The sequence below is a fragment of the Lactuca saligna genome, chromosome 1 (assembly GCF_052625555.1).
Source record: "Lactuca saligna cultivar CGN05327 chromosome 1, ASM5262555v1, whole genome shotgun sequence".
NCBI lineage: Eukaryota > Viridiplantae > Streptophyta > Magnoliopsida > Asterales > Asteraceae > Lactuca > Lactuca saligna.
This window is the reverse complement of record NC_136417.1, coordinates 23437690-23496331: the sequence shown is the minus strand read 5'-3', so window position 1 is coordinate 23496331 and position 58642 is coordinate 23437690. Positions and strand designations below refer to the sequence as shown.

At 34.8% G+C, this 58642-nt stretch overlaps 3 protein-coding genes across 3 annotated transcripts; all 3 read left to right on the top strand.

Moving 5' to 3' along the window:
- The first annotated feature begins 4353 nt into the window (after positions 1-4353).
- On the top strand, positions 4354-7983 carry LOC145028754 (nucleotide pyrophosphatase/phosphodiesterase-like). Its single transcript, XM_078977503.1, has 12 exons — positions 4354-4734; positions 5097-5188; positions 5286-5355; positions 5460-5582; positions 5677-5769; positions 5870-5999; positions 6126-6207; positions 6435-6567; positions 6656-6861; positions 6940-7065; positions 7140-7449; positions 7542-7983. The coding sequence occupies exons 1-12, from the start codon at positions 4510-4512 to the stop codon at positions 7845-7847; spliced, it is 1896 nt and encodes a 631-aa protein (XP_078833629.1). The 5' UTR covers positions 4354-4509; the 3' UTR covers positions 7848-7983.
- An 856-nt stretch (positions 7984-8839) lies between these two features.
- LOC145028744 (protein LOWER TEMPERATURE 1-like) lies at positions 8840-11341 on the top strand. The gene is made up of 6 exons (XM_078977496.1): positions 8840-9077; positions 9773-9818; positions 9894-10023; positions 10135-10211; positions 10358-10458; positions 11000-11341. The coding sequence occupies exons 1-6, from the start codon at positions 8964-8966 to the stop codon at positions 11084-11086; spliced, it is 555 nt and encodes a 184-aa protein (XP_078833622.1). The 5' UTR covers positions 8840-8963; the 3' UTR covers positions 11087-11341.
- Positions 11342-32294: 20953 nt separating this feature from the next.
- Positions 32295-33973, top strand: CYP94B3 (cytochrome P450, family 94, subfamily B, polypeptide 3). The gene has a single exon (XM_078977491.1). The coding sequence runs from the start codon at positions 32329-32331 to the stop codon at positions 33862-33864; it is 1536 nt and encodes a 511-aa protein (XP_078833617.1). The 5' UTR covers positions 32295-32328; the 3' UTR covers positions 33865-33973.
- Positions 33974-58642: the final 24669 nt, after the last annotated feature.

Below are 58642 nucleotides of genomic sequence, written 5' to 3'. Positions count from 1 at the left end.
CGGTACAGCCCAAACACCCTAACAAACTCACTTTTTGAGTCTTAAACTTGCTTGGATGGTTTTGGTCTTTTAAGTAACCAATTGTGACACTTTTAAAGGTTTCCAAACACTACTAGAGGACGTTTTATCATGTTAAAACATTCAACTTAATTCATTAAGTCTTCAATCAAAATGTTGAGTTCATAATGCTTATACACACTCAGATGAAAGGGTTAAGAGCTCAAGTTGCTCAAAAACACTCTTTAACCAATATGACTTATTCCCAAATTATTTAATACATCATCGGGTGTTATCAAGTACGTAAAACCACAATTAGTCTCATTGCAAGTACTTAATACAACTATGGAGTCCTTAGTTTTGTTATATGTTTCCCAAGTTGCCATTTGGGCTAAAACAATCACTAAATCTAGAACCTTACCAACTGAGTAATCTCTTTAGTCAATAGTATATTTTACCAATTTGACACATTTGTCCCTTTAACTTGTAACATTCCAAAAATCATGATTTTTTTTTTATTTTAATTTAATAGAAACCATTGTTTTCAACCCAAAACCATATCAAATCAACTGTCAACTGCAAATACTCTCAATATCAAAGCATCGCAAAATCTACCAAAACATATCATCGAAGGATGTGTCTGGTTACGCCTTAGCCTTGCCCCGTTCATCCGAAGTACCTAAAATATAAAGTTGAATCAGTAAGCCAAAGCTTAGTGAGTTCCCTCAAAGTACCACCACACAACATATAACAACATGCATGTTGGGTCCACAACTTACATAACGGATTACCCCTGAATCCTTAATTCCATTATATGTTTCCCAAATTGCCCTTTGGGCCAAAACAATCACTAAATCTAGAACCTTACTAACCAAGGCATCCCTTTAGTCAATATATTTTACCAATTTGACACTTTTGGCCCTTTAACTTGTAACATTCCAAAAATCATGATTTTTTTTTTCATTTTAATTTAATAGAAACCATTATTTTCAATCCAAAACCATATCAAATCAACTGTCAAATACAAATACTCCCAAGATCAATGCATCATAAATATCCCAAAATATATCATCGAAGGATGTGTACGATCACGTTTTCGCCTTGTACCGGTCATCCGAAGTACCTGAAACATAAAGTTGTATCTTTAAGCCAAAACTTAGTGAGTTCCCCTAAAGTACCACCACACAACATATAACAACATGTATGTTGGTTCCACAACTTATAGACTGGATTACCCATGAGTCCACATCATGAGTCTAGTTTGCCTTTAGGCCCACAACTCATGTTTACGTTACTCCCGAGCCCGCAACATAAGTCTGGATTGGCAGTTGGGCCCACAATTTATGTCTGGCTTGCTCCTAGGTTTATTTGCTTCTGTACAAAGCAGTAACGCCTCAACCCAATCATACTATGTCAACATATACATAACAAATATCATATAACAGTAATAGATAATTATATAACCAGTCAACATGCTAACATGCAGATCTACAAATCACTATTACATAACAACATCCTATATACCAGGACTCAGTACCAATAAATCAATTCATCATAACAACGTCCTCTAACTAGGATACATAACTCAGTGGACTAGCATTGGTGCCTTCGACCCACAAGTACAGTGAGGAAAACTCACATCTCAGTCTGAACAATAGCTAAATAAATCTCTGCTCTGAATATTGGTTCTACCCGTTATTTATTAATTAGTTCATGGCCAAACTAAACATATAATTAAAATACCTAAAATACCCTTAGGTCAAAATTAGCCAAACCCTAGTCAAGGTCAAATGTCAACAAAATCAATCGAGTTAACTCAACTGAGTATGTTAGGCGTACTCAGCTATACACAGGGCGTACTCAGTCTTGACCATGTAATCGAGGCACTGACCGCATACACGTAGCGTACCATTTGGTACTCCCAACTATGCATCTAGCCACTTCTCCTTCTTATTAAGAGCTTCATCCTTAAGCTCTTTTGCTCATATTCCAGATCTAGACTTCAACTTACGTCCTTAACCATAAAGTTTCTAACTTTATGGTATAGCATGGCTAAAAAGTTCCCAATAAAGAAACCCTAACTACTTAACCTATTTAGACCTTGTAACTAATGCATGGAAGAAAACTAACCATCAATATTACATTTTTATGCTTCTAAATGCTCCAAAACGTCCGGAAGGACAACTTATATGGATTAGAGTAATCCATACTCATAATACCAAGCTTATGGGACTAAAAGAACACCATTTTATGACTAAAAAAGATCTAAACAACACTTAACCAAGTCTACAATTTTTTTTACCTCCAAATGATGCCAAGTTATGATGTGATTCTGGATTCAAAGTGCCCCAATTCTCCAAGATGATATTCCCTTATTCCTTCCTCCTTCAAGGTCACCAAAATACACTCAAAGGCTCACAAATGCTCTTAAATTGATTAGGGTTTGCAAAAAAGGTCGAAATGAGTTTGAAGGCTGATGGAAGGGACGAGACTTGGGACTTAAGGATGTTTAATAGGGTCTAAACCTAAAAATTTGGGTTTGAGGTTTTGGCACGTATGCCCAGTGTACGTGAGCTCCGCCCAGTATTTACAAAAATGTAACTATGAGCCATTTTGCAACACTTCTCATACACAAGGGCTAAAATGCTAATGATCTTCATACTTGGGGTTAAATTTTGAAATACCTCATCATTAGGATGTTACATAACTTTTAAAATGTTATTATTTTTACTTCTAACTTTCTAAACTTCATATCAACTATGATATGATTATCCCTTGATGATTTATCTGTATAAATAATTTTAATTAATTTACTTTATTAATTTAATAACCTATTATTAAATTTTTAGATGTTACGGATGATGTGCATATTTGTTAGGTCTTCGATTCATTATATTTAACACTTTACTTAAAAAATCATGAATATATCCTTTTTTAAAAGTGATTCATATTTATAAAAAAAAAATTAGAAAAGCCCTTAATATTAAAAAAATATACAAATTTTTTTTTGACCGGATCAAATTGGTTATTAGGGTTTTACAAGCTTACATTGACAATTTATTGATATGACATTTATGTGGCAAATATATGTCTATATAAGCAAAAATGATGCATTATTTTTTATTTTGTTTTTTTAACTGATCAATATATTTCATTCATATCATAAGCTCTTTATCAGTTTCAAGACAAGCATTGATAATCACAAAACTCTTGAAGGTGAAATTCTACTTCTTAGTTGTGGAGTTCTAGCAAGAATATTAACAACTCGAACAAAGATCAACCCAACTGAAAGTTGTAAAGATTCCATAATTTTCAGTAAAAACTGCTCGAATCTGAGAGTTAATATTATAATTTGAATAAGTTATATGGTTTATGTGTAGTATGCAACAAAGAATTCTTATATTATCAAGGGAAATCGACCCTATACTAAGAGATATGTATTACAAAAAAACTATTTATCGTTTCCAATTTTTGGTTGCATCCTACACATCAATCCATATAATTAGTTAAATTACAACAAAAACAGTTTCAAGTTTTAATTTGGAAATTAGACTATCTTTAAAATTTTCTAAATTGTTAATTTGTGTCCAAGAGGTCCATCTTCTTACTTGAACTTCACAACTATATAGTAATTTTCTATCTTCGAGGTTCTCTTTGTTCAAATATATTGTGCTTGAAGATGATAAAAAGCTCATGAAAGATGTCAATCAAATGGTGAAGAAGGGAAAACCTAACTAATGCATCAATCTTTGTTTATATGGACATGTATAATGTATTTACCACAAAAATGTCACATGAATATTTTTTTTCCATATAAACTTGTAAAAACATGTTAATTTAAAAGGAAAAGGAAAATAATGTCATTTGTTGATACAAGGTTGAAAAATGTATGATTTCTTCCCACAAGTTAAATGTTTTTATTTATTTATTATAATTATATTATAATATTATTATTTGAAATAGCAATAGGAAAAAGGAAAAATAAATGAAAAAGGAAATGGATTTGGAGGCGCAATCCGACCTTTGAATCCTCCATCAAACGGAGATTTCATGGTTTGCGGCCGGGCCTACCACCTCCGACTAATACCAGTGCTTGTAATTACAAGACGGTCATATCAAGGTCACCTTGGCTTTCTTCTAACTTTTGGTTTATCAATGCCGTCCACATCGACAAAGACTCAATGCCAACTCAACAAAAATCAAAAATAATTCTAGCGTTACGTAAATCAAATTGGTAACTGCATTGAAATTGCGTTACTACTTACTACTGATGTTGACCTTATTTACAGTGGGGGTTGTATTTATTTTGATTTTTGACAATATTAATCTGAATTCTGAAGGATGGAGTTAGGTACAAGACTACAGGTTTATCTTTGAATAGTCTTTTACAGTCCTCGTTTATTTAATACTTTCCAAATCTTGTGATTGGTCCTTGATGAATTTATGAATCGTGGGCATAAAAGGGTCCATACTTTTCCTTTTGAAGCTCGTGCACACTAACTGTTTGATAGAATGCCAACAATGGATACCCTCTTCACGGTGTTCTTATTGTTGTCGTCTAACGCCTTTTTGTGGAGGGTTTGCCATGCTTCATCTTACTCTCCTCTTATACGCAGCGATCTTGGAAGGCGACCTACCGATGAGCAACCACTGTCCAAGATTGCTGTTCACAAAGCTCTTATTGCTCTCCATGAATCCGCATCCATTCACGCCAGCCCTCTTCTTCTGGGTTTGAAGGTAAATATGGTCTATATTTCATTTACTTATCATCGCTTAAACCTCCGCTTAACTCTTAGCATCCTTCTTGTAATCTTGACCATTTATCGTAGTTTACTACATTCAACAACGTTGTTGCTCAATACTCTAGGATTTTTTCTGTTAGAATCGTTGTGTTTTGGCCTAAATCATTATAATTTGTGATTCTATAAGTCGCTAGGTCCTTAGTTGAAAAGGTTTCTGTGCTACCATAGGAATAAAACAGGTTCCCTTGATGTGGTTGATATGATTTGTATCTCATGTCTTTAAATTTTATACTAAGTCCTATAAGTTTCCTGTTCCAACTTTGAGATTGTATCATATATAAATTTATATGATGATAGGGCGAGGATACTGCATGGGTCAATGTGGAGCTCAGTTACCCAGATCCATCTGAGGATGACTGGGTCGGAGTTTTTTCACCTGCAAAGTTCAAGTAATGTTCCTATGTTACACACCTGCATATTATCTTGCAGCATTTGCATCTTCATATAAAGATATTAATTCATATTTTAACCATGTGAATATGTCAGCGCATCAGATTGCTATTCTGAATCCGGAAAATCACATGAAGCTCCTTGTATATGCACATCCCCGATAAAGGTATGCATAATAATATAATAATGCTCAGGGTTTTGAAAATTTAAAAAAGTTATATCGTGTTTGATCAGTTTTGGTTATTCTCACATGAAACATTTCCTTTATAGTACATGTATGCAAACCACTCGGGTTCCAATTACATAACAGCAGGAAAAGCTAAACTGAGTTTCCAGATCATCAATCAACGTGCAGATTTCTCATTTGTGTTATTTACAGGTGGATTGGAAAATGTGAGTCGATTATTTCTTTCTACTCTGTTTATCATTGTTAACATAATTCACAAGGTTTTAATATTGTTGACTGATTATGTTATTTGGAATCCAGCCAAAAGTGGTGGCTGTTTCAGATCCCATATCATTTGTGAACCCTAAAGCTCCCCTTTATCCACGCCTTGCACAAGGGAAGGCTTGGGATGAAGTAAGTTTAAAAATGGTGTCCATTTACTAAACCATTTTATAATATATCTTTGTTTAATTTCTAGCCAATCAGTTTGTGACAAATGGCATGTTGTGTAAAGATGACAATAACATGGACAAGTGGTTACAACATTGATGAAGCGACTCCATTTGTGGAGTGGGGTTGGAAGGGCCATGACCCAAAGCTTTCTCCAGCTGGAACATTGACATTTACTCGTGGAAGCATGTGTGGTATAAATTATAAAACTATAAATTATAATCTCATTATAAAAAACTACCCAATGCATTATCATTATGTTTATAAATGCCCTAATTACAATTTTTGGCATTAGTAATGATTACTTAATTACAATGCAGGTGAACCTGCAAGAACTGTTGGATGGCGTGATCCTGGTTTTATACACACTAGTTTCTTGAAGGAATTATGGCCAAACACTATGTATGTGTACTTTATAATTAAATCCCCCCTTGGTTTTTCTATTAAGTGATTTCTGGATAAAGTGTTGTATTGACTATTGATAAATGATGTTTACAAAGTATTTGAAAAAAAATGAAATGCACACTTGGGGATAAATATAATTGAAGAAAGAATCTAATGAGGGCAAATTTGGAAAAAGTCAGGAGACAATATTCTGAGCTTGTTTGGTTTCTACAACAATTTTGCAGGTATAATTACAGGATTGGCCATAGGCTATTGAATGGATCAGTTGTTTGGAGTAAAATGTATTCATTTAAATCGTCCCCATATCCAGGGCAGGATTCATTGCAACGTGTTATTATTTTTGGAGACATGGGGAAGGTAATAATAGTTAAATATAGAAAGCTGCTAATAATTACAAATGAGCAAAGAAATGATTTTTAGATTGGTGAACTATTTAAAATTTCAGGCGGAACGCGATGGATCAAATGAGTATGCTAGTTATCAGCCAGGATCACTGATTACTGCTGACCAATTAATCAGTGACCTTGATAACTATGACATAGTTTTCCATATAGGAGATATGCCTTATGCAAATGGATATATTTCACAGTGGGACCAGTTCACTGCACAAGTAGAACCCATTGCATCAATAAAGCCTTACATGGTTGCAAGGTTTGCATTACAACATTCTGCTTTCATTTCTTTCTATTGCAACATATTTGACTTATTTGTAACTTGTAACTTGTGCAGTGGAAACCATGAAAGATCATGGCCCAACTCTGGAGGCTTCTATGACACTAAAGATTCAGGTGGGGAGTGTGGTGTTCCTGCTGAGACAATATACTATGTTCCTGCAGATAATAGAGCTAAATTTTGGTAAAGGATTTTTTTTTTCATATTATATTGAAACATGAAGTAAAGATGTTAAGGTATATTTAGCCTGTTAACAGGTATTCAACAAGTTATGGGATGTTTCACTTTTGCATAGCGGATTCAGAGCATGACTGGAGGGAGGGTTCTGAACAGTATGCATGGATAGAAAAATGTCTAGCATCTGTTGACAGAAAACAACAGCCATGGTTGATTTTTGCAGCTCATCGTGTGCTTGGCTATTCATCAAACAGTTGGTATGCAATGGAAGGTTCATTCGAAGAGCCAATGGGAAGAGAACATTTGCAGAAACTATGGCAGAAATACAAAGTCGACATTGCATTCTATGGACATGTCCATAATTATGAAAGAACTTGCCCCATATACCAGGTACTTGTCTCTAAACTTACTTAAAAGTTGGCCAATTTTGGGGCTATTTCCACTTTTTCTGACTTGTGTTGATGATTGTTGTGGTGGTGTAGAATCAATGTGTGAACATGGAAAGATATAGTTACTCTGGTACTGTAAATGGGACAATCCATGTGGTGGTTGGTGGAGGAGGGAGTCATTTGTCAGATTTTACTGAGATTGATACGGTTTGGAGTTTGTTTAAAGATCATGATTGGGGTTTTGTGAAACTTACTGCATTTAACCACTCTTCACTTTTATTTGAGTACAAGAAGAGTAGGGATGGACTTGTGTATGACAACTTCACAATCTCAAGAGACTATAGAGATGTCTTGGCATGTGTACATGATGGGTGTGAACCCACCACTTTGGCTTCTTAAAAAAAAGCCAATTAGATATGTTGTATTCTTGTTTTACAACACTACAAACTCATCACATTTGATGAAAAATGTGTTAGGCTTTTTATTTTCTTTATCGGTCAAATTTAGTCATAATATATGTTCTTATTAGCAACAAGCGTCTCGTTTTGACTAACCATGAAAGATTATCACCACTAAGTATAATCCATTCTAACTTTTTGAAAAATATATGGTATTAACTTTTCCATTTGGCATATCAATAAGTTCATCCGACACCATTTTTCACAATCAATTTATGTTATTCCAATTCCCTTATGTACATCTATGAACCCACTAAAAATACATGGTTTTCGATGGTAACACTAGCATACCACAAGGATGTCATGTATCAAAAGAAGTCATCACTATACATAAGAACGCATTCATTGTTAGTTGAAGCCTGAATCCATTCCAGATGAATAATGTAATTTACAAGCCCAAAATTTTCACACTTCCAACTGTTGGGATTATATGAGAAATTTTATTGTTCCCATTTTTACACAACAAAACCCAATCTCATGATGAAGTACAAATGCTATTTAATCTTCGAACAAGACTTCCCTGGTAACAGCAGCATAGTTGGGGTCTCTTTCCTGTACACATGAATAGGTTTAATATGTGCATATGAAGATGCCAAAGATCATATAAGCACAAATATTTTTGAGTATTCTTGTTATAATAAAATTGATTCTATTGTTTTTAATTTGAACCATTTTGACCCGAGGTAATATATAGATGACAAATTGGTTGTGAATTGTTTTAATTTTCCTTCAACAGTGCAAATAAGAAACTAAAAAGTCAGAACTAAATAATAATTTTAATAAAATTAGAGATAATCTAGTAATTTAATATCTATTCTTAAAAAAAAAAAAAAACTCTTACGATAAATATTGCATATCTAATGACTAATCTACATTTGATGTTATCAAAAAATTGTAACCAGAAAAAATTACTCAAACGTTGTTGTTATAGTTTTGCACAAAATCCAAAACTTCCCCTTCGCGGGTAGGATTTCCGCGCGAGTAAAATTTCAATCGACCTCCTCATTCCCATCCTCCGACGCCGACGGTGCAAAAACTAACCGTCGCAAGCGGCGCCATGGATGGTCCTGCAACACCCTCCAAGAACAAGAACTCTGATGGTGCTTCCAAGTTTCTTCTCGATCTTCCCTCCAAAGGCCTTTTCTCATCCTCCGTCATTTCTTCCAATTTGGTAATTCTACATAAACCCTACTTTCTCAATTATTTTCCTCGTTTTTTTTTATCTTTTTCTCATCGACTTTGCTATTCGCGGAATCGATTGCGCTGCTTTTTTTTTTTTTTTTTTTGAAGAAAACCAATGCGTTTTTAATATAGGTTTTGACCAATGACGTTAGGGTAAAATGCATTACGTAAAATGTATATCTGTGTATCTCTCAATTAGGGTTCGATGATTATGATTTTCGTTGTTAATTCTATTTTAACCCTTGAAATCGACCATTTTCTGTTGATACTCCGTTATGATTTCTACATTATTAAGTTTCTTTTTATTTTTGTGACGAATTGAACTTGCTTGGTTTGTGCTGTTAAAGGACGTGGTTAAGTTATGAGTAAATCATAAAAAGATACCAAATGCTTGAATCCAGGAGTGAGTTTTGTTCTCGAATTCATCCCTCTGGTGACTTTGATCCATCAATCTACAAACATGATTCATGAATGTAAATGCTTGAATCCAGGATTTGCAGTGTCGAAAGTTAAAACTATTTATTGATTATGAAGACTATTTAAGTTCTTGGTTAAATTCTTGATGATAACAGTTTTGTTGTCATCAAATCAGTAAGATAGTTCAGATCCATCATCTTATGCATTTGAAATGATTATTTAGTTCGGGCTTTCATCATCTGTTTTGCATTTTATCTTATCACACAGGGTGGAATGCGGGTCTACATAACTGATCATGACACTACACCTCCAGGTCATCTTCTACAAAATTATCTTTGCTATATGTGAATTACATGTCAAATAACTTATAAAGTTTTTCTTTCATCAGAAAATCAGCTTATAAAGACTGATCAAGTGAACATACTGATTAGATCACTTCTCCTTAAGCAACAACAGAAGTCTGGAACAACCTCAAAGAATGCAAAGGGTGCAGGCACAAATGAGGGTTCAAGAAAGAGGTATTTAACTTTTTTTTTTGTTACACATACATACTTGTTGTTTATGCTTGTGTTCACGGGATTTAGTATTTATATATTTTTGGGAATGAAAGATTACCATTTTGTCCCTAGGGCCCCAGAAAGAGCTGCGGATGGTAGGGCTTCTGCTAAGAGGGCAGCATCCACCACCCAAAATGGGTCCCGCCAAGGTTAGTTTTTTAGTTGATTATATGACACTATATGTTGATTAATGTGTTAGGTTAACTATGGTGGCGAGCTTGTTTATTTTATTTTATAATATGTTTATGGTTAAATGATTGAAGTTGCTTACTTTGGATGCTTTTACATCATTTAGACGTATTGAAGTCACAAATACCTGAAAATCTACAAAGTTTGACTGTTGAGAGACTCCGTGCACTTCTGAAGGAGAGGGGTTTGTCTGTAAAAGGGAAGAAGGTATGTGAACATTCCTTTTAAAGGGTTAAAATGGTAATTCAAGCTGTTTGTTTAAAATTCTTAATCATTCAACATTCATTCATTCAGTTTTATCAATCAGGGCCTTAAACAAATCCGATTCAAGCGTTCATGAATTGCATAAGCTTTAATTAAACATTTAGGGGATGTTTGGTTATGAGATTTGGCCGGAATTGGAATTCCATTCCATTCCAACCATTTGGTTGCAAATGAGTAGGGAATTGAGTCCCATCGGATTCGTATAGAATTGAATTCCTTTTGCAATAAAATATGTACATATTTAATATTTTTTCAACCAAGTAGTATTTATACCATGTACATGTTACATTTCATTTTAGGACCAAAAGGCACAACATTTTACCATTAGCTATTTAACTCGTTGAAACATAGTTGCATGAATTAATTCATACAAGTTGTATAAATGGTTAAAAAATGAAACATTGTTAAACTGTTTGATATTTTTTGTGTAAAAAGTGAACTGAACCCTGAAGCTTACATAAATGATTTGTAATTGTGGTGGCAGGATGAACTGATTGCAAGGTTGAGAGTGAGAGGTAGCACTACCACTGGTTCAGCAAGCTCATCTGCTGCAGCTAAGCCATTAATATAATATAATATATAATGGCATAATGGTAAAAACGCCCAACTTTTTTTGAGTCCGATTTGGTATTTGCGTATGGGCTTCTGTTTAATTTAATAGATGTTATTTTTGTGCATGTGGATTTTTAATTTTCTGATAGGTGGACAAGGGGTTGTATACAACAACTCCAGTAAGCCAATATAATATAATATAATGTAGTATGTGACTGTGTTTTGTTTGTTGTACAATTGAATGCAGTGTGATGTTATTGTTGGCTGTTTGTAAGTTCACACTGTGTGAAGACGTTCAATTAACTGCTGTTTTGGACCCATCAATAGTTTTTGTTGGACCATTTATCGGTGTCATCCTTGCATAGGGACATGCAAATCTTCTCTGTATCATTCATAGTTTCATACCCATCAGGTCCAACTTAAGAGCTGCAACATATTTTTAAATAATAAAAATTGTGTAAAATTTACACATTTCGGTAAATCCGAAAGATTAGGTCATTTACCACAATTCTCAAAATGATATGTTCATTTTTTTGATAATCCGTTGTCATAGTCTGAGCTCTCAGTCAGTTTTAAATTGCCCTAAAATCCTTATCAATTTCCAAAGCAAGAGGTCTTAAAATCTTATAACAAAAATCAATATCACCAATCCAATTATCTTCCCACAAGCTAATCAAGACATTGTTACCCCGCCTTCTTATGCATACACTCTAAGTCCAATCCTTTATAATCGTCATGGATATAAACATCAAATTATGTTGCTCCAAGCTCCTTCAATTTTCAGTCATAATTGATTTATTATTTTAGGGGAACTGATATAATAAATCCATTGTAACTAGACAATTATTAACAATGGTGGTGCTGTTTTTGATTTCTGTTAATGAAATGCAAATGGTTTGGGTTCGGTTTTATTGCAAAATCGTCCCATATATAACTGAACCAAACCATTATATGTAATGAATGTATAAAAGGTTAAAAACTTAAAAAATACTATACATAAGAGGCAATTATATCAAACTAAATATGGAATCAAATCTGAAGAGAATAGAAGATGTTAAAAAGGTAATAACATTATAATATTGGGAAATCTCCGGAAAATGTCTAAAGTTTTGGGCCAATTTATGATCTAGTTGTAAATTAAATTTCATCAACAAAAGAGGACATAAAACCGATTATTATAATCACTTTAACCCTTTTTTTTTAGCAGATTACCCCCTGTAACCCTTCTTCCCTCACTCTTTCTTCAACTCCAATTCTCTCATCTTAACTCCGATGCCAAATCCAACGACAACTACGAAAACCACCGCATCTTCATTATCGGAAAAACTAGGGCATGGATTCTAACCATTACAATGTCCTTAATAGAGCATGTGTAAAGTGAGGAACTTTTCTTGAAGTGGGTGTACAAAAATTAGTAACCCTAAATTAAGTAACACATCACAAAATCAGTAACACGATAATACCTAAAGAAAATGCGAATTGTTGGACTTAGAGAGGAAGCTGAAATAAGGGAAATCAAAGCAGGTATGATCGTTCAAAACATATTTTGGGCCTAGGGCGAGGGGAAAAATGGGCCCTTAAATATAAAAATATCATCAATTTTTTTATAATAACTCAATAATTGAAAGAAAATTACTTGTACTATTTTCTAAATATAACAATTTCCATAAAAAAGTTTGGATCCCTTTAAAAGATGAGCCAAGATGAGCCTTGGACGGTCGCCCCTATCACCCACCCTCTGAGACGGGTCTGGAAGCAGGTGACAGGTCGCTGACGATGAAGGTGGTGGTCGTTATGGAGGCGGTGGTGTCAACGGAACCGGTGAACCTCGTCGTAGTGGTGGTTGGCGTCAAGTAAGCGTCGTTCGATTAAGAGAGAAAAGGGTGAATGTGTAGCGATCATCAATGGAATTGAGTTTGGAAGTTATATAGATGGGGCATGGTGGGCCGATATGGGGAGGAAAACGAAGTGATAACACTTGATAAATAAATTCGAAGAATTTATAAAAGTTCTTCTAGCTCACATGGTAAGGTATGCGGTTTGGGAGTGGGAGGTCAAAGGTTTGAGTTACACTCCTTTCTTTTCTCCCAAATATATATATATATATATATATATATATATATATATATATATATATATATATATATATATATATATATATATATATATATATATATATATATATTGCAAAGGAATGGCATGCCACATCAGTTGCCACGTAAGCCCATTAGTCCAATTGATATGTCACCTAAGCCAGCAGTCTATTTAGTGCCACTTTAAAATGTTGCAAGTTAAAAAAGGTCAGTCGGTTTCCTGTTATTTTTCGTTAATAAAATTTAATTTAGAACTAGATCATAAAATAATCTAAAAATTTAGGACTTTTCTAGATATTTTCCTTATAATATTTAACAAATAACAATAAGTTTTTATTTTTATTTTTTTATTTTATTTTTACAACAATGCACTTATTGCTTTTGACTCTTAATTGCAATGTATTTTTTTTTTTACAATTTTGAATTATTAATCAATAACCAAAATCATTAACTGTTAACCGAAACTAGTTCTAACCAATAACTGATGGATATTGAACCGTGTTACTGTTTGTAATGATTATGGTTTGGTTTTGGTTTATAATTAAACCAAACTGCCTCATACACATCCTTATCTTTTTTTTTTACGGTCACCTAAGAGATAGATTAATATAGGTTAAGCTTGGTAATACTAATTTGAAGGTTAAAATTACTTATTTACGTAATAATATTTTATCTTCTTCCCAATTTATGGAACAGCGTTTCAGCCAAAAAATGTAGTTCAAATTTTTGACAAACAAGACTCTAAACAAAAAGTAGTTCTTTTTAGCAATCATGATTGTTAATTTCATGATTTTATAATGTAATTTTGACTGAATTTGACATAAATAAACTCATATTACAACACAGTTAGATGACACTGTTCAATATTTTGATCGTTAATAAACCTTTAAATAGTTTATAGTACCTTTATGTATATTATTCCTTAATTAAATCTTTCACCGCTTTAACAATATGATCTGTTTTGACGAATTATTCGATCACAACAACCCAACATTTTCTTAATAAATAATTGATTTAACATGTAAATCTTGCATTGATTTTTTTTATTACATACTTTCCAACTCTTTCTTTCCCTTTCAACTTTCAAGACTTTAAGATGTGCACACACACACACACCATCCCGTCTCTCACTTGTAAATCGGGTGTGTGTCCAATTGGTACGGACCACGGACCCCAATGATTTGTTTAAGACGGTCGGTGTATGGTCCATTCGGACCCGAGCCTATCTTTTCTATTTTATGGTGCCGAAAGCTCCTTATCATCAATTATTGATATCATCCGTTGATGTAAAAGTGCATGCGGATATAAAGAAAATATTATTTTAGAAGAACTGTGACACACCATATGTTAACAATTTATTATTTGTTTAATGCTGTTTTCTTTTTATATATAATAATATATTGGACCAGTAATAGAGATGACAAATTTCATCCATTACACTTGTCAATGAGTCGATTGCGGCTATATTCTTTCTGTTTGTCATGCGTAGACAATAAATATAAAAATTATTAATAGTCTGTTTGGCAAATTTAATTGAAAGTTGGTAAGTGGAATTATAGCTCTTTTATACTTGTATATATTTGGTAAAGATAATTAGAATTTTTTTGAAACTTCTAAAGTTACATAGAAAAATAAACTGTTTGCAAAAAATAAATATATAAATATATTTTTAAAAGTAATATATTATGGGATTTTTGTTAAACGTAACTTTTTTAAATAGTTTTTGGATTAAGAGCTTTAAAATAAAAGCTAAAAATATTTTCTACCTAAGGAATTTTTTTTTTTTTTTTTTTTTTTAAATAATTTTCTTAAACGCCAAAAATAATAGCTCACAAAAGTTGTATGCCCGTTAATGTTATTATTTTTGGCTACACTTTAATATTTAAAATTGTGTAAAAAAAAGATTGGTTAAACGGGAAATTAGTCGAAAATCGGTCATATAGTGTATCTATAGCCTATCAAAATTTCCCAAATGATTATTATATTAATATAATTATGAAATTATAGTAATAATATAGTTATATTAATCATTTTAATGTTTCTGTTCGACTCATTTTCATTCATACCAAAAATCACCCGTTTTTACTCGTTATCATTTCGGCTCATTTTACAATCTTTAGACGATAAAATTTCTAGATGGCAAAGTGATCGGATTAGATAAAAGTTAAAACAAGTAATTTTGGAGAATAAGTTAACATGTTAGACATTCTTATTTTGATTTTTTTAATAGTCAAGGTATTAAATATGCTTAAGACACTATTCTTAGGAAAATGATCCCTTTTTATACAAAAAAAAAAATTGTGAGGTTTTTGACGTTTGGTTATATGCCAGAAACAATTAGACCATTTTCTGTTTAGTGATTTTTTTATGTGTTTATCAATTATAAACGTTAGTAAATAGATATGATAGTTAACAAATTTTTATATAAGGTTTTAGGTCTTTTTTATCATTTAACTTTATATTTTGTATTCATTTGATCATTTAATTCATTTTAAGTTGAAAAAACATCATAAATGGTCTCTATGATTTTCCAAAATCTTAAGTTTAGTCCCTGTGGTTTAAAAACGTCATAAATGGTCATTGTGCTTTCAAAACTTTTGACAATTGGTCTTTATTGCTAACTCCATTAAATTTATTCGTTAACTAAAGGACATTTTTGTCTTTTCACGATCACAGGGACCATTTATGAAGTTTTTCTTTTAATAATAATAATAATAATAATAATAATAATAATAATTATTATTATTATTATTATTATTATTATTATTTAATATTAAAGATCTCTCTCTCTCTCTCTCTTTCTCTCCATGACCACCATCAACCTCCCAAGATCCACACAACAATCGCCACCTTCTACCATCATGAATCACCTTATTCCTCTATTCACCATCACCAAACACCGTTCCCAGCTCCACAATCTCCATTCCAGCCACCGCTTCACCAAGACCTACCTTCACCATTTCACCACCATGACCACCAAAACCACCACCCATCACCACCCTTATTTTCTCAAAACTTCCAACCACCTTACCATACAGTCCTACACCATAAACCCACCACCCATCACCACCCTTATTTTCTCAAAACTTCCAGCCACCTTACCATACAGTCCTACACCATAAACCCATAGCAATTAACCTTCAAATAAATCTTCACAGCTTTCTAATTCTAGTCTCCATTCACTTACCTTCATCAACTTCTTCTTTCCTCTTCATCCCCTACACCACCCACACAAACATCACTGCCCAACATCACTTTCAATCACCAAAGACCTCCCATATTCCTCCATTATCATCATCCTTAATAGTTGCAAAAGTAAAAAATAAAAGATAAAAGAAGAGGCTAGTCTATTCAAAAAGGAGAAAAAGGAGAACTGTGATTGAGATTAGAAGAAGGAGAAGGAGGATGAGACGTTGGGTGATTGTGTTTGTCGATCAGATTCTATGAATCGAAAGGGGGGGGGGTCCGATTTCTAGTTTGATACTACTTTTAGTTCTTTGGCTGTCTCTCTCTAGTATGTTTAATGGAATCAACCACCGCTAGTCGTCCTTCTCGGATTATCCCTCTCACCGTTGATGTGAAACCTCATCGATCTAACCTTTGTTGGCGTTTCAAGGTCCGGTTTTGTCGATCTAACCCTTATCGGAGTTGCCTATTAAAGAAATCCCAAGCACCGTCGGACCCACATCGACGATGAACAGTTTTGAAAGGGGTTGATGATTGGAAGTCAAATGAATGGAAAAGGGTTGACGACCCAGATTTGCTGGAGAGGGAGAAATCAACATCGATCTAGCAGTTGTTGAGCATGGTGGGCTGGGTACGGTGGGGTGTTTGATTTACCACGATGGGTGCAGTCGATAGCCGATGAATCATGGCACCATGAAAGCTTCAACTTATTGTACATTGTGTGAGAGAGGGAAACAAAGGAGGGGGGAGCAGGCGTCATATATATATATATATATATATATATATATATATATATATATATATATATATATATATATATATATAGGGAGAGAGAGAGAGACCTTTGTAAATAAGTGAAAAACTTCATAAATGGTCCATGCGATCGTGAAAAGATGAAAATACCCTTTAGTTAATAGACAAATTTAACGGAGTTAGTAATAATGACCAATCGTCAAAAGTTTTGAAAACACATTGACCATCTATTACGTTTTTAAACCAAATGGACTAAACTTTAGATTTTGGGAAACCACATGGATCATTTATGATGTTTTTTCTTTTAGGTTTTAAAATGTTATCGAACTTTTGGTTTTGTACTAATTTAGTCGCCTAACTTTTAAAATTATGTTCATGTAATCACTAAAATTTTAAAATAAAATCATAAAAATAAACACAATTTTAAAAGTTAGATAACAAAATGAGCATAATTTTAAAAGTTAGTTGACTAAATGAGTATAAAATCAAAAGTTAAGTTACCAAACAAAAAGTTAGGTGACTAAATGAGCATAAACCAAAAGTTCGGTGACTTTTAAAAACTTAAAATGTTGGTGATTTTAGTGTTATTAATATATTTTAATGTAATTAGCTAGTATTAATAATGAGATAGGACGAACTTCATTTATTAACCGAGCTTAGAGGTGCGGGTGCATATTCGATATGATAAATGTGAATTCGGGCATACGGGGGGCTAGGAGTAGCACCCCCCTAAATGTAGGGTTCCAAGGGGTTGAAGTCATTTGGCGGGGTCCAAGGGGCAAAGCCCTTGGTGGGCTCGAGGCAGCGCCCTGAAACCTAAACGGATTTTACATCGAGTATGACTCTGTCCATGCAGTTTCCTGCTAAAACTCTTTTGATGACATCTTGATGATGCAGGCGTTAGTTATGTCCATTAACTAACCATTTTAGCACCAATTCTGCATGCAACTGCCATTAACCATATTTCCCAGAGAGTATAAAAACGTTTTCTATTTATAGAAAATAGGTTGGATTTTTCATACACGAAAATTGTATATTTATTCATTCTATATCTCAAGAACACAATTAGCATATATTCTCTGTTTCTCAATCTAAATTGAGTCTATAATTCAGATTGATTCATTCTTGAATTATCACACTTTTAAATTTGTATATCTAATGCAAAAAAGACGAATTACAGATTTCGAATTTTTTTTGATAAACACGATCCTTGAATCCATCCAAGTCTTATTTGTTGTTATTCTATCCCCATAATTTCTATCATAAAATGAGTTAAGTGACCAAATTAATGACAAAAGTTAAATGATCAAAAATAACCTAAACATTTTATATAAATATGTGGAAAATGTTACATACAATTTTTTTTTATACAAAGCTAAACTAAATATTATTTAACGAAAGTTATAAAGTTTGATACAATCTAAAACTTTAACTTTCAGTTTGCATTATTTGACTAATTCTTTTTATCATCATCTAAAAGTTTTAAAGTGTCATCCATCCCAACTACACTACTTCGTTGAAAATGTTATTAAGCTTGTTAGGCGCACATCCAAGATTCTAGAAAATCATCTAACAAGTTAGAAATATGTTGGAATTTAATTTTAGTCAAGATCATAAAAGCTGAGTTGTGATAATACAAAGTGGTTATGATGACTTGAAAATGATTTTGTAAATTCGATATTTTAGTTGGTAGATTTCAACTTTCGAGCCAAAATTTGAGGATTTTTTGTTTAAATTTGTGAATTCCTTTATATTTAATAGATTATATGTTAAAAGGGTGTAAAAATTGGTTGTCTATACCGCTTGTTGTTGGATTGTTGCCTCCACAATTTACGTGGTTCCGATGTAGCAGTGATTGTCTTTGGAAACTGAACTAGGACTTTTTTTTCATATGTCTCCGCAACACTCATAGGCCAAGAGGAGGGGGACCGGACATCTCTCGGGGAAGCTTATGTGGCATCGACGCACACCGCGCCACGTATGCGGCAAGCTCAACTCGGCAGCCCTTCACCGAGTTCTACCCTCTTTCCTTTCCTCCCAACTACCAATCAAAAGTCTAGAATTTAAAAATATTAAAAAATATATTAATTTTACTTTTAAAAAGTATGATAACTCACACCTTCTAAATGATAAACTTTTGAAACAATATGACAAATCCTTTATGACGCCTACATATTCTGTGACAAGCATGACATCACTCATTCTAAACTTACGAGCATCCATGAATTAAAACTTTCAGCAAAATTTAAATACATAACATTTTTTTATTAATTTTAAATTTTAAACGACTCACTTACAAATTCTAAATTTTACTCATCCATATAAGACTTGAAAACATTAACTACTCGGAATGCCACATTTTCCATACACATGACATCTTATTTAGTTTAAGCAATATAAATAAAAATATTTAGTTTATGCAGTATAAATAAAAATATAAATAATTCGTTAACTTTTGAGAGTTTGTTTTTTGTTATCTACATAATTATTTAGTTTATGCAATATAAATAAAAATATAAATAATTTTATAAATTTCGTATAAAGATATATTAATTTCATTCTCGTGGGTTTTATCTATAATTAAGGGGGTGTTTGGATAGGAAAAAAGAGATGCTTATTGCTTATTCCCACAATAAGTTAATTTAAGTGTTTGGATAAAATCCAGCTTATTAGGCTAAATAAGCTAATTTTAATAAGCATTCATCCTCATGCTTATTACTTATTGCTTATTCCCACCACAAATAAGTTATAAGCAATAAGTTAAAAATCTAATCCAAATACCCCCTAAGTTCTTAAATTTCATACATAAGGTTGCAAATTTCAATATCCAAAGAAAGAAAAGAAAATAAAAAAAATCCGCGCATGAGGTCAAAGATGTCAAATACGGGGTTGTAGACCTGTATGGAATACACACGACTCTATGTTTTATTCAGAGCGTCGAAATCTCGTCGGCATTCATTAATTTAATTTGTTTTCTTTAATTGCGCCATCTTAAGCTTATTTTTATAAGGGTAAATGGCACAAAAAACACTCTTTGTACACAGAAATTCGATTTTGACACCGTGTTTTTTTTGTGTCAATTTTAACACTGTGTTTTTCAATTTGTTACAATTCTGACCACTTGACTGTTAACCAGTTTACATGCTGACGTGGCATGATGACGTGTCAGTTTTGATGACGTGACATGCTGACATGATATGCTGATGTGTCAAAATTGATTTTTTTCCCACAAAAAACACTAAGTTTTCACTTTTTTTTTCAATTTTGACACTAAGTTTAATTTTTTATTTCAATTTTGATACTATGTTTTTTTTGTTCGAATCGAACATCATTTATCGAATTTTGTTCAATTTTGTCTATTTTCCATTTGAAACCGTATAAATATATTTTCTTTATTACATTTTAAACCGTATAAACATATTTTTTCGTTTAAAAACCACATTTTTATTTAAATACAAGGTTTTTTTTTTCTTACATTCAAAGCATTAGTTATATCATGAGAATCAAACTAACCATAAACTTCTAATAAGATGTAAAAATTTGATGGGTTGCAAACTTGATATCAAAGTTTTGATCGATTACAAGCTTGCAAATCTCCAAACACATTTTAAAGTTGCATATTTAATATAAAATACAATTTTTATATAACTAATACATATTTATATATAAAAATATGGTTTGGGTGTAAAAAATGTATTTATACAAAACTATGGTTTTTAAATGAAAAAAAAACATATTTATACGGTTTAAATGTATTAAAAAAAATATTTATACGGTTTCAAATAGAAAATTGCCAACATTGAACAAAATTGGAAAAAATGATTTTCGATTTGGAACAAAAAAACATAGTGTCAAAGTTGAAAGAAAAAAATTAAACTTAGTGTCAAAATCGAAAAAAATGAAAACTTAGTGTTTTTTGTTAGAAAAAATTCAATTTTGACATGTCAGCATATAATATCAGCATGCTACGTCATCATGCCACGTCAGCATGTAACCTGGTTAACCAGTCAAGTGGTCAGAATTGTAACAAATTAGAAAACATAGTGTCAAAATTGACACAAAAAATAATACGGTGTCAAAATCGAATTTTTGTGTAAAAAAAGTATTTTTTGTACCATTTACCCTTTTTATAACTACTATTTAAAACCGGATATTTATTTTATTAAGATGCTAAATAGACAATATCTGGGCTATAGATAACATATGAAAATGAATTCAAGTCGCGATAGATAAAATATTAGAAATTAATTAAAGTAACACATTAATATGTACCTATCATTTTCTATAAATTTAATAAATAATTAATTTTTTAAATTACACAAAAAAAATATTGAAATAATGGTTTGATTTTACTACTAAAACAATTTTAAAAAACTAGAGAAGATACCCCGCGTTGCGGGGTTGGAAGATATGCCTCTGTAACGTATGATTTCATAGTGATTGTATGTACTCTATGTGTTTGTGTGGCCCCCAATATTTAACAATCATATGATCAGATCAATAACAACAAAATGAAACATGTACTTGCACCTCTTTCTATTACTATATTGTACTTTCAAGATTTTTCTTGTTAAGACATTGTAGTTTGAAAAATCAGCCCATTTATAACAATTTACTTTCAACTTTTTCCTTGTTAGAATATTTTTCTTCAGTAAAAATGGCTTCATATATGGATGCATTGTTATGATTGGGTAGTTTATTGAAAATGCATTGGTACCATACCATAATAAACAAATCAATAAAAGTATGTGGCTATTTTTGCTTGAAGAAAACGAACTTATAGATTGAAAAAGGGAATGAAATTATAGTACTTTCAATTAATCAATTTGTTCAATTATACATTTAATATGCAGGAAAAAAGGTTTAAAACAATCTTTGACTTTTTAACATTATAATATATATCAAATTTTCTTTGTGAAAAAAAAAAACATAAAACAAATAAACTCAATATACAATTATATTTACTACCTGGAAATTTTTGAAAGTTGTTCCCTAATACCTGATTGCAGCCAAATTAAAAGTTCTTGTGACCGATTCTTCTTTTATCATGTGGTATTATCGAAGAAAATATTTCGTAAGTGAATAGCCTAAAGTTTCAACCAAACAACAATATGTATCACATAATAGCCAACAATTTGACCTTCGGGCTGTGAAAGACAAAAAATAGCTACATACTTTGTATTAATATTGATATGAATATATAAAATTTGTGTTTGTAAAAAGGGTATATGTAGGATAAGATGGAAACAACTAAACAACCATGAGTAAATGTAGTTCGCATCGTTCTTCGTCCAGAAGATTAAGTAATTAAACTATCTAATACATCAAAGTGAAAGATTTTTTTTTTCGTTTTGGTAATGAAATCCTTTTTGCTAATAGTTTTATTGAGCTCTACACTTGTATTTGCGTGACATACTCTTAACCTTTATAATATTTATTTTAGGAGCCATAAATGTTAAATCTAGGCAATCCTATCCATTATTCATTAAAGTATTCTTCAAAATTTTCATCATCAAAACCAAAAAAAGAAAAAAAAAAATTAGATAAAAGAAAACCTAAAAAAACTAATCAAACATCAGATCAAATCGAACCATTTAATTTATGTGAAAGTTAATGCTTGGCTTACATTGCTTTCCTTAATTGGATTTCTTGATATTCAGGTTCCTTAATGCCTTATTCGTCCTTCGTCACCGAGGAAATATGTGATATAAACGATTCCTTTATTAAAAAAAGAATTGTTATCAATTCTAATAACACAAAGAAGGGGTGGTAATACTAACCAGCCCATCGTCGTCATCAAAACCGCCACGATTTACATCCATTTCTTGCATTCCAGATTCAACAGTAATGTCAGACACCTGTATTGATAGTGTCAATGTTTTTTTTTTTTGGAAAGGGAACTTCCCTAACGAGGGTTTCCGGGCCAGCTTTCGCGCACCGACTAATCCCCCGCTGCAAACATGAGGCTTTGCCTCATGCCCTGGAGTCACTGCAGGCGAACCTCCATGGCCACAAGGGCTTAGTAGTGCCAGGATTTGAACATGGGTCAATAGGTTATCCACCATATCTTCCACATGCCTTACCAAGTCACCACAACCCAAGTGGTTGATAGTGTCAATGTTGTGAGACAGAATTAGTGAATTATTAATAGTGTTTGAAACAATTTTATAGAAAATGAGTTAATGGCTAAAGATTTGGTGATTTTGATAACAAAATACATGATTAATGATTTAGCTATGGAATTTAGTTATATACCTTAACTAATCACTATTAACTATGACAATTTTTCCATCATCATCAATTTCTATAAAAAAAATTCATACAGGTCATCAAAGAACTGTGGTTGATGGATTCCAATAACATCCTGTTGTAAAACCTACAAAAAATATAAGGATCTATAAAAGAAATTTCCTTCAATTGTGTAAAAGATTTTGAGGAAGTGACCTTTTCATAGGCCTTTTATCCAATTTTTTGTTTGAAAGACAACATATCAGGGAGTGCCGTACATGGGTATTTCGTCCCATACATGTTCCAGAATCATACATACTTATAAAGCTATCATTTTTTTTTGAATCTCATGTATTTGAAACTCTCATTCTTTTTTCCTTTCACTACATTCATTTGAAACTCTCATGACTTTTCAATTTCTTTATAATAATAATTATAATTTGGTAATTAGGTTAAATAAATATCAAATCTAAAGTGTATTCATATATAAACTAAATTTCAATATTAAAATAATATCTTTAATTCTACTTATAAAATTATGTTTTTTAACTTTTAACATCTTAATTTATTAGTTTTAATATATTGTTGGATGTAAACCATTATCATTTTAAAGGTATAATTTTTGAACAATTTGTATAAATACTTATTATTAATTAAAATATAACATTATAGACTCAACTTAAATATAAATTTTATTTAAATTAAACAACCCAAAGATTATTTTATAAATAGTTAAAAGTGATAAAGTGTAGTGTCTTTCTAATAATGATTGTAAGTTAGTTAATAAGGCTAAATAAATATCAAACCTAAAGTGTAATCATAAATAGATTAAATTTTAATTTTAAAATAATATATTTACTTCTATTTATAAAGTTATGTCTTTAAATTTTAACATATTATAATTAATTTATTAGATTTAAAATATTGTTGTATTTAACCATTATCAATTTAAAGTTATAATTTTTGAACAGTTTGGACGAAATACTTAAATTGTTAATTTAAATATAACGTTACAGTGTCAACTTAAATATAAATTTCAGTTCCACTAAAAAAACCAAATAATATTTTATAAATAGTTAAAAGTGATAAATTATAATGATAAATGCAAAAAACTAAATTGTAATATCAATTTAACTAAAATATTTCCTAATTATATTTTATAATCGTTAAAAAATTTCAAATAAGTAGCTTAAAATAACTTATAATAACAATAGTTAAAAATAACTCTATATAAATGATTATATTGTTACATTTAAAATCAAAAAATAATGTTTGATGTTTTAAATAATTATGATGATAGAAATTAAAACATTAAGCAAATATATTTTAAAAAATTAGTTAAAAATAACAACTATAAATAATATTAAACCATATATAATATTTAATTTTATTGATATATAACTCACGAGTAGAAGTCATTCAAACGATTGAGATTATAACGTTATAATAGATTTATATATTATCAGATAATTCAAAATACTCAATATATTATATCAAATTAATATACGAATTATTATATCAAACTTAACAACAACGTTAGTGTTATATATATATATATATATATATATATATATATATATATATATATATATATATATATTTGTAAAGATTTAAACCATATACGTGTTTCTGCGTATTACAATGTCAACTCAAATATAAATTTCAGTTCCATCTAAAAAAACTAAAAAACATTTTGTAAATAGTTAAAAGTGCTAATTGTAGTGATAAAAGCAAAAACTAAATTGTAATTTCAATTTAACTAAATATTTCTTAAATATATTTTTATAATCGTTAAAAGTTTCCAAATAAGTAGCTTAAAATAACATACAATAACAATAGTTAAAAGCAATTCTATATAAATGATTATATTGTTAGCTTTAAAATAAATAATAAAAAAAACAATGTTTGATGTTTAAATAATTATAATGATAGAAATTAAAACATTAAGCAAATAAATTTTAAAAAATTAATTAACAATAAAAAAACTATAAATAACATGAAATCATATATTATATTTAATTTTATTCATGTGTAACTCGCGGGTAGAAGTCATTCAAACGATTGAGATTATGAAGTTATAATAGATGTATATATTATCATATAATTCAAAATAATTAATATATTATATCAATTTAGTATATACAAATTATTATATCAAATTTTAAAACAACGTTATTGTTATATTTAAAAAATCATATATTTGTAAAGACTTCAACTATATAGGTGTTTCTGCGCAACGCGCGAGCATTCGCCTAGTGAGTAACATAAACCACGAAAACAAATTTTGGGAAAATCAGAATTACAAACATATGAAATAATCAATTTAAAATAAAGTTTAAAAATGAAAATACCTTATTCACTGATGTAAACTCAGAAATTTAATATTAATTACCCGATTGAGCAACAGAGATCAACTGTTGTGCAGAAATCAGAAATTTCAAATAATTTGATGAGTGATTCGGTTTAGTTTTTTGCAACATGTGATCGTTTATGTTTTAGACGATCTTTTATTTTTGTTTTTTCAAACTATTGCATAAACAACCATACCTACTAACCTCTTTAGCATAAACATATCAATGAAACATCATCATCTGGGCCCCATGTTATATGCAGACGTAATGAATTCAATATGGGCAAACTATTTTTAAAATAATGATAAATAATGCATACCATCTGGAGTGAATCTTCTCTAATACACAGATGACTAGAATAGAAATTCATGCAACCATTTCAATGAAAACCCTATAGATGATAAGTAATAAAACATCAGAATACTATAACTTTTTATGATTAATAAACTTAAAACCAAAAAAAACTTGATTTAATGATATTACATGCCTTACTTTGGTCTTAAATCACAGTGGATAATCGGGTATGCCTTACATGTATGAAAATAATTCATTCCACTGTCAATCAAGAACCAAAAAGTATCAAATAAGAAATATATCGTTTCTATATCATTATCATATGAATATGAATGCTTCAAAATCAGAAACTCACTTTTTTTCAACTTTAGCCCATGGGTTGTCAAATCTGACTACTCAACTATTATTTTATTTTTAAATGACCACTTTATCCTTAGACCAAAACAAAGATTACATGTTTCACTCACCTGGTTACTTATTCTATATGTATCAGCAACAGGAGGCCGGGTGGTTTCGAATTCAATACTAACATAATCAAAGTGTCCATGACAGACTGTCATGGGGGCTTCACTGTAAAACTTTACTATAAAATCCTAATCCTTGTTTTCAACTTCAATTTTGAACTTAAATTTAGAAACCTTCCATCCTATGACAGATTATGTTGTGTTATCCAACTTTTAGTGTTTATAAACAAAGATGCCAATGGTTGAACAACGAAGTACATGTCGATTGAAAGAAGTACCAAAATAGCTAATGTTTAATCTTCACTCTTGGTATCTTTTAAAAAAATCTTTACCTTTTAAAAAACAGACCGACTACAGGAAATAACATAAAAAGATGACTCACGTATTTATTAGCCAAAAATACAGAAGTTTATCATTGTATCCAAATTCAATGATACTAATGAAGATCAAAATTTTGCAATAGAGAATGGGTATGACTACAACCACCTTTCTAGTAGATGTCCTTGAAGTTAGTTTGTCTAAAGATTGAAAGAATATCAACACAAAGCATAGATAAAACCCAATTTCATAGATCACAATGAAGATGCTATTTAAAATTATTGTATTCTATATAGAAAGATTAACCTTCATCTAGGCTTAAATTCATTCCTAGATTCCTAATCTAAATGAAATTATGTTAATCAACCTAATCAAGAGCAGCTACTGGTGTTTATCTAGTGATTGCATCTACAGAGGTACATCAAGGGTCCATATAAAAGTATAAAATGAAGTTAATTAAAGCAAAATCTTAAATACTCGGCGTGCTTACCAAAAATGTAATGATGTTGGGAAAGGAACATACCACCCATCACAAGCAAAACCATAAAGTGCTACGGTGACAATCAACTCATATGCAAAGTTGATTCCGCTGCCAATAACACATTCAAACACATATTAAGTTTATGCATTTAAAAGAACATAATAGTAGATTTTAGCAGATAAAAAAGCTTACCTCTTCTTGGTTGTTATTGTTAGGTTGTAGCGCTTCAGAGCTCCATTGATGTAATCATTGTATAGCTTGTAAATGGTGAATGGAAGCTGGGATACTCGTTATATCAACATAAATTAGGAGGAATAGCCTAATTGTTTCAGCTATGGTCGTCCGACTTTGACAACTGAACATATTTATTGGAGATTGAGGGTTCAGAACTGATGAAATCGTTCAAGAAAAACCTATGAAATCATGGAGGAAGATGGTGAGGCGAGAAGAGGAGAAGAGGTTGTGTATTTTGGGGATCAATTCCATATACCAAAAAAGCAGGTGAACGGTGATGGAACTTCAATCGAAGATGGGAGCAGACAAAGAGGACGATCAAAATTCTTCGTTCAAGAAAAACCTCTTAAATAAAAGACAAGGCGCTGAAAGAAAGAGAAGAAGGCACATATTTGGTGGTGTCAAAAGCCGATAACCACATATAGTCAAGACGGTGACCATGCTGATGACACCACATGGAAAGCACTCTCCCTTAAAGGACCAAATGTAAACAGAAGGCAGAAAAAATACGTAATTAGCCAAAAAAAAATACAGACAATGACGAAAAAAAGACCCAAATCAGAAAGGGATGTTTTTTAACATATATATATATATATATATATATATATATATATATATATATATATATATATATATATATATATATATATATATATAAAGGACCAAAACTGCCAAAAAGTTAGGAACTTTACTGTTCCTAACTTTAGTCATTTTTAATATATATATATATATATATATATATATATATATATATATATATTGATGGGTTTTGGTCATAAGAACATCCTATGTGCTCATACAAACCCTAATGCTTGAATCTAGGTTTCTCTATTGTACATGCAAGTTATCCAAGACTATAAACCCTAATTCTAGCATACAAGTAATCATATTAACATAATAATGGGTTTAAGATATTACATTGATTGTTGTTATGTAGCAATAACAATCTCAATTCCTCCTTATATTGACTTTAGAGAGCTTAGAGTCACAAATATCACTCCTCTAATGGTTCACAAACACCAAGAGCAAGAGGATGAAGAGGAAAGAGGATGGAGGCTGCCCAAAACGTGTGAAACCCTAGAAGAATGCTTAGCCACGTTTTCGGGTCATAAGGGATGTATATATAGTTAGGCTATTAGGGTTTTCCAACAAGGAAACCCTAATTTGGATGCTTAAGCCCTAAGCAACCCATGGATTCCTTTCTTTAAGGCCTTGGACGATTTCTTATGGGTTTCCCCATAGAATTCATCCACTCCTTAATATAAGGCAATCAATGGCCCAAATTGCAATTATCTTATAATTATAGTTCTAGTCCCTTAAGTTTAATTAATCTCTTTTAGTCACAAAACTAATTACCAATTAATTCTTGACTAATATTAATTAAACAATATGATTTCTCCTTTAATATATTATTCTCATAATATATTAATAAATCATATTTAATCCTTTCTCTCCATAATTCATCCTATCAAGTTGCTTTGATGAAGGCAACCCAAAAGGACCATGCACCATCGGGTCAAGTACATACCAAAATAGTTATGGACTTAGACACTAATCCAATATATATATATATATATATATATATATATATATATATATATATATATATATATATATTAATTATTTACTATCAAATGTATTGCGACTTGCATTGAAAATTATTCCATTCAAGGTTGTTAATTGTAACATCCTCTTCCCATCAACCGATACATAATTTTTTTAAGAATATATATATATATATAGGTTCAGGTATTTTAACTAAGTATTGTGTTATTGTATGTATAAATATGGTTCAATCAAAATTAAATAAAAATAAGGGCAATTTAGTCCTTTGTTTAATAACTTCCAAAAATAATTCCTATAATTATGGTATCTCTCCAGTTTAAATCTCGTTCCCCTCGTTATCTAAAAACTGATTCTGAAAACCCTAAATTGAACAAATCGACACCAACGACCCTTTGTGGGGGTTGCCCTTCATCGTCTTCTTCATAGAGCGGTAGCTTATGCCACTGGTGATCGTAAAGGGGGATAAGAAAGCGACTTCGGTCCTCGTCTTGGCATCATCAGGTCAAAAGAACATCGATCAAAGGAAGTCATGTGGTGGTGAAAACTGAACAACGATTGGGGAAATCGAAGGTAGCTTATGCCACCGACGATCGTCGCAACTAGGGGCTTCTTCGTCAGCTCCCTAGTTGATTTTATTTTTTATCTTTTCTCTTTTACTTTTTTTGTTCCAGCTGTCTCTAGTTGTTCTTGTTTGGGTTGATTTGAAAGAAACGGATGTAGGAAGGGATGGTTGGAAGATGGTTCGGTGGAGGCAGGGAAGAAGAACCGAAATCAAATGGGTGTTTGGATTGAGGCTATGAAATCAATGGGCAAGCAAAATAAGAAACAAAAGGTTGTTGTTGACTGGATAATCACAGGTTTCTATAATCTTCTTTCTTATTTTGATTGATTTACTGTAAATCAATGAAGTTTAATCGATAGGTTTAGATGAGTTTTTGGGTTTGATTGGTTGAACACAAATCATGGTTGTTTTGGTTGCTTATTTGACAGATGAATGCCTCAACTGAATTGAAAGTTGTTTTCATGCATACCAAGCACTCGCTAAAATGCTTCAATTGAATGGTATGTCTTCGTTTATAGCATTCTATCAGAAAAGAATGTTTTTTATGATAATCATGAAACATATTCTGTTAGAATTCTCCGAATTAATATAATTATTGGTAAATGAATTCCAATTCTATCATAATGGAATCACGAATTCCAATTATGTTGGAATGGAGTATGGATATTTTCTCACTAATTTATTCATTGGATTTGTTTCTACAGAAGCTAATGCTTGAAGAACGGACCACGAAATTTGAACGACACCTCTTAGCAACATTATTCTTTTAGAATGTATTAGTATTTTTGTTAGATTTTGATGTTTTTTTTTTCTAATTTGAAAGTTTTTTTAGTTTTATTCTTTAATAATAAATATAATTCTTAACAATTATTACATGTATTCTTTAAGAATTAATGTAATTTTTGTTTTTAATTCTTCAATTGATGGTTCGAGAATTTTGTTATTCTACAAGAAATTTTTAAAGTCATGATTAAGAAATATGTTCAAGAATATTTTTATTATTTTATGGTTCAAGAATATTTTTTTTGAACATACTCAAACATATTCTATCAGAATGTCCGAACTAAAAACCTTGTAATTTGTAAAATCGGATTTTTAAAATTAATAGAATCTTTGATCCTTTAAAATATGCAAATTTCATTTATTAAATCTATGTTAACTGACTAAAATACTTTTCTAGTTAAAATAGATTGTATTTTTTAATTATATTTAATTAAATAATATGTATTAATCACTTTCTTAAAATAAGGAAAATGATTGGTTCACATTTATGCATACAATAACACAATAATTACTTTGATGATGTTTACACTTAAGATGTATGCCTAGCTTGGAAGGTCGACTTCTAGAATCAAGGATGAAGAGGGTAATTAAAGGAAGTGTTGGATTTTTCATTATTTTACAGTGAGACCATATTAAACGAATGACCAATGTGGTTTGGGATAATTTGTATATTTGTCGTTTGGTCTTTAGGTTTTCTTTTTTTCTTTTTTTTTTTAAATAAAAAAAAAACTTGGAATGTCCTTAAGTTGTATTTCTGTTATGCATTTGGTTATTATCAGGTGTAAAAAAGATTATATTGTCCTTTTTATTTTTATTTTTATTTAATTTAATTTATTGTTTATTTATTATTTATTATTTATTTATCAAAATTGATAAAATATACAACCCCTTAAAGCTATATTACAACAAGTCAACAACCATATCTTATACATTTATTCTATCAAAGCACCAATGAAAGAGAGACAGTTTCCTCTTTTCCCATATTGTTCCTTTCTTTATACTCGTAGAAAACTCACCAGACCTCTTATCTTTCATCTTTCTACCGCCAACAACATTCTACGCCCCCAATCCCCCACCCTTCCTAAACTGATATAGCTCTCTTCCCTTTCTTCTAAATCAAGAACCCTAAACTAAAAGAAGCTGTAGTAAAGACCTTTACCAGAAACCATTGGTCCCTATAATTTTTAATTCTAAAACTATATTAGAAAAGAATGATAAAATTACACTTTTGGTCCTTATGGTCTGTGTTGTTCTACATTTTATGTCAAAATTTTAAAGTTTTTATAAGAATACTAAACTACAGTTTTGTTCTCCAAACTATAAGATTTCTACGTGGATTCAATGTAGTTGGCAAAAATTGCATGTTTGTTCCGTAAAGTTATTACGGTCAACCATCTTCTATTAAATGTCGGTAAAATGTGAATTTTACCTTAATTTTTGTCTTTTTTTCATATAAGTTTTTACTTTTTATTATATAATTATTTATTATTCTTTTAGTAAATATATTATCTCTCCGCTTCTTTCTTTAATTACTTTGTGTGTATATGTAAATTACGTAAATCATATTACAAACCAATATTTTGTATAATTCTATTAATTTACAGTAAGGTATAAAACTAATACCTCGCTGCACCTCGTACATAAGTTATAGTCGACCAAAATTTTGACGGTGTAATCAATAAATAATTAAAGAACATGGTAGAGTAAGTACTCTTATGTGACGTGTCAATAAGGAAAACGAAAAATAAGATAAAAAGCCATGTCCAAATATATTCCGCACATGTTTCTAGTGATAAAAAATGAGCTCTAGGACTGCGGCTTGCATTGAAAACGTGCGTTATATAATACTAGTATCCCAACGTGTTTCAACGATTTCTACTCCATTTCACCGGTCCCCATATAAACACCACCATCCGCTAGTCTTCACCATCTCCACCATTCTGCAGCCATGTTTACTCTCTCTCTCCTCCAGTTTTTCACTCTACTATTCATACTTCTGTACTTGTTTTCTTTGCTTCGGATCCTGGTAGCGTCCGCCACCAGCAGCAGCAGCAGCTCAAGTAACGGACATAAGTCATATCCGTTGATTGGGTCTCTTATTTCTTTCCACCAGAACAGCCACCGCCTCATCCACTGGTTCACCCACCTCCTTTCTGTGTCACCATCGCAAACCATCGTCTTGAATCGACTTGGATGGAAGAACAAGATGATCATCACTGCCAACCCTGCTAACGTCGAGTACATTCTCCGAAGTAACTTCGAAAACTACCCGAAAGGGAAGCCTTTCACTGACATCCTCGGAGACTTTCTCGGAATGGGAATTTTCAACGTCGACGGCGAGCTATGGAGCACCCAACGTAAGTTAGCTAGCCATGAGTTCAGCACAAAATCGTTGCGTGAGTTTATAATCAGTGTTCTTGAAGAAGAAATAACCACAAGGCTTATTCCACTGCTGGAAAGCTCGATTGAAAATGACGGCGTGTTGGACATGCAAGACGTTCTCAAAAGATTAGCTTTTGATACCATATGTAAGATCTCTCTTGGGTGGGACCCGTGCTGCTTGGATTACACCCGCCCTGTTCCCGCGCTTGTCACGGCGTTTGATGTGGCAGCGGGGGCAAGCGCAATACGTGGCACGGCGCCGGCGACCTGGGTGTGGAAGGCGAAGAGGCTGTTTAACGTCGGAAGTGAACGGAGGTTGAAAGAATCTGTCGGAGTCGTACATTCTTCAGTGACTGAGATAATCCGTGAGCGGCGAAAGCAGATGGCCGGAAGTGAGAGCCGGAGAGATTTGTTATCCAGGTTTATATCCGCCGGTCACGGCGATGAGCTCGTGAGGGACATGGTGATAAGCTTTATGATGGCTGGAAGAGACACTACATCGTCGGCGATGACATGGCTCCTTTGGCTGCTGACATGGCACCCCACCGTGAAGAAAAATATTCTTGACGAGGTCGCCACAATAGTCAACGATCGCGACCAGTCAAATAAGTCACAATCATTGAACTTTGAAGATTTGAAGAAAATGGATTATTTGAAGGCCTGTTTATGTGAATCAATGAGGTTATACCCGCCGGTGTTGTGGGACTCAAAGCACGCCGGAGATGATGACGTGTTACCGGACGGGACGCCGGTGCACAAGGGCAACAGAGTGATGTATTTCCCGTATGGTATGGGAAGAATGAAATCATTATGGGGAAAGGACTGTTTGTCGTTTAAACCGGACCGGTGGTTTACTGAACCGGGTGTGTTGAAAATGGAGACCCCTTATAAATTTCCGGTTTTTCAAGGGGGTCCAAGGATTTGTCTTGGAAAAGAGATGGCCTTTATGCAGATGAAATATGTAGTGGCTTCTGTTTTAAAACGGTTTGAACTAATTCCGGTTTGTTTAGAGAAGCCGGTTTTGTTGCCAATGTTGACGGCTCACATGGATGGCGGATTTAAAGTTAGGGTTCACAGAAGGAGTGACTTTGACCTTTTGTGAACATAGCTTTTTTTTTGCCGTTGGATGGGTTTTTAATTTGATCAATCAACGGTTATTGTAAACTAGTTTTTACCCTTACAAATATTAATTGGGTATTGTTTGTAAACTATATACATTTCTTCAAAAATATAAATTAAATAAAATATGTACTATCAAGTATCAATACCTTCATATAAAATATATATAAAAAAAATTATTTGTTGTTTACACGTAAGCCGTGATTCAATATATCAAGTTAAAGTTTTTTTTTTTTCATCACAACTTCAAATTTGTCGTCGCATGTGTTATTTAAAGCAAATAGTTTTTTTTTTAACAGCAAACTAAATAAAAATACTCTTAAATATCATCCATATCTCCTAAAAAACATGATCTCAAGACCTTTCATTTGAGAATATATTCTTTAAGGTTAGACCAAATACCTCTTGGTATTTAAAGCAAATAGGTAACGAGGCTTTGCCTAAAATATATTTTTTAACTAAAAAAAATCTGAAATTGTCGAAAAATGGTTTTTGAGTTAAAATAATGGACCAAAACTGAATAAAAATTTAAAAATAAAACAAAACGGACAAAAGTTAAGAGACCATTTATGTAATTAAAAAAATAAAAAATTCCCCCTCGCATACTTCACTATTCATAAACTATTCATAAGGCTGGTATGCTACAAATATAAATATAGATGATTTGTTTTTTTCTCTTTGAATTATACAATTCATGTAAAAAAAGTAAATGTCATCTACGACCCTATGCACCAACCAGATTCGTTACCACCAGGGGTTAGGTAATGTGTAATCAATCAAGATATTTTTAAGGAACAAGGAAAATGACCCTATGTCTATATTTGAACATAGTATTTTATTTATGAGTTTTTAAAGACTTAAAAGTTATATATATATATATATATATATATATATATATATATATATATATATATATATATATATATATAGAGAGAGAGAGAGAGAAAGGAAGGATTATATATATATATATATATATATATATATATATATATATATATATATATATATATATATATATATAAAGGACACTTATATAAGTCATAATAACAGCCCAAATATTTATTATAAGTTCGTAATAACAATACTAATTTTAAATGTAAGCTATATTTAAAATAGGGTAAACATAACTTACTTACAACGGGGTTTTTTACTAGGAGTCGGGCTCTGCAGGGGAAAAACTTCGTCGTTGAATATTTCTAAAAAAGATTCTTGCAGCGCTTCAGCGCTTGCCTTAGTATACTAAAATTACAGAAAGAGAAGTCGAAACTACAGAAAGAGAAGTCGAAACTACAGAAAGAGAAGCCGCATCATGAGGGAACGAAATGCTCGGGGGATAAGAAGAGAAAGACTCTTGAATCAAGAGAATGGTGCGAGAAATATGAGAGCCTAGAGGCTCTTATTTATAGTAACTGAATTTTCGAAAATCACCCTCTATATTTACTTAAATGACTAAACACCTCTTTATAATACTATTTTAAATAGATTTAATGATATTTGTACTAAACTAATATCGAAAGTACTCAACATTAGTCTTATAATGATTGCATCATCGATACTTTTCTAATGATATATACATGTGTATATATATGTAAACGTATATATGATTTACGCTTTATTTTAATACGTAAATGTGCTATTAAAAATTATAACTTATTCATACGAACTCCATTTTTGAGGTTTTTTATATCCACGCATTGGTATTTACAATTACTACAAATTTCATTTAGACGCCGTCAGCTAATTATCATTTTATCTCAGATTTACAAAACTGTATCGAATTTATTGCGCTTGAAGAGTAGGGACCAAGTTTCGTCCATATCTTTAACATACGAGCTCTATTCTCGATGTTCTTTATATCTACACATTGGTATTATGAGTACTACAACTTTCATTTAGACTCCATCGGCTAGTTCTCATTCTATCTCAAATTTACAAATCTATATCGAATTCGCCGCGCTCGAAGAGTATGGACTAAGTTTCGTCCATATCTTTTGCATACGAGCTCCGTTTTCGACTGTCTTTTTATCGTTGAACTCCTATTAACGATATCTTCATTTCTTGTTTAGACTTTCTTGGTTAGAAATCGACCGATTTGAAATTCGAATTTCGGGTTGTGCACTACCATGCTAAATCTTAGAAAAATCATAACTTTCTCATACAAAGTCAGATTTGGACGTTTTTTTATGCACACTCTCAGGTTAACATATAATACAAATTTCCTTTAGATTGCTAAGGCTAGAAAGTATTTTATCGTAAATTCACTTTTTACGATTTTCGGTGTCGTGCCGGTTTTGCCGTAAAACTTCGACGGGTGATAACTTCTTTGTTATAACTCGGGTTTCGGCGTTCTTTATATGTACGGAACCCTTGTGACATATACTATAACTTGGTTAAGATTATTTATTCTAAATAATATTCTATTAAAAAGTCATTTTGACGCTTATTATCTCTATGTTGACTAGCCTGAATTTGTGGGCGTTACATAGATTATGCTTACTGTTGGAGCTCGCACTCTTTCCTTCCATAAGATCTGTGTTTTTGGGACTCCCGAGTTATTTGGGGAGAAAACATAATTTCCAATGAGAGATGGTTAGCAGATGTGGCATTCTTGTCCTATTGGTAAATGTTTGTATTGTTTGTGAGGAAATGAAGAAGGTAAGGTACCATGGCATGTTAAGGGATGACATTAGGGAGTTGTGAGCTATCAGGGTGTGAGACCCTGAATGATATGATTGCCAGAGTCCCAAGACTTAGGATTCACGTTAGATAAGCCATCAGGGTTGGGGTCGTTGTTCCAAGAGTAGGAGGACCCATGTGGGAGGATGTTGTGAGTCAAGCTAAGGATGTTCTACTTATGGTCAGATGGGTCATTTTTTTCAGAATTGCCTCACGAGTAGGATCCGATGTGTTTTCATTGTGACCAAGTTGGCCGCTAGAAGGCTGGCTGTCTGATGTTAAGGGCTAGAGTAGTGAGTACACCTGGTCCGATTACTTTGAGGATCACTAACGATCATGAGGGTAGTACGGGATACCCAACAATGAAGAATCGATCATTTCAGTGTCGGTAAATGGATGTTAGAGTTTCATCAGATGTTACGGATATGTTATCTTTTGTGTTCTTCATGTTTATTATCAGTATATATATTTGCCTTAGGATATTGTTTTGGTATGGGTAAGCATTATCTTTGGTTTGTTTCTCTGTTATTGCCTGGGATATATCTTCGAGAATTGTTATATGTCATTTTTTCATGCTAAGAGTCATTAGTGGATCATATCTTGTTGAGCGGGTTCCAATTTTTTTTTCGGTTTTTGTTCTGGTTCTTTGATGGGGTCAATTCAGGGGCATCCTTTGGAAGGTTTATGGCCGGATTAGTTGGTTAGTTCTCTAATGAATTCAAAGTTCAAAAGTGTTAGGATTTGTTCTGTTAGGATTGGCAACCGTCTATGGAAGGGCCTTTGGGTCGAAATCACTATCGCTACTAAGGAAGGAGCGGTAGCAAGAAGTTAGCGGTGGTAGTAGCATGAGGTTGTTGGTCATTGGAAGTGCCAGGGGAAATTTTTCATAATCACAAGGGTTGAAGATGGTTAGAATTCAGAGACTCTTTTAAGGATGGGCAGATGGAACAAAGGCTCGTCAGTTCAGAGTAAGGGTTATGGTTTTTGTTACCAGCATAAAGGGCTTAAGGATTTGGTGTTGTACCATGGGAATTATTTGAGGTTGTCGAACTTGATAAGATTTTGGAAAGCTTTCATTTGGAATTCTGGTGGTTGTGCGATCATCGAGTTTGGCTAGTAATGGAATGTTAATCTTGGTAAGCTCCGGCTGTCAACAATTTGAATCATAAGGTTGCGAGATGGATTGGGAATTCATCAAATCTTGAGGTTGGAAAAGTGCACTCGAATCCAAGTGGGGGAGAATCATTTGGTCTAAGGGGTTGCACAAGAAAGGATATTCGTGTTTCATTGCACATCAGTAGTGACATACGGTGGGTATGCGGATGGACTCAAGTCGAGGGTGGTGTTAGAGCCTCTCTACCTGTTCTTGTTTGATTAAGGCTTTGGTGTCGAAACCTGATTGGGATTCAGTCAGATGAGGGTCTCATGGTGGGATTCAATGATTGTGGTTGACATGGTAGAGGTATGGTAAGACCATGGGTGATGACCATGGTGGGATAGACATGTTATAAGACTGATGGGTGGTCGTAGCATTCATTGGATTAGTAGATGGTATGGAAGTGTTGTGTAAGTATGCAATGGGTTGTATCATTCGACATATTGAGGTAGACCACCATTGGGGTGGTCGTGAGTATGAAGGAGCACTTTGGTTATGGAACAAGTGAGAAAAGGGTAAAATGGTCTTTTACCCTTTAGGAGGATGGTTTATGGAATGGGCCTCAGATTTGTGGATCATCGAGTTAATTATTGATTAAGATTGTGGTTCTTTTGTTAGCTGGCGTGAGGTTATCCGGTTCAACGGTCCGAGTAGTTATATGGTTATCAGCAGACTGAGGTGAGTTTCCTCACTATATTTAGCCAGTTGAAGGCACCAATATCGACCCATGATTGTTATGCTTAATATGCTTTTAATCTGTGTGACTTTTGTATGTGTTATATGTTTTATGTTTACTGAGCGGAGCTCGATGCTGGGCGGGACTCGATGCTAGGTGGGGCTTGATGAGTGTATTGTATGCTAGTTATATGTATGTGTTTTTATAAATACCGGGTACGAACCGATGTCAGCGGGGCCTAAAGGCTATTCTGTATGATATTTATCTCTGTGCTTATGGCATGTGTTTATATGTTTATATGTTTATACTGGGGGGAGCTCAATGTCAGGTTGGGCCTGATGATCTGACATATTTGTATATCGAGCGGGGATCGTGTAACACCGTAAATTTCAAAACAATTTTTCATTTGAAAAATTATAACTGTCAATACATATTTCACAAAACATCATTTATTAAAATCACAAAACATAGCTCCATGTTTAATAAAATGGTAATCCAGGATCCTCTTAACTTTTTCTCTGGTGTGTACAATCAAGTCGGTGCCGTCCCGCGATCCAAATAGGAAAATCCTGAAACACATAACACATAACACGGTAAGCACGAAGCTTAGTGAGTTCCCCAAAATACCACATATTAGCCACTCGAGGCTATAACTCTATGGACCCTCTGGCCTAACTCTGTGAACCTTCCAGTTCTAACTCTGTAAACTCTAAAACATACATAGCATAAATCACATAAAAATAATGCAGTGTATCACATCATATAAATAACATACAAAATACTATGTCACATAACTCTAATTACCACTCTAGGTAAAGTATAGTGAGAAGACTCACCTCGGATGAAGAACAGATCCTATAATCACTGCTGCTACGCACCGGACTCTAACTCTGTGCCAAAGCCACAATAAATCATAATTAGGAGCTAAGTCCAACCTCTCACTCATTGGGTCTAAAGATAGTCCACTTAACAGCCCATTAATACATTAAGCCCATTAGGCCCACCAAATCCCAATAATAAATAGGCCTCACACGACCCAATTCCCAACCAAAAAGGCAAGCCCAAACCAAGGGCCCCAAAGCACATATATACACTCCGTTGGTCCAAGACTCTATGCATGAAGCCCAAACTCCAGGCCCAACACTCTAGGCCCAAAACATTACTTAGCCCAAAAGCCCACAGAGGGGTTACGCGGGGCGTACCTCCTTTGGTACGCGTAGCGTACTCAAGCATGTACAATTCTGATCGGGACCTCAGCCCAATATGCGGGGCGTACTAGGATTATGTTGGGCGTACTCTCAGTTTTGCTTAAACAAATTTTTGGGTCTTAACCCGTTAAGACCTTAACTCATCTCTTGGATCTGGACTTCGTAACATCTCTTACTCCATAAAGTTATCGACTTTAAGCCTTTGCATGGCTGATAAGGTCACAACACATGAAACTCTTACTTCCTTAACCAAAATGCACATAGCTCATGCTTGGGTTGAATCTCATGATCAAGATCTCATTTTTATGGTTCCCCACCATTAAATACGCTTAAAAGGACAGTTCATTTAGCTATGGAGTTCACCAACTTACAAAGTTCAAATCTTGGGACATAAAACCCTAAATGGACCATACTAAGTATATATCAAAACGAATGGGAAAGATTTGAGCTTTTTACCTTCAAATGATGCTCTAGCCCTAAGAAAGCTCAGATCCAAGGCCTGGACTTCAACTCCATTCTCTTTCATGCTCCTTCTAAACTCCAAAGAGCCCACAATAACACATACAAGCTAAACATGGCCACCCACAAGCTCAAGAACGGTTATTTTAGGGTTTGAGAGGGTTTAATGGCTGAGGAAGGTGGCCAGAAATGAGACCATCACATCCTTTAGATAGGGACACCACTTGAATTAGGGTTTTCCTCAAGCTCCTAGTACGCCCAACATACTAGGTGGTCCTCGCGTTCAATCCATGCTCATAGGTACTCTAAGCGTAACCATACATACGCCCAACATACCCGATGCCACTCATTTCTCCATAAGGACTCAACATTCCATAACTCCCAAACTATCATAGCTTCATTGATATAACTTCAGATTCTCAAGATCCTCATTTCTATGGACAGTGTGACATCCCCAATTTCTCAACCATAAAAGACCGATTTGTTTATGCTTTGTTTTATAAATCAGAGTAATCATTTAAGGAAAACGGTAGCGGAATTTGTTCCCAAAACAAGATATGATAAAAACTTATCAAAACATTTCTCAAAGAGAATGTATTTTCATTAAATAATAAAACCTCGGGATGTCATGTTCCGATACAGACACATAAGCATAAACAGAACATACATTCATTTACTTTAGTGATTTACATCTCCTTTAATCTCTCAGTGCAAAGCAGCTTCGTATCGATACGTGCGATACAATTAAACTGAGCTTCGGCTCGGAAACTCTTTTCTTCTCGAGAGCTTTGGGCTTCGAGACTTGCTTTGGGTCTAGGGGTTGATACCGAGGCTTCGGGGGGTTAAAATTGCATGTAAAACGATGTAATATGGGAGACCGATGAGAGAATGAGAAACCAAACTTGGCTGGCCCTTTAAATCTATTTATAGGGCAAAACTGGCCTTTGCCACGTCGTGGCACCTTTTTCCACGTCGTGGGCTTGGTCGTCACTGCATGCGTCATCTCAAGTTGCATCTGGGGGACTCCCGGAGGTGTCAGAATACCTGCCACGTCGTGGCACTGCTTGCCACGTCGTGGTCTCTGACACAACTTTGGGGTTCGCGCCCCGAACTTCAGAAATTCATAACTTTCGCATACGAACTCTGTTTTCGACGTTCTTTATATCGACGCGAAGGTGAGATTATGCTCTACAACTCTTGTTTATACTCTATTGGCTAATTTTGACATTATTTTTAATATATTATAAGTATATTACTTATATATTATCTTTAGAAGGCCGGGACAGGAAAACTCCGTTCGAAATTCATAACTCCTTCATCTGAACTCTTTTTTCGTCTGTCTTTTTATCGTTGGACTACTATCGAAGACATCTTTGAATCTTGTATAGATCACTAAGGATAGATATCTATCTACCTTAAATTCACTATTTACGTCGCGTTGGGTCGCATTGGGTCGTGTCGGTTCTGTCGCAAAACTTCGACAGGTCATAACTTCTTTGTTATAACTCGGATTTTGGCGTTATTTATATGCACGGAAACCTTGTGACATATACTAAAACTTGGTTAATATTAATCCTTCTAAATAAACTTCTATCAAAAAGTCATTTTTTGATGCTTATCATCTCTAAATTGACTAGCCCTGATCTACGGGCGTTACAATTATCTCCCCCTTAGGATGATTACGTCCCGGAATCATCAACGAAATAGGGCTTATATAATGATTCCATATGTCATCCTTCCATCCTAAGTAATCACCATGATGCTCAATCTTGCACCTGCTCTTCGTACTATGTTCGACTTTCAATCGTAACCTTCGAGTTACAAAATAAATCCTTATTGAGGACTCCTTCTTTGTGACAATAGTCAATTTCGGGTCAAGTCTAAGTCCGACAAAGCCAACGAGTCAAACTGGTCAACTAAATTAAACCTTGTATATTAGGGTTTGTGTTATGTAATTACTGTATAACTCACTATTTTAATGAGAAAACATCACTTGGAAGAATTCGTGTGTTTAATTTTCCTTAGCCTTAGTGCTAAACAATGAACAAAAACAATAAAACAATGTTGCATACTCATCGGGAGTGTGTAAGATCCTAAATCATGGCTTAACGGGGATCACGGACCTTACGTTGCAGAGCCAAACACTCACAAATGTCACACACGAAACCCCTCTCAATCGTTTTCACTCTATCTCTCTTTATCTAGAATCTCTCCTAAATCTCTCCAAGCATGTCAAATCTCTCCCAAATCTCTCTTTGTATGAGAAATCTCTTCAAGAATGTGAAATCTCTCCCAAATCTCTCTTTGTATGAGAAATCTCTCCAAGAATGTGGAATATCTCCCAAATCTCTCTCCATATGTGAAATCTCTCCCAAATCTCTCTTTGTATGAGAAATCTCTCCAAGATTGTAAAATCTCTCCAAAATCTCTCTCCGAATCTTTGTCGAACTTTTTATGCGCTTTTGGGGCATTCTGACACTCGACTTGGTGAAAAACCACTCAAAAAGGGAAGATTCATTGGAAATATGCCTCTTAGGGCCGAAGCCTCTCTATAGGGGCCATACCCATCTAAAACCGAGGTCAAAGGGGGAGGACCAGAGTCCCCATGAGTAGCCATCTGAAGCCGCAGCCAAGGAGGCCGCAACCAAGGAGACCGCAGTCAGCGAGCCGTGTAACGCCCGGGTTTTCAGGGCTAAACATTTTTGTCAATGTAATAGTCTAGGTCAACTATTGTAACTCTTTTTGAAGTAATAAATATGAAATATTTGAGTATTATGTGAATTATGTGTGTTTATGTGTTTATTATTTAATTATAAATGTATAATTACTAAAGAATAAAAATGAGCGTCAAAATTAAAGTGTGAGATAATCCCGATATCTCTACATAAAGTTGTAGAATATGTCTCAAGGTTTCCGTACATATAAAGAATGCCGAAATCCGAGCTATAACGAAGAAGTTATGGCCCGCCGAAGTTTTACGGTAAAACCGGCACGACACCGGGAGACGTAAATAGTGAATTTACGATAGAAGACTTTTTAGCCTTAGCAATCTAAACAAAAGTCATAGAATATGTTAAACTAAGAACATCGATAAAAAGAACGCCCAAATCTGACTTCTTATGAAGAAGTTATGATTTTTCTAAGATTCGGCTTAGCAGTGCACGGCCTGAAACTCGAATTTTAGTTCGAGTGGTTTTTGGCTTACGCAACGTAAATGAGAGTTGAAGATCTCATTAATAGGAAATCAACGGTAAAAATACAGACAAAAACAGAGTCCGTATGTAGAAGTTATTAATTTTACGCAGACGTTTAACAGTATAATCTCCTTGTACTGTTAAATTTAAGATCGGTCGAGAATTAGCTGATGGTGTCAAAATGAAAGTTGTAGATCTTATTATTACCTACGTGTGGATATAAAGAACGTCAAAAACGGAGGTCATATGTGAAAGTTACGGATTTTAGAAGTCGGAAGTGTGCTGTGCGAAAATGGGTGATGTGACACAATCTTGGCCATTGTTTTCTCCCCAAGGCTTGTCACCAGATGGTGACATGTGGCACCAAGTTCAGCCACATTTCACCCTATAAATACCACCTCTCCCACCCTCATTTTCTTCACACCTTTCCCATTCTTTCTTCTCTTTACTCTCTCTCTCTCTAGAACCTCTCTCTAGCCCCGAAATCCCCCGAAAAGCTTAGGGAACCTCCCTAGCACGAGGCGGAAGCCCCGGAGTGCTCGAAGGCTCTGAGAAGAAGAGCTTTTCGGCTCGGGAACGCTGCTCCAAGCAAAGCCCGGTTTTCTATAAAACCCGCTGTAAGTGAGCTACGCCTACGCTATTTTTAATATAACTTTTATTTAATTATAGTAACGTTATTAGGAACTTATAATAAATACTTGGGCTATTATTATGGGTTATATAAGTATTTTTTTGACGCTTATATAATAATAATAATAATAATAGCTAGACTATTAATTAGTCTCGACGAATAATAAACTAAACTCTAGTGGTAATAATACTAGGTTTCGTCGAAGAAAAAATTCTTTTTAAGAAGCGAAGCGCTGTCTGAGTTCGGAATCACCACCTTTTTCGGTGAGTGCATAGTTACTTTCAGCTTACACATAGATATGAAGTATTTTATATAAATTACGTGCTATGTGTGCATATTATCTGAATACTTGCTATCTACGTTAGATGAACGTTGTTATACATGTTTTCAATGATTTAAACTGTATATGTATTTTATATCTACGAAAATGTTGGGGTAAAACATGGGTAGATGTAATAGGTGATGTGTGATAAAATGATGAGAGGCCTCGATGTTGTTGTTGTTGATCCAGTCATCTAGCGGAGTATAGATGACGACCACGGACTCTTCTAGACAGTCCAGTGGAACACTAGCAGGCTCGCAACCTGTAGGTGTTGTGAACGATGTGTTCACCGGTGTACTCCATCCCCCACATGGTTGCCTATTAGGACATTTATTGCTGAGGAATCCCCTTAGCAGTAGTGTTCGTCCCGATGATGATCCTTAGGCTAGGTCCCTTATGATAGGTGTTTAGGGACGTAAAGTGAGGATAACGGGAACGGGTAATCGGGTTATTGTTGATTGATGAAATTAATAAACTTATTTATTGTGGGTTGAAAACCCTATGTGCTCACCAGGCTCCCAAGCCTGACCCACTCAGTTTTATGCATTACAGGTAGTGGCGCATGAGCATAGGTGTGATGTTTTGGACGAGGGATTATGGATATAGGCCTGTAGATATGAAATAATGTAGTAAGGCTTATATTGTACTGTTTATACTTTTGATCTGTACGAACATGACATCCCGAGTCTTTTAATGAAAAACATTTCTATGGAAATGCTTTTGATAAATCTTTATCATATTATTGTTTTGGGACAAATTCCGCAACCCTTTTATTAAAAGATAACTCTGATTTTGAAATAAAGTGTAAACAAAACCGGTCTTTTCTGGCCGTGATTTTGGGGATGTCACAGTTGGTATCAGAGCATTAGTTTAAGCGAACTAGGAATTTGTAGGATTTCTAAACTTAAACTTAGAATGCTAAGCGATGATTGTGAGGTGTGAGTACTAGCTTATTTTAGGAATTGTGCCTAAAATGCTTTTATGTGCTAAATGCTTTATGCATGATATGCCGTTATTTTGTTTGGATCTATGGTCTGTTGCCGACCGGATCTGGAAACCTTATGTGTTTAGGATTCTAAATGTACGACTACGTATTAGAACTAGCATGTAAACGTTTCGGAGTGATAAGGACGATTTAAAACGTCTCTCCTAAATAAAGATCTGAATTCACCTTATTCGGTGTATAGATCATGAAGGCAAGGACCCGTACCGGAAACGTGAACGCAAATGGAGGTAGGAACCAACCCCCAGTAGTTCAGCAAATACCTATTGTTGAAGAAGTTGCACCTGAGCCAGTTACCATGGCTGGAGTTCAAGCCATGATTCAGGCTATGCTAGCTGAACAAAGGGAAGAAACCAGACGGATGCTCCGCGAGAATAGAGACGAACCTACCATACATGTTGAACCGACGGAGCCAGTTCCCGAGCCATCTGAGGAAGGGAACTATAGCCGTCAAGTGAGTCAAATAGGGACTCAAGGTGAACAAAGGGATGGCCCAGAAGGAAGAAACAACAAGGATGGGCGGATGTACAAAAATTTCTTGGGTGCAAAACCACCAAGTCTCTCAGGAAGCCCAAAGCCTGTTGAGATTATGGACTGGATCTCCGAGATGGAGATGGTGTTAGAGAACTGCGACTGCAACGAAAAGCAGAAGACTGTCTTCGCTGTGAGACAATTGAAAACTGGAGTCTTGAGTTGGTGGAAGCTATTGGCAGATACGATGCCACGAGGAAAAGCCCTGAAAATGTCATGGGATGAGTTCTTGGAACAACTAAAGGCGCAGTACTGTTCAGAGATAGACCTGATTGATCTGAACAATGAGTTCCAAAATTTGAAGAAGGGGAGAATGAGCATCGATGACTATGCTGCTGCATTTACGGAAAAGATGAAGTTGTTTCCATACCTAGTGCCAACCGAACTTTCTAAAATTGAGAAATTCGCAAACGGACTGCCGGCTGACTTTGGCCCAACAGTCAAGATGGCAACCACTCTGAAATCAGCTGTTCGAGCAGCTAAGAATGTGGAGACCCAACAAAAGGAAAGAGGTCTGGAAAGGGCTGAGGTCGGTGAGAAACGGAAGTTCGATGGATCCTTGAAGTCCAACAAGAAGAGTAGATTCTCGAAACCTGGTTCGAGAGGAGGAGGATCAGAAGCAAAGTGGTGTGACAAGTGCAAGAAGAAGCACTTTGGGAAGTGTGATGGAGGGGTCACTTGTTACAAATGCGGAAAGCCTGGGCACTATGCCAATGAATGCACCCTTAACCAGAAGGCCTGTTATGGGTGTAATGAAGAAGGGCACATTTTGAAGGACTGCCCGAAGAAGAAGGAGGCAGGAAGACCCAACATACCACCAAAGTCGAAGGCGAGAGCCTTCCAAATGACGCTCGAGGCTGCAAAGAAGGCAGCAGACGTCGCTTCAGGTACCTTTCTTGTAAATGGTTTGCCTGCAAATATACTGTTTGATTCCGGAGCCAACTACTCCTTTGTGTCGCATAAATTTAGTGCGAAATTAGCATTACCTGTAGAAAAACTTGATAACGCCCTAATTGTAGAAGTTGCCAGTGGCAAATTCATACCTGTTAGTAATCGTATTAGGAACATCGTCATTGACCTAAACGGAAACGAATTCCAGGAGGAACTATTACCCATAGAGTTAAACGGTTTCGACATCGTTTTGGGTATGGATTGGCTTAGCGCCAATGATGCCGAGATATTATGCCGAAAGAAGATAGTTAGGATAAACCCACCCGGAAAGGAATCATTTATGGTGTACGGGGACAAACGCAGAGTGAGTTCTGGAATCATCTCCTTGATGAAAGCCAAGAAATGTTTGTCCAAGGGATGTGCATCGTACTTGGCATTCGTAATCGATGCTAAGAAAGAAAAGAAATAGGTGCAGAATATACCGGTTGTGTGCGATTATCCGGAAGTCTTTCCCGAAGATCTTCCCGGATTACCACCTGATAGGCAAGTAGAATTTCGTATAGACTTATTACCAGGAACAACACCGATAGCAAAGGCACCTTACCGATTAGCACCGACGGAGATGAAGGAGCTCATGACGCAACTTCAGGAGCTGTTGGACAGCGGTTTCATTCGACCTAGTTCATCACCCTAGGGAGCTCCGGTGTTATTCGTGAAGAAGAAGGACGGAAGCATGAGGATGTGCATAGACTACCGAGAGTTGAATAAGGCAACGGTGAAGAACAAGTATCCATTGCCGAGGATTGATGATCTATTCGATCAGCTGCAAGGTTCGAGCTACTTCTCAAAGATCGATCTTAGGTCAGGATATCATCAGTTGAAGGTGAGAGAGCAGGATATTGAGAAGACTGCATTCAGAACAAGATATGGACACTACGAGTTCTTGGTTATGTCATTCGTACTAACCAATGCTCCCGCAGCATTCATGGATTTGATGAATAGGGTTTGTAAACCATTCCTCGATAAATCTGTGATAGTGTTCATCGATGACATTCTCATTTACTCGAAAAGTCAGGAGGAGCATGGCAAGCATCTACGAGAAGTGTTGGAGGTGTTAAAGAAGGAGAAGCTTTTTGCAAAGTTCTCCAAATGCAACTTTTGGATACGGGAAGTCCAATTCTTGGGTCATGTTGTTAACCAGGAGGGAATAATGGTTGACCCCGCCAAGATCGAGGCTGTAATGAAGTGGGAACGTCCGAAGAGTCCCACGGAGATTCGAAGCTTTCTAGGATTAGCCGGATATTACCGACGATTTATCCAAGGCTTTTCTTCGATAGCTGCTCCATTAACAGCTTTGACCCATAAAGGAGCTACGTATACATGGAGTGAGAAACACGATGAGGCGTTCGAGAAGCTAAAAAAGAAGTTATGTGAAGCACCGATACTTTCTCTACCCGATGGAGTCGAAGATTTCGCAGTTTATAGTGATGCATCTGGAGTCGGGTTGGGTTGTGTTCTGACCCAAAGAGAAAAGGTGATAGCATACGCATCTCGACAATTGAAAGAGCACGAAAAGAACTACCCCACTCATGATCTGGAGTTGGCAGCGGTAGTATTTGCCTTAAAGATATGGAGGCATTACCTCTACGGCACGAAGTGCAAGCTCTTCACTGATCATAAGAGCCTCCAATATCTCTTTAATCAGAAGGAGTTGAACATGAGGCAACGACGCTGGCTAGAACTGCTCAAGGACTACGACTGTGAGATACTTTACCACCCAGGTAAAGCAAATATTGTTGCTGATGCTCTCAGTCGGAAAGTCAATCTTGAAAGAAAAAGGCCAAGAGCGTTAAGAATTGAAGTCGTCTCGATGATTGTGGAAAGTATCAGGAAAGCTCAAGAAGAAGCCTTAGAAAAGAATGACCGAAAGGAAGAACGTTTGGGAAAAACGTTAGTGTTCGGTACGAACAGTCGAGGACTGAAGGTATTCCAAGATCGAATTTGGGTACCTAAGACGGGAGGAATAAGAGATCTTCTAATGGAAGAAGCACACAAGACCATGTACTTGATTCATCCCGATAGCACTAAAATGTATAGGGACCTAAAACCCTACTACTGGTGGCCGACGATGAAGCTCGATGTTGCGAAGTATGTGGCTGAGTGCGTAACATGTGCGAGGGTTAAGGCACAACATCAAAAACCGTATGGGAGTTTAGAACCCTTACCTGTACCCATGGGAAAATGGGAAGACATCACCATGGATTTTGTGACTAAACTGCCCAGAACGAAGAATGGTCACGACATGATTTGGGTAGTCGTTGATCGTTTCACCAAGAGTGCACACTTCATAGCAGCCAACGAGAAGTGGTCTATGGATAAGCTCGCAAATGCTTACGTGAAGGAAATTGTAAAACTTCACGGTGTCCCTCTTACTATTGTGTCAGATCGTGATAGTCGTTTCACATCGAGGTTTTGGAGGAGTCTACAAGAGGAGTTGGGTACAAAGTTGTGTTTGAGTACTGCTTACCATCCGCAAACTGATGGTCAGAGTGAAAGAACGATTCAGACGTTGGAAGATATGCTGAGAGCATGTACCCTCGAATTCCAAGGGAATTGGGACGAGCACTTACCTCTGGTAGAATTTTCCTACAACAATAGTTTTCACTCGAGCATCAAGATGGCTCCTTATCAAGCCTTGTATGGGCAGAAGTGTCGTACGCCGTCTTGTTGGCTTGAAGCCGGAGAGAAGCAGTTTATGGGCCCCGAGATAGTCCATGAGACTGCTGAGAAATTGAAGGTGATTAGGGAAAGAATGTTAGAAGCTCAGGATCGTCAGAAGAGCTATGCCGACAAGAAAAGACGACCGATAACCTTCGAAGTTGGGGATTCCGTTTTACTTAAAGTCTCACCGTGGAAGGGACTTATACGATTTGGGAAACGAGGAAAGTTGAGTCCAAGGTTTATTGGACCATTCAAAGTTCTTCAGAGGATTGGGAACCAAGCTTACAAGCTGGAATTGCCCGAAGAACTCAATGGTATTCATAACACCTTCCATGTGTGTTATTTGAGGAAATTCATGGGAGATGTTCCCGACATAATTCCAATCTCAGAATTAAGGATGGATGAGAATAAAAGGCTGATCGAAGAGCCTGAGGCAATTATTGACCGTAAGACTAAGAAGTTACGACGCAAGATGGTCGACTTGGTGCTAGTCCGATGGAAACACTCGAATGGGCCGAATCTCACTTGGGAAACAGAGGATGACATGATGAGTCGCTATCCACATCTGTTTGCTGATGCATGATTCCGGGACGGAATCATCCTAAGGGGGTGAGAATTGTAACGCCCGAGTTTTCAGGGCTAAGCATTTTTGTCAATGTAATAGTCTAGGTCAACTATTGTAACTCTTTTTGAAGTAATAAATATGAAATATTTGATTATTATGTGAATTATGTGTGTTTATGTGTTTATTATTTAATTATAAATGTATAATTAATAAAGAATAAAAATGAGCATCAAAATTAAAGTGTGAGATAATCCCGATATCTCTACATAAAGTTGTAGAATATGTCTCAAGGTTTCCGTACATATAAAGAATGCCGAAATCCGAGCTATAACGAAGAAGTTATGGCCCGCCGAAGTTTTACGGCAAAACCGGCACGACACCGGGAGACGTAAATAGTGAATTTACGATAGAAGACTTTTTAGCCTTAGGAATCTAAACAAAAGCCGTAGAATATGTTAAACTAAGAACATCGATAAAAAGAACGCCCAAATCTGACTTCGTATGAAGAAGTTATGATTTTTCTAAGATTCGGCTTAGCAGTGCACGGCCTGAAACTCGAATTTTAGTTCGAGCGGTTTTTGGCTTACGCAACGTAAATGAGAGTTGAAGATCTCATTAATAGGAAATCAACGGTAAAAAGACAGACAAAAACAGAGTCCGTATGTAGAAGTTATTAATTTTACGCAGACGTTTAACAGTATAATCTCCTTGTACTGTTAAATTTAAGATCGGTCGAGAATTAGCTGACGGTGTCAAAATGAAAGTTGTAGATCTTATTATTACCTACACGTAGATATAAAGAACGTCAAAAACGGAGGTCGTATGTGAAAGTTACGGATTTTAGAAGTCGGAAGTGTGCTGTGCGAAAATGGGTGATGTGACACAATCTTGACCATTGCTTTCTCCCCAAGGCTTGCCACCAGATGGTGACATGTGGCACCAAGTTCAGCCACATTTCACCCTATAAATACCACCTCTCCCACCCTCATTTTCTTCACACCTTTCCCATTCTTTCTTCTCTTTACTCTCTCTCTCTAGAACCTCTCTCTAGCCCCGAAATCCCCCGAAAAGCCTAGGGAACCTCCCTAGCACGAGGCGGAAGCCCCGGAGTGCTCGAAGGCTCTGAGAAGAAGAGCTTTTCGGCTCGGGAACGCTGCTCCAAGCAAAGCCCGGTTTTCTATAAAACCCGCTGTAAGTGAGCTACGCCTACGCTATTTTTAATATAACTTTTATTTAATTATAGTAACGTTATTAGGAACTTATAATAAATACTTGGGCTATTATTATGGGTTATATAAGTATTTTTTTGACGCTTATATAATAATAATAATAATAATAGCTAGACTATTAATTAGTCTCGACGAATAATAAACTAAACTCTAGTGGTAATAATACTAGGTTTCGTCGAAGAAAAAATTCTTTTTAAGAAGCGAAGCGCTGTCTGAGTTCGGAATCACCACCTTTTTCGGTGAGTGCATAGTTACTTTCAGCTTACACATAGATATGAAGTATTTTATATAAATTACGTGCTATGTGTGCATATTATCTGAATACTTGCTATCTACGTTAGATGAACGTTGTTATACATGTTTTCAATGATTTAAACTGTATATGTATTTTATATCTACGAAAATGTTGGGGTAAAACATGGGTAGATGTAATAGGTGATGTGTGATAAAATGATGAGAGGCCTCGATGTTGTTGTTGTTGATCCAGTCATCTAGCGGAGTAGAGATGACGACCACGGACTCTTCTAGACAGTCCAGTGGAACACTAGCAGGCTCGCAACCTGTAGGTGTTGTGAACGATGTGTTCACCGGTGTACTCCATCCCCCACATGGTTGCTTATTAGGACATTTATTGCTGAGGAATCCCCTTAGCAGTAGTGTTCGTCCCGATGATGATCCTTAGGCTAGGTCCCTTATGATAGGTGTTTAGGGACGTAAAGTGAGGATAACGGGAACGGGTAATCGGGTTATTGTTGATTGATGAAATTAATAAACTTATTTATTGTGGGTTGAAAACCCTATGTGCTCACCAGGCTCCCAAGCCTGACCCACTTAGTTTTATGCATTACAGGTAGTGGCGCATGAGCATAGGTGTGATGTTTTGGACGAGGGATTACGGATATAGGCCTGTAGATATGAAATAATATAGTAAGGCTTATATTGTACTGTTTATACTTTTGATCTGTACGAACATGACATCCCGAGTCTTTTAATGAAATACATTTCTATGGAAATGCTTTTGATAAATCTTTATCATATTATTGTTTTGGGACAAATTCCGCAACCCTTTTATTAAAAGATAACTCTGATTTTGAAATAAAGTATAAACAAAACCGGTCTTTTCTGGCCGTGATTTTGGGGATGTCACAAGCCGTAGCAAGGTGACCGCAGTCAGCGAGCCGCAGCAAGCCGACCGCAGTCAGCGAGCCGCAGCGCCGAATCCAGAACCAAGGCCCCCCGCAGCGAGCTTCACTTCGGACCGCAGTCCCTTCCCTTCGGATTCACTTCAGCGACCAAGCCCTCCCTCCAGTTCTAAAGCTGCTGAGACCGAGGCCCCCTCCTGACTTCGGATTTCACCATTTTTCACCCGGTTTTCGATAATTCTCCGTTTTAAGCCCGTTTTTAATTATTTTAACGCGGGATTTTCTCCAAAAATCATATTTTAACATATAAGACCCTAAATATTCATAATTTAATCAGTTTTTTATGGAAATATTTATTTAAGAATAAACTCTAGTGGGTGAATATTTAAGGTGGAGTGTTGACTTATCTTTGATTTATGACACAAGCAACCACCACACCCACTCCATGACTAACCCTCACACCTCCCCACCATCCCTAGTCACTTCATAGTCCTCTCCCACTCAATTTTCAGCCTCTCCCACGTTTTAGAGTTGGAACAACTCTCTCTCTCTCTCTCTCTCTCTCTCTCTCTCTCTCTCTCCTCATCCTCACTCACTTCTCTCATTTCTACAAAAGATCAAACCCACTTTTCTCTCAAATTCTCTCCCTCAAATTCGAGATTCAAGGGCTGATCATCAAGTTTTCTCTCATTTGTGGTAAGATTTATCACCCTTCTCATGATTAATACATTTCCTTGTACTCAAATCATTGATTCTTACACAAATTTCCATCATAAATTGTGCTAGATTCTTGAATCTTCAAGCAATCTTCAAGTGTTCTTGAGTTGAACACTTCTCATCTCCAACACTCATCTTCTGAAATCACATAAGGTGAGTTCATAACCTTACATTTTCATATTTTCTTATGTTTTAAGGGGGAGAATACAAGTCAAATAATCAAGAACACAACTAAATATTTCTAACAGCTTACATCAGAAAAGTTGGACTCCATTCACGGACTGTTTTGGTTAACTAAAACATTTTTGTTTTCAAAACTGTACAACGTGCAAGTAGTTCAAGTTCTTAGCTTTAAAATGACTACTTGCACATCTCCATACGATTTTTCTACAATTTATGGTGATTTTTGAAAAACTGTCTATCATTTCAAGAACCAAACTGGACCAGTTTGTGTTTATGGACGTTTTCACCTAAGTTGGAGGTCACTGAAAATCATGTAAAAATTTATGAACGAACTAGACTCATTAACCAAACTCCCAGAATTTAAGGATTCTAATTTGGATCTTTTATTAAGTTTTTATACATTTTCTAATAACAGTGATCAAAGCTGTTACAAACAGAAAAATGCTAACATATTATTATCACCTTGTATCATGTTGAGCAAGGTGTATATCCTTATGTGAATGTATGTTATTACAAAAGAATGATATTTTATCTTGGTACATGAACATGCATCAGTTAATAAATGGATTTTGATATAGATATACATATGAAATATAAAGGATAACACGATTGTTATAATCAAAGTACATCCATTTTACTCAAACAATTGAACGAACTACGTTGAATATAGATTACGTACGTTACCATTACTACCCTTGTTTTGATAAACTATAATAGGTATGGTTTATGTTTCTATTAATACAACAAACACTTTTCGGAAGTTTTATTTCCACAGAAAAAGGTTCTACACTCACGCACACTACACGTAAACTTGTTAATTTAAGTGGCGAGACATTCACTCCCCGTACGTTCGAGTACAGGATATAAATTCCTGTAAGTTACAACCAGAATCTCTTGTAGGGAGAGCGTGATAATTGTGTATAGATCTATATTGGGGTTGACATCCCACACCTAGCTGCTAGCTACAGCCGGACCGGCAGGTCTGCGGGTGACAAGAGTCATAGGATCAGGGCGTCTGAAAGACGTTGTGCAGGTTACCTCTAGTCATAGTGTGGTTATAGCGATTCATATAGGGAGCTAACAATAAATAAAGTTTACGGGATTTTTATAAAACAAAAAGGGGTTTATGTCGATTTAAAATCACTTTTTATATCAATAAGTACGGATATTACTGTACACTTTCGGTCTTGGCATTTAAGACTACACATCACTTGGGGTTTAGAACTACACATACATATTAAAGAAAATATTGGAATTTTCTGGATACATATTCTATCACTTTTACAAGGAAAACGGTTTACTTCTATAAAATAAAACTCTTATGAACTCACCAACCTTTGTGTGTTGACACTTTTTCAAACAACTTGTATTCTCAGGGAATCACTAAACAGGTAACCAAGTACTTTTGAGGATGGGACGTTAAGGCGTCAACATATCATGTTTTTGTTAACATATTGTAATTGATTTGGAAACATGTAACTCATACATTGATGTAACTCTTTCAATTATATATATATATATATATATATATATATATATATATATATATATATATATATATATGTTGGTTGTGGTTGCTTAAATTACTATTGCAATTGTGGTTATGATACTATACATGAAGTCCTCCACCCCCGGACGTTTCCGCCATCCTTGGTATGGGGGTGTGACATTCTTCTTCTTATGATAAATACTTTCCTTTATCTATTGCAATAGATCGATGGGTCATGTTCTAATGACCTCTCATCACACAATGCGACGCTTAGACTTGGTCTTTAATAAAGTTAAATTCCATAATGGAATATATCTTTCTTCATATTCTAATGTGATATAATCACATTTTTAACATGTAGCATGCCTAGCTACAAACTCCTTTTTTTTAACGAGCGTGATACTATCAATCGCATTGATTTCAATCTTCTGACTTGATTCAAATGCTACCTCGGACTTGGTTCTATGAACCACGTAACAAACTCCTCGTAGTCGAACTCAATTTGATATGACCACTAGGGTCGAAATAACAACCATCTTACTAGTCACTACCGAAACAAGGGTAATGACACACTTGAACAAAACGGAATCAGTTACTAGCTTCTTGGTAACCTTGTGACTTTCCCTGATCTAAGCGCGAGTCATGTGCTCCCGGTAGTATATGCATCTACTACCTTTCACACCTACTCATACTCGTCCCAAGTATTATCCCGCAGTCGACCAAGTCACCATATAAGAAAATCACAAAACAATTTAACACATACAAATGTGTCCAAATAATCATAAACAATTTCCCTAGACTCTACTAGGACTTCTTCATTGCTCAATCTTCAATCATTAACTCTACTTCAACTCGATTGGTGATGGAAATACTAGACGATAAGACAACTTCAAGAATTTCATCAATCGTTCCATCACCCTGCCAATCGAAAGTGTACTTCAGACGTACCGTACTCCTCTAAACGTATTGTTATTTCATAAGACATACTCTAAAGGCAAGATACCACTCTTACGATATCTTCTAATAGGTGTCATCCACTATCATAAGCCTTCTTCATTTCCTCCATTTACTCAATTTATCTACGAGTCTTCACCATGACCTCTTGTACATCCAAGCAGACATTTGGTGTACCAAGCGAGAATTTTTAAGATAAGAAAGTTTTTAATTCCGACAAACGTATAAATCTTCTTATCACCCCGAAACGTTTACATGCTAGTTCTAATTTCATAGTCGTACGCTTAGAATCCTAAACACATAAGGTTTCCAGATCCAGTCGACAACAAACCATAGATCCGAACAAATAATAGCATCAATTTAGCTATCACACAAAACAATTAGCACATAAAAGCATTTTAGGCATCATTCCTAAAATAAACTAGTGCTTGTGATATTTTAGACACACTCCTCACAATCATTACTTAGCATTCTAAGTTTAAGTCTAGAAATTTCCTACAAATTCCTAGTTCGCTTAAACTAATGCTCTGATACCAACTGTGACATCCCCAATTTCTAGGCCAGAAAAGACCGATTTGTTTATGCTTTGTTTTATAAATTAGAGTAATCGTTTAAAGAAAACGGTTGCGGAATTTGTTCCCAAAACAAGATATGATAAAAACTTATCAAAACATTTCTCAAAGTGAATTTATTTTCATTAAATAATAAAACCTCGGGATGTCATGTTCCGATACAGCCACATAAGCATAAACAGAACATACATTCATTTACTCTAGTGATTTACATCTCCTTTAATCTCTCAGTGCAAAGCAGCTTCGTATCGATACGTGCGATACAATTAAACTGAGTGGGTCACACTTGGGAGCCTAGTGAGCATATAGGGTTTTCAACCCACAATAATATAATTATTATATTAAATTATCAAACAATCAACCCAATTACGCATCCCCATTATCTTCCTTACTCTTAAGGGTCTACCCTAAGAATCATCTATTCATTCACTCTGTATTAGGCACTAAGATAATAGATGTCAGGAATCTTTATTAGGCACTAAGACAATAGCTGCCAAGGCTTCTTCATAGAGCACTAATTCCATAGTTGCTATGGTTCATTCATCGGGTAGTAAATCCATAACTACCAGTGTAGGTACTAAGTTCATAGCTACCAACATTTATCTAACAATACTAAATCCATAGCTACCATCGTCTGTCTATACGGTACTAAATCCATAGCTACCAAGGTTTATCTTGTTCATTGACAGTATCATACTCAAGATCCCTCTCGCAATACATGCCAATGAATGACTAACAGGTTTATCTTGTTTATTGACAGTATCATACTCGAGATCCCTCTCGCAATACATGCCAATGGATTACTAACAGGGTTATCTTATTTACTGACAGTATCATACTCGAGATCCCTCTCGCAATACATGCCAATGGATTAGTAACAGGTTTATCTCTATTCCTGATCCCTATTTACGGATCTAAAGCTAACCTTTTGATCTTATTATCCAACTCATCTTTTATCCTACACCAACTATCTCATCTACCCATATCCTACCCAACATATTTGTGGATACAAAATACATATACAGATTAACTCATTTAACACCTATATAAAACATCCATTCCACACTCATCTCAAATAAACAACAATGTATAAACACATAACACGTATTTCATAGCAAATACTTAATCTTTATGTGTTAGAAGAAAGTGACCACACACTCACCTGATCAGAAGATGATCGGACAACACTACGACTTGTAGAAGTAGTATTCTTCGGTGAAACCGGGATCACTTCACACACCGGGTTTCTCGCGGGCAGAGCTTCGGCTCGGAAACTCTTTTCTTCTCGGGATCTTCGGGACTTGCTTCGGGTCTCGGGGTTGATACCGGGGCTTCGGGGGGTTAAAATTGCACATAAAACGATGTAATATGGGAGATAGATGAGAGAATGAGCAGCCAAACTCGGCTGGCCCTTCAAATCTATTTATAGGGCAAAACTGGCCCTTGCCACATCGTGGCACCTTTTGTCACGTTGTGGGCTTGGTCGTCACTGCATGCGTCATCTCAAGTTGCATCTGGGGGACTCCCGGAGGTGTCAGAAGACCTGCCACGTCGTGGTCTCTGACACAACTTTGGGGTTCGTGCCCCGAACTTCAGAAATTCATAACTTTCGCATACGAACTCCGTTTTCGACGTTCTTTATATCGACGCGAAGGTGAGATTATGCTATACAACTCTATTTTAGAATCCATTGGCTAATTTTGACTTTATTTTTAATATATTATAAGTATATTACTTATATATTATCTTTAGTAGGTCGGGACAGGAAAACTCGGTTCGAAATTCATAACTCCTTCATCTGAACTCCGTTTTCGTCTGTCTTTTTATCGTTGGACTACTATCGAAGACATCTTCGAATTTAGTTTAGATCACTAAGGATAGATATATATATCTACCTTAAATTCACTATTTACGTCGCGTTGGGTCGCGCTGGGTCGTGTCGGTTCGTCGCGAAACTTCGACATGTCATAACTTCTTCGTTATAACTCGGATTTTGGCGTTCTTTATATGCACGGAAACCTTGTGACATATACTAAAACTTGGTTAATATTAATCCTTATAAATAAACTTCCATGAAAAAGTCATTTTTTGATGCTTATCGTCTCTAAATTGACTAGTCCTGATCTACGGGTGTTACAGACAGGTGACGAGATGCCTTACGATCCGAACAACTCGCCACAACCCGAGACTTCCTCATGCCCGGCTTGTGGCCCACGAACCCTAATCATGGACAATCTGAAACGGGATGTTACAGCTCGATGCCAGGTTAGACCTGATACCGAACGGGAACCTATACCGGGTGGGGCCCGATGACGGGCAGGGCCCAGTATATGTTGATATGCTTAGTATGTGGTATTTTTTGGAACTCACTAAGCTTTGTGCTTCCGGTTTTAGTTTATGTTTGCCTTTTTTGTAATAGATTTCTTATTATATTTTCGCACA

Coding starts and splice junctions, on each gene's coding strand:
- LOC145028754 (XM_078977503.1), top strand. CDS start 4,510: ATGCCAACAATGGATACCCTCTTCACGGTGTTCTTATTGTTGTCGTCT. Junction 6,208..6,434: donor GAATTATGGCCAAACACTAT/GTATGTGTACTT, acceptor ACAATTTTGCAG/GTATAATTACAGGATTGGCC. Junction 6,568..6,655: donor TTTTTGGAGACATGGGGAAG/GTAATAATAGTT, acceptor TTAAAATTTCAG/GCGGAACGCGATGGATCAAA.
- LOC145028744 (XM_078977496.1), top strand. CDS start 8,964: ATGGATGGTCCTGCAACACCCTCCAAGAACAAGAACTCTGATGGTGCT. Junction 9,819..9,893: donor TCATGACACTACACCTCCAG/GTCATCTTCTAC, acceptor TTCTTTCATCAG/AAAATCAGCTTATAAAGACT. Junction 10,212..10,357: donor CCAAAATGGGTCCCGCCAAG/GTTAGTTTTTTA, acceptor TACATCATTTAG/ACGTATTGAAGTCACAAATA.
- CYP94B3 (XM_078977491.1), top strand. CDS start 32,329: ATGTTTACTCTCTCTCTCCTCCAGTTTTTCACTCTACTATTCATACTT.